The sequence below is a fragment of the Leuresthes tenuis genome, unplaced genomic scaffold (genome assembly GCF_036924035.1).
Source record: "Leuresthes tenuis unplaced genomic scaffold, fLeuTen1.0.hap1 SCAF_11, whole genome shotgun sequence".
In the NCBI taxonomy this organism is placed as follows: Eukaryota; Metazoa; Chordata; class Actinopteri; order Atheriniformes; family Atherinopsidae; genus Leuresthes; species Leuresthes tenuis.
In genome coordinates, this window is record NW_027325365.1 from 11,266,852 (window position 1) to 11,327,799 (window position 60,948).

At 38.5% G+C, this 60,948-nt stretch overlaps 1 protein-coding gene across 1 annotated transcript; it reads left to right on the forward strand.

Annotated features, from left to right (window-relative positions):
* Positions 1-3,338: 3,338 nt before the first annotated feature.
* Positions 3,339-60,664, forward strand: tnmd (tenomodulin). Its single transcript, XM_072395391.1, has 7 exons — positions 3,339-3,460; positions 7,108-7,242; positions 38,347-38,487; positions 46,354-46,461; positions 52,993-53,152; positions 55,459-55,553; positions 59,590-60,664. Exons 1-7 carry the CDS (start codon positions 3,413-3,415, stop codon positions 59,797-59,799), a joined length of 897 nt encoding a protein of 298 aa, XP_072251492.1. The 5' UTR covers positions 3,339-3,412; the 3' UTR covers positions 59,800-60,664.
* The last annotated feature ends 284 nt before the right edge of the window (positions 60,665-60,948 follow it).

A 60,948-nucleotide genomic window follows, 5' to 3' on the forward strand; every position in this document is an offset into this window, starting at 1 on the left:
GAGTGAAACGTGAAGCTTCCAACCAGGAATTGCAGCTTTGAGTTATGTGATTGCAACTCAAATCCTCTATTTGGGCACTATTGTTAAACTGTGTGTCACAAATTTTATATGATTTTTATTGTTTTTTTTGGTTTTGTTTTAGACCAGTAAAATTGTTGGTTAGGTTTAGGAAAACATCACAGATTGGATTAATGCACCTTTGACAATAACCACATCAACCTCAAGTTCGGGCTACCACAGTGACGTCTACTGTAACAGTCTCATAAACAGCAGAAATTGTTTAGCCACAATCACATGCCATCTATTCTAGATTCATTTCAGATTTTTTTCCACACTACCCTGCATCCAGAGATCCTGAAAAAGTGGGAATATGAAAATGTTTAGGAATGAGAACAGATGAGGATTTGGGGTTATGTGAACATCAGTAGCACCAAATAACCAGTTTAACCCTAATACATTGTCCAGGAAGTTAGACTTGCATTAGTATTAAGCACAAAAGTTAAAAGTCTAATAATCTAATAATGTACAGTACAGTGCTGTGTGTGTGTGTGAGTCATCACTTATTTCCTTATACACCATCAGCAAGATAACCAATATTGTGCAAAGATGAATGGAAATACAGCACATAAGGCATAAACAGTCTTTACAATTCTAATAAGCTTGAATGTCAATATTTGGTATGACTACCTTTACTCTTCAACACAGTCTGAACCCTCTTAAACAAGCTTTCGCGTCATTTCTTTAAGTTTTTACTTCAGAAATAGTTCTCCTGGCTCCTTAAAGGACATTTCAAAGCTCTTCTTTTGAATTTCCCCCACTGGGGGATGAATAAAGTATTTTTCTATTCTATTCTTTGGATGTTGGCTTCCTTTTTATTCCGTTCTCTGTCAAGATGATCCCGGACTGTTCAATAATGTTGAGGTCTGGGCTCTGGGGAGGATTCATCCCTCCATAAGACCTGTTTCCACTGATTTTCACTCATGTTCTTGTGTCATTTGGCATACCTCAGTCTTTTCTCCCCGTTTCCCTTCCTTAAGAATGGCTTCTTGATGGCCACCCTTCCATGAAGACCATTTCTGATGAGGCTTCAGTGAACAGTAGATGGATCAACTCCAGGGCCACAGTGTATCTCTCAGGTCCTGTCTCAAGTCTTTGCTGGATTTTCCCCTATTACTTAAGGACATCACTACAATGTGTATATACTATATTGTTCTGCTCCAGATAGTTTTTTTTAGGCTTGTCATTTCTCCTTTTGTCCTTCACTTGTCCTGGTTCCTCAAGCTATTTAAGGGCACACTGCACACTGTGCTGAGATATGTCAAGTTTTGCTTTTGAAAACTATCTTCTTGGTGCAAAAATACTATTTTGTGTCTTCCGAGCTGTGATATCTTTGGCATTTTTAGATGCAGCTGAGGAGATTGTAACAAATTATGTTTTTTTTTTGTTTTTTTTATAAGCTGTTAGTGACAGAGATTTGAGATGAAATTTAAATCTAGTTAGTTTTTAAGTTGTCTATTATGCAAAGAGACAACCATAGATCATTCCTGGTGATAGGTGTCCTTTTGAGCCTGAATGAATCATAAGTCAGTGTCAGGTAGCTAAAAAAGAAACGTACATTTTAGGTGTAAGGCCTGGACTGAGTGAGAGAGTGTAAGGCATAGTCATAGACCTAGATTTCAAAACTTTAAGTCAACTTTTTAATCTCTAATAGTTGTCTAACCCTACATTAAAGAATCCCTCGATCAATCATACTATAACACACTTTGTTTTCAAAAACTGTTAATAGAAAAGAAGATTTATTTCAGCTTATATCTGGCAATGCAAAAGAATATAAACTTGGCCAGCGTGTTATTATTATTATTTTTTATTATTATTTGTTTGTTTTCAAATATGAACTCGTGAGAAGAAGATATTACAGAAAACAGCAGAGCATCATGATGTACTGTGCCACTAATAAAATACCTCAATGGTCTAATCCTGCCAATGCCAGCATCATATTCTTTAATCATTGTTTCATGGCTGTACTTCTTGTACAGATGAAATGTAGCAAGGAATTTGGTGAAGCTAAATATAAAGATAGAAGAGACAAACCTTGATGAGACTGGGTTACCAAAAGACAAAAAAGCCATTTGGGACTCCACTGTTGTATAAAAGTCATAGTTCAGCCAAGTTGAAAATTGTGTCCCAAACAAACAGAAACAAAAGGTTCAGTTATCCATCACAGTTCTGACCAAGGGAAAAAAGAATTGTATGTTTAATCATAACCAGAGTCATAGGGGCTTTTCTTGAAAAACTATCCTGTGTGGCTGAGAGAAATAACTGCAAGCCCCAGATAAGATTATAAAGCCTGCAAAGAGCTCTTTACAGTTCTGAGGTTGTTATAGTTTGAGTAGCTTCAGTTGATGCATGTGTTATTTAACCCTTCCCTTGTGAGCTCTTAAAACCAGTTTACTACTAATTGCACTCGGTGGATGTTAGAGCTTCATGATGTATGTGCAGCGTTTGGCACGAAAGGTTTTTCATGTTGTGCTTGAGATGGAAAGTTACTCTGCCTACCTCAGGACTTGTATAATTTGTTTGATTTGATCATATAACACAAATAATATACAAGTGTGAAGGTGAACTTGAAGTCCTGACTACAAATACACTGAGAAGAAACTTTGCTTTCCAATTGTTGCTTTCTGGAATAAACCACATTTTAATTTTTACAGTCTGGGTTTCGTATTGATAGAGGAATAGATTTAAGAATAAACCATTGTGTCTTGGAACCTGCCTGAGGCTGACCTATAAACTTCTGTCCTTGGATAACAGTCTCAGTCAGCTTCATTCCTCTTTTCTTTTAGCAGCATATGTGCACAAGTGCAAATTATTTTCATTTTATAAGGTAGATTCTTTTGTCATGCTGTTATTCAGTCATCTCAGCTCTTGTTTACTTATCTTGTTTTTTGTTGAGTGCACAGACTCACCTGGGAAACATAAGCAGAGAAAAAGTACTTGAACTCCTGACTTCAGTAACAATAAATAAAAGTTTTTATTGCACTGTTTTGATGCATCAACCCTGACTTATTGTACCATTTTTTTGTCCTTTAAGTTAGCATGTGGCTGAGTAGCTGCAGTTTTATCACCCAAGTGTAGTATGTAATTTATTCAGCTGAGGGTTTGTCTTTTAGCCTGAAATAATTTGCAGTTTTCCACCTTTGAAATGGGAAGAGGCCAGCAGGAGGGACATCTGCTGTGCTTCTAATGGGTATCACAAATGCTTCAGTTATTCCACTCCATCTGAAACTGCCCTCCCCTTCAGCACACTCCCAAATTACAGCAGTGGAATGAAGCTGGAACTCTTTGCCTTGCAGAGTGTTCATATTTTCACCGGCTAAGAGGAACGGAAAGATTCCTCCTGTGGGCTTGCATCATGGAGGCTAACATTAAATCCAGCAGTCAGCAAATTCTGTGGAAAGATGTGAGTCTATTTTTTTTTTTTTTGTGGTTGATTTATTACAGTTAATTATTCAACTGCAAAAGCTGTTTAGGATATATTTTTATATACCTTATATAATTTAAGCTTGAGGAGCACTAGTGCCTCTTTTCAATTTTACAGCACATTTCAAATAGAGGCAGGTGGGTGCAGTGGTGGTTTATAAATGAGAAAATTTGTGTTAGATTAGAGTGCAAGCTTTAAGTGAAATATTTCAGAGGTTTAACCATTGAAAAAAAAACTATGGCTTGATATCTTTTAGAGTGATCAGTTTTCCTCTGAATGATAAATTGTGTACATAAATCTTTTTTGCTCTCCACCTTTGTCTCCAGTCTTACATGTAGCCTCTCCTGGACCATTTCACATACTATACAATATTATTGCTTCTTGAAAGAAGAATAAACTCAAACTTGTGTATCGAGTGGAAAGAGTAGAATTACTTTTGGAACTAAATTCTACCGCTTTCTAAAACCCATTGCAATGGAGCTAATGGTAACCTTCACTTCACAGCACTCCATTATTAGTCTTATATGTACAAAAAGTTCATTCTTTCTCTGTGCATCAAAGAATAGGTCACTGTTCCAGCCAGTACTCATAATAAATACTCAGAGATGGAGAATTACTATGAATGTAAAAATCATCTGTGGACTCTGTCGGCTTTCACAGGAATTGAAATGCTTATACAAGTGCGGCCTGGTGGGATAAACTACCACCTTTGCTTGTTGGTTATCTAGGCTACCTCTATTTTTTCTTTTGTTTTCTCAAGAAAGTGCTCATTCTTGGCTTGATAACAGCAGGGGGCTTCGAGCACACTTCTTCACAGAGCTCAGGAGAAATTGCCTGGCAGATTCTGAACTCCTAAACCTTTAAACACAAGTTGGCGGGTGCTGTGCACTAAGACTGTCTCTATCCTTGCCTTTATTTATGTCTGTCTTTCAATCCCACCTTCCTCCTCTGAGTATTCGATATTCAAAGCACAGCCAGAAAGAGGTTTGTCCTCGAGTCAAGTTTCCACTACTTATGCAACCTGCCACAGGAGAGCCGATTTCATCCACCTTTTTTTCCCCTTCACTAAAATCTCTGACAGTATGACATTCCTGGCTCCTACTGTAGATCTCTGTTTTTCATTATGATCTTAGGATGTACAATACTTTGATGTACCCCACTGTCTCAATTTTTTTTTTGTCCAATGAAGAATTGCACAGGTAGGGTTCATTAAATGACAAAGCTATACTTTAAGTTTTTAAGAGTGTCTTGAAAAATGTATCCTCTGTTCTTCCTCTGTCACACTTCTAATGTACTTACTAACCACAAGTTCAACCCACCTGAATGTCATTAATACACAATTATATTCCTGCCCGTAAGTCATCCCACCTACATGATGCATTTTCAAAGTAAGAAAAAGCCTTCGTGGAATAAATCATCTGAAAATATTGTATCTTATTGTCTAAAAAGCATGTAAGCCTAAAGTTTAAAAATGTTAAATCATTTTTACCCCTGCTTAACAACTATAACGACCTCAGCCATAATAGAAAGTCAAAGTTGCTTTATCATCATTTTTAAAGACACAAAGATAAGCAACATCCATTTTGTTAATTGAAGTTGGTTCCATTTTTTCTTTTTGCATATCTGCTTTTCTGTACTCCTCCGAGACCTTCAATTGTGGTCCAGTGTGAATGAGTAGCTTTCATTTTCTCCCTGCTGGAGCACTGGTTGAACAAAAGCCTGTCTTTATTAATTTGTGGCCTTAAGCTTGGGGAATTGGCTACAGCGGGCAGCATTTTAATTTGAAGAGAAGTTTAATAAATGTAACCTCCCTGTGACACGTGTTGTCACGTATTCTTCCCTGGACCTGACACGAGGATGTCTATATGAAAGTCCAAAATGGCCTTATTGGTGGAAAAATTGTGGTCAAATTAAATAGCATCTCGTTTATTAAACACAACACAGAAAAACAGAAAACTGAAGCAACGAATGTTTAACTTGAGCTGCTGGGCACAGGATGAATATCTGAAGTAGAAGAAGATGGTCAGTGGTGACTCAGTTCTTGAGTTGAAAAGCTCTTTCACTTTTCAACTTCACTTGTTACTTTATGATTGGTTCAAGTTAGTAGAAAACTTCACTTTTAGGTTTAAAAATGAAAAAATACATGGTTCAGTTAGGCCTAAAAATCAATCTGTGGGGATATGTCATCACACCACAGTAACACTGACCATACAAAACAACAGGAAATATGAAACTCAAACTCTTGCAAATTCAAAGCCTTATTGGGACACCATTATTTTTTTTATTAGAAAAAAAAACTCAATTTGAGTCCATCTGCGTGAATTAAATGTGGTTTTATTCTTTATCCATAGTTTGACATGGGTCAGAGTTGTATTAGGAGATTGGTCTTGTGGCTCCCCATGCAAGAGACACTGCAACTTTGTTGGGATCCAGTGATGTCACATTCACATGCTTGTGTTACACTTTGATGTTGTTTTACGAAGCTGTGAAATGGTGCATTCAAAGCCAAAGCATACATTTTTTGATACTTTAACCAAACAAGACTATTTGCTCAAACCTACACAGCAAATGTGAGCAAAAAAGACAATGACACCGGATTTAAGATGGAAATGAGGCTGTACTAGTAAACAACACAGATTACATATGGTTGTTCAAAATGAGATACCTTCATCCTCCAATGTGACTCCTCCTATTGCAATGTTTTTCCTTCATTGATATGGCAGCATTTGCTCCTATTGTCCCATATCACTACAGCCTGTGTGTCATGGCACCAAAGGACACACCAGCTGTACCAAAGAGACTCTACCATCTTTGACCAGATGGCAGCATTTAAGCCCTTAGAAGGGACTATAAAATCTTGGAACATCATCTAGGCCAAAGGTTTTGGATGTATAGACGGGTTTCTGTGCAACATCATCACAGAGGTGGCTATACAACTCGAGGGCAGGAAGCAGCACTCAAGCTGGTTAATTTTGAAATTTGCATATATCCACTTGTTATCCAGGGCGTTAACTGCAAACATAATTCAATTCAACAGTGCTGCATTATCAACAAGTAACATCTGTAAGAAGGTTGGATGAGCTTTGTATTCGAGTCCAATCTTGGCACTGCTGTTTTTTCCACTTCCTTTTATTTCATCATTAATTTGAATTCTGGTCTTTACTTTGTTTTGGTTTTCCTTCTTTGCTCTACTGCTGTACTGAATTCAGAAATGCCGGAAGAAATTTCATTACACATTAAAAGTACCTTGTTATTATGATGCCAGAGTAATTGGTGTGGGTTACAAAAACATCCTCCTTAGGCATTAAAATAAAACAAAATTAATCTACCACAACCTATGAGAATAACTAAATACTCCTGAATATCTCATTTTCACAAAAATATCCAAAATAGGATTACAAAACTAAAGAAGAAGGGAGAAGTTAATACTGAATTCAGCTCTGAGTCGTTCCAGTTAAAGAACCAAAGAAAAAAGCCTTTGTGTGCGTGTATGTGAGTGTCTGTTACTGTGTTCATAAGAATTTCTTTAATTTAAGGTATCCTTTGTGCTTTGTTACATTTTAGGGACTATTTCATTTGGTCATTCACACACATATACTAATATTTGGAACTTCTGTTGTTTGCAGGTTGAGGCTGGCAAAGAGAAGAAAGCAAAGTATTACACCTTCCAGCGAGTGGCTCTGGTCCTGTCTCTGGTTTTCCTGGTATTGGCTCTCTGTGTCTTCAGTCTGAGATATTTGTGGGGCCCCAGTCTGGGGAAGGTAAGACTAAGTATCCCCTCAGTGCTTACCAGTCATCAGCCTTATTGCTACCGTATGTGGTAAATGTGGTCCTTATGACACATTAAAGACACCCTGTGTTTCCACATCTGCAAATTATACAGGTTAAATCAAAGAAAAAAATGTAAAGGGTGGAATATGGGTGACCACACAAAAGCAGATGCAGTCTCAGCAGTCTGTATTGTACAGCAGTTGATTAAAAGATGTGTGGGCTATGGAAGAGACAGCTGTGCTTTTCATTGGCTCATGTTTTGGCTGTCACGTCTGTAATTTCATGAATTCTTGGCCCAGACCACAAACCACTTTTTACTGCTTCAAAGGTTGGACTGTTGCATTTATCTACTTTCTGTTCAGATTGTGAACATCTTTTCAAAATAACGGATCCCGATAACTAAAAGCTGACCCTAATTGCTGTTGAGCAGGGTGGCTACAGAAAGACTGAAACCTCTTGGCAACGTAATTGGGATAAACTCTTGTCCTGGCAATTCATCTTGTAAAATCCAATTCAATCACACTTGATGGAGAACATTTTCACTCACCTCCTCTCCCTTGATTTTCCCATATGGCCAAAAAAGCTAATTTACCCAAGCTAGAAGGAGAAATACATCAATAATTTCACATCCAGAAATTGAAGGCTCTATATGTTTTGAGCTGGGTTGGGAAAGAGAGAAAGTGATTAAATTGAAATGATGGTTAAAAATGAACACATATCTCAAACCTGAATTTATATGGCTTGTTTGTGTGCACTGTAAATGCCATGAGGTGAAAAGAGGGGTGTTATGCCAACATCTTTGTTATAGCTAATAAACATTCATTCAGAACACTTTCTTCCGGCATTTCTCAGTTTCTGCTTACACTGAGGGACACATTTCAATGCAGACGGTCCCCTCTAAGCACAGGTCAACAAAGGGTCATCTGCACTTCCCATATAGGTGGTTTCGTCCAAGCTCAGTCCTTTCAACATAGATATGAATCACCTTTGAGCCGTCTCCTTTGTCCTTGTTAAATATTTCATGCCGGAGGCAGAGCAGTCATTATTTCCACTTTAATAAGCTATGATCATTCTCACGTGGCTCAAAAATGCGTTGATGGCAGAGGTTGCCCAGGCGATGAATATCAAACCTGCGGACACTGGGTTTAGCTTTAATGGGGCCTTGAGGGGGAGGTTTGTTGCCTAGCCTCTGCATCAGGAAGTAAGATGGAGGCACTTCAAAAAGCGAATCGCCTGTCTATCAGATGGGAAAGAAAGTCCCTCAAACATTATAAAACTCAGGTGTATGTCAACAGAAAAAATACCAGTAAAACTCACTGATACCCTAAATTGATGGGTTGATTAGTTCCATCCTAATCATGAATGTGGCAACCAGCATCTTCTTTGAAGGTGTGAGATGCTACACAGCAGGATATTTTTGACTCACCAGCTAATCCTGTGCAGCATCAAGCGGTTTCATGTATAGACTCAGGGCAGCACAGCATCTGCAGTAAATGGGGTGTAGTGTGTGTGTGTGTTGGGTGGACACTGGGTGTTAATAACCTAAATTCAACTTTACGACAGATCTTTGATCAGGAACTTAACTCCTAAACTTATTGAATCTCTTTTGATGCAACAGAGTAATACAGACATACTGTTTGTTGCCATGGTTCCCAGAGCTAATTTTTTCCCTTCATCATCTCCTGGCTGCTAGGAAACATGTTCAAATTAAGATAAACCACAGAGACCAGGTATTCATATCTTATATAATGTTCACATTCAGCTACTCATACCCAACCCCCTCATCTAAATTCTCTTTGTTGTTGCAGTGATCAATATCTCTGTTAAGAATGTTGAAACTTTTTAAAGATGTTGATCTTTAAAAGTATCTGAAGATAGATCATGTTATGAAAGTAAATAAAGTGTTGTTTTATCCATATATATATATGGATAAAACAACACTTTATTAATATATATATATATATATATATATATATATATTTCTCCGTAGTTGACTATGCACACATCTATTATTTCATAGCAGGAGATTCCCTGTGTGAGATGCATCATCACAACTAGAAGCTCTGCAAAGGGATTCCTAAAAAGAGCACACACGAGCTGGGACATGATTCCCAAAGTGGAGGATAAGACTCCCTATTGATCCATAGTGATGCCAGGTTGTTGTTATTTATAGTAGATGTATATTTATCCTTATTACCAACAAATTGGTGGAAGGCAAAATATAGGCCAGCAGAAAGGAGTATGAAGCAACAACTCACCTACTGTTAATTCCCTGGTGTTACAGTACCTGTTCTATTTACACATAAACTGGGTTTCCAGTCACTAGAGAAGCAAATATGATGTCCCCAAAACAAAAGAGCATCAGACACGTTGCTAAACACTGATTTGAAGTGAATAAACTAGTGTCACTAGAAGGCGGCTGTATAGGCTATGCTACTACTGATTGTAATTCAGTAAAATAAGTAGTCCAAACCTAAATCAAGGACACCAATAACTGTGGTGGACATTCACAAGAGACTTTCCTCAATGGGAATATTATATCATACCTGGGAAGACATTGGTGAGTCACATGCCATCAATGTAAACCTGACTGCATATACTCCTTCCTTTAGTGCTAGTCCCCAAGTGACATTTGGGTGTTAACATGCACCTCCTTCAGATTATGTGTAGAAAATTTCTATAATTTATTGATGAAAATGGGTTTTGTTTCTCAGAGATGCAAGATCAAAATATTGAATATGGTTAAGATTTTTAAAGATCCAAAAGTCATACATTCTTCATACTCCCTTTGTCTTGGGTAGGTTCACCAGGGGCTGGAGTCTATCTGAACTGAGAGGTAGGGTGCACCCTGGACAGGGTGCCAGTCTATTACAAAGACACAGACAATAATGCCCACTTAAACTTAACCAATTGTAAATCAGCAATCATACATAACCTTTTTGCTGTGAGGCAAGAGAGCTAACCACTGTACATCATGCTGCCCTCATAAATCACTAAGGACAAAGCTAAAGGAATGACCTGGTGAAGTAAGTGAAGCATTCAGCAGCAAAATAGACATACATTTCCCTCAGTAACAGAGCTATACATAGAGAGAGAATATAGGAGATTTGCATATGGGCAAAAACACATACCCTAATGAACTCCCTGTCTGTAAATTGTGTCCTCCTAAATAATGGAATTAATGCAACCTCTGCTGAATGGAAAGATAACTGCAGCAAACAACTAATTCCAAGTGTCGACAAAAAATATAAGCTTAGAAATTAAAAGTAAAACTGTACAGAAACTGTCTGAGACAGGAGAGAAAAAAAAATTCCTGATGTGGTCCCCTTTGACTTTGAAATCTGTTTTTACTGTTTCCTCCAGCTGTTTTCACAGATTCTGAATGTGAGAAGTGTAAACTCGATGTTAGGATCACTTCATTGTCTTATATAAAATCTAAATCAAGCAAAAAAGACAGGTGTACAATGGAAGATATTCTATATTTACCTCAAAGGTGATTTTAAACAATATGGTACTTTCAAATCCTTTATAATACTCTGTTCTGAGATGGACATTTTAAAGTGAATAATCCAAATCAAAACTGACAAATCTGGGAATCAACGGCTTTGAAGATAATTATATGAAGCTCGCTTAAATGCTGACTGAGGTCATTTTACTAAAAAAAAACAGTTCTAGTCTTTAGAAATTAGTTTCAAACATGACAAACTGTCGGCTTAAATGCATTTTTTAAATCAATAGTTTGACTTGTACTGCATAATGTCTTTAAAATCATTTACCAAAAGCTACCTAAACACACTAACACATACTATACGTAGCAAATGATACACAGGGATTTGACCTCAGCGATGCGATGAGAAAACAGAACCACAGCTACAGCCACAAACACTGTTATCGCAGTTCACCAAAGCATTGAGACCTTGTGCAAATATAAATAACCACAAAAAGGTAATTTGCTCTGCACATTGTATTTCAATATGACATGATAACCGCTTGGGAACTTCTTTTAATTACCTGCAAACATATGTTGTTAGAGAGGCCTGGGGATGATACTTAGCCATCATTTTCTTGCTCGTGCGAGCTTTTGTGTGTGTGAAACAGAGGGCCTTGTGTGTTTCAGTGTGTAGATTAAATTTCTCTGCATTCTCTTTTGGCTTACGGTAAATTTCTGTTTACTATGAGCTCATTATTGTTCTGGGCCAGAAGTCTCACTGGGAGAGTCTTCCTCCTTGTAAATTAATCCTCTGTTATTACCAGTTCACATCAGCAACTCTGTGAAAATGAAATCTGGCTGGTGAATCCAAGAGAAAAGTGAAAATAATTCCCCTTAATGAAATTATTTCTGTAAATTATTCCCCAGAAACAACAAGTATTAGATCTAGATGTTGTTGTATGCCATGTGAAATGTTTGCAGCCTTCTGCTTCGAAAATGTACATTTTCATATTACATTATCACATTAGATTTCATATATTTGGTGCCATTTTTAATTCATGAACCACTTTAAGTAAGATTATCTACAGACCAGCAGTCATGCACGGAGTAATTGTGAGCCCCTGGATGTTGTAAACCAGTTTTTGCAGGGGAACCTTGAATAGCTCGCAGGTGCTGTTGCTCTGTATGGGAAAACTGCCGGAGAAATTCATGAATGTCAGACCCGAGGAAAGTGCTCCATTATTCAAGCTGAAATTGCATTGCTCACCTTGATGCCTTCCCCTCTTTGGTCCCAAGGTAGCTGCAGAGTTGTCGCTCCTGATGGCCTCTTAAAGGCCTCACTGTCAGGACCAGCTTCTTTAATGAACACTGCTGCGCCTGCTGCTTTTCCACTGGTCACAGGTGTAAAGCTTTTCAAGGCCGAGCCCGCCTTTGTTTATTTATTGCTCGTAGGCTGTGTATACCCAACAGTCCCCTCAGTGTCCAGATGTCAACATGCAACGGGGGAGGAGGACACAAGATGTGGTATTGATATGATTCCATCTTCCTGCAGATGTATTTTGTCTTTGCTTTTCTACTATAGTAAAGCAAAAAAAAGATCCAAGCTTTTTACGGTTAGGAGTGTCAGGAGTTGGTTTTCTCCGTCTGGTGTGAGGGAATTGTTATTCTGAGGAAGCAACAGGCCTTATCTAAACAGCTGGACCTTGTGGGAGGCTTGCCCCTCAGTCTGTAATCTTTCCTGAGTTTACTTGTCAGGCTCATTCATTCATTAGCGAGCCAATGTCCACCGGTGTTTCTCCCTGGCTGTTAAATTAGGCCACTACAGACTCCCTCCTAAGATGATGCATTATGCTTTCTACTCGGGGAACAGTCAGGAGGTTGGAAAAAAATTGCAGTCTGGGAAAAACAAAAGAGAGTTGTTTTAAATTGTTGCCAGTGAAGTGCCTGAGGTAGGAGGGCTTTATGGCGGCTGTGGCATATTGCCTTCTTTCCGGATGCCTAGAGAAAGTATTGACATACAGCATTTCAGTGCGTAGTTGTGATTTTTATTTATAGAAGCATGAATAATATGAGTGTTAATTGCCAGTGCTTTATTTTGCCAATCCACCAGCAGTTCACATGCAGCATGTTGTATGCACGGCGCAGTGGGTAAACAGACATACATGCACGCCTTTTCTTTCCAAATTCTGTCTCCCTCCTCCCTGTCTCACCAGTGTGACTGCCAAGTAGACTCTCTGCTTTGTTGTACAATTTAGAATGTGATTGAGCTTTCACATCCACTTTCGCTCTCCCAGTAAGTCTGCACCGCTCACAGCCTTGACATCCATTCACAGCCACAATGCTGAGGGTGAGGAGCAAGCAGAAGACTGGAAATATTGTGTTTATCCGTCCTTCTTCAACATATTCCAGACTGCAGATCAGAAATTTTGCCGTTATGCTGTTACATACACTAATAAATCATAATTTAAGATTTGAGGTATTCAAAAAAATGCCTGGGTGTGCTCTGTTTTATATTTGTCAGCAATTAAAAGGTTGCGCTGACTTTTTGTAAGTTTGCCCCATTAGTCACTGTGCTCAATATGTGAGGAGAGCAGCAGCATCTTAATTATCCCTGCAGCTCTCTGTCTGGTGCTCAGTCTTTATGTTAAATAACCTCAGCTGATTAGCTTTTTTCAAATGAATATAAGAGCTTCTGGCAGCTCTAAAAGTTGGTTTGCTCACTCATTTTAATGACATGCATCCAGATACATCAGGCTTGTTAAGGCTTTTTTTTTTTAGACTGGTGAAATAAATGTGTATAATCAGTAAAAATAACACTTTTAAAAGATCACTCATCCAGTAAAACTTCAAGTGTTGACAAAGGAAATGAGCAAAGTAAACCCGGTAGTCTAGTTTTTAGAGCTGTAATGAACCTCATTAATATGCATTCCACATGTTTTTGAGCCATAAGTTACAGAGCCTAAAATAATATGTTAATATATAAGAAGGCTGTTGAGAAGGCCTAGTGTGACAGTTTTAAAATGTGACATCTCAATCCCTTTGAGTTTTTTTATATTGTCATAAAATTATGGGTGGCTTTAAAAATGCAGGACACCACAAGTGACTGATATTATCTACCATCTAAGCAGCCCGGCAAACTAAATGAAAAAAAAATAATTACATCCGTCAGCGGCATCCAGATAACCTCTTGAAAATATATCCTAAACTGATTCCTATGATGAATTTGTTTTCAAAACCAAGTAACTGTTGAAAAAAAATCATCAACATTTTATGATTTGCTTAGTTTTTAGGCACAAGAACTACTACGACTACTACGAAATATGTATAAAGATGTTGTGATTAGAGTTAAAAATCACCTGTTACAACTGTAAGATGTGTTTTACTGCTCATACTGCAACAATATACAGGTTTGGAAGTACATTGTGGGATGAAAATCGGATGCCACCATATAGTGCACATTAACTTTTTTACAATACTAAAAAATACATAAAAACTGATAGAAAAACTAGTTTTCTCCTCAACTGTCTGTCAGACTGTTGAAAAATAGTTTGAAGTTTTAGTTTTAATAAAAATAAAAAAGTTTTAGTTTTTATAGGTTTAATAATAAACTACTCAAAATGTTGCTCACTGACACCACTAGTGGGCACCTCAAAAGCTGGTGTAAACGGTTATGGCACTGTATCAGCGTTACAGTTTGCTTGAGCAATGACCAGTGTGAGAAGCAAACCGTTTTGGGGACTGCATGATCAAAGGAGACATAAACAATAAAAAGGGTTGGAGGAACCAGTTGCAATAACACTTACAACAGCAGCAAAGTTTTTGTTGTGTACTTTAAAATTTGTGAAGAAAAAATAAATAAACAAAAGTGTGCATTACACTTGTCTGCTTTTCACACTGCCAGAATTAAAGAATAAAAGAAGAAGGTCCGCTGACATCAACCATGATGCTTGGGGGTCCAAACGCCCTTAAAACATGTCACTTACCAGATATATAGTGTGCTGAAGCATCTTTTCACAGCATAGGTTAACATTGTGAGTTTGTGAAGGCCAAACAGTTTCTTGTTTTTTGTTTTTTTATGTAATTTTAGCCAAGCAGTTTGTTTCTCAACATAAAGAAGGAATGTTGAGTTGTAAATTTGGCACAGACTCCAAAGGACACTGTTTGAGACGCTATTCACTTTGACTAAGTATATAGACTGACTGCAGGTTGGCTTTTGTTCAGATTTCTAGTTAATTTTCCATCACTCTGGAAAACAGTTTGTGTTTATACTTCATGATCCATTATTGGCACAAGTGCTTATCTACAGAGAATGTATTTGCTGTTGGTTTGAGCATCACGGCTCACTGTGCCTCAACCTGAGCTCTATGATGTTGTTCTGCCAAAATCTGTGTTGATATTTTAACACATTTCATTTGTAATAATCACATCATTATCCTACTCCCGCTTGTTTCTTTTTTTCAGTAATCATGCCTTCTTTTTCCTTTAGTCCAAATAAATTTATGCAAAAGTAACTTTAACCTTATTCAAGTGCAATGTTCCAGCACTGTCTTGATAATATCACTGGTGAGCATAAAACTTTCCAGGGCAATCTTTAAATGTTAGTTTGACCTAATTGCTATATGGTATTACAACAGGTTATTAATGCAACCCTCTGTAATAGTAGCGCATGCACTTACTCACACATGACAAGTAAAAATATCTGGTTTGAGCAAGATCCATGAATTTATTTTATTTGGGAACAGCACAGAACAAGTAGTCTTTTGTGAGCAATAGTGTGAAAATTCCGATTGTGAAAATTTATGCAGAAACCAAAATGACATGTAAAGATGAGTAGATCTTTGACAGTGAGGAGAAATAAAAAATGCTGAAGCTCATTAAGGAAACACGTCAGTCAAATCCAGAGGATGAAGAAACCAACCCTCCTCTTAAGTTCGCTGTCAGTACATTGTCAGTGTGTACAGTTTTGGCAAAGTTTAACATGCATTTTTCATTTTGTACAGCTGTAAGTGCTGAGAAAAATGCAAGAAAAGAAACAGTTCTTGATCTAAAAAATATAATTTCAATAAATTCAGTTTTGCCCTTTTTGTCACACTTTCTATTTTTTTGTGACTGCTTTTTCTTCTTAAAAAAATGGTATATCTACAATTCAAGTTGCATGAACTCCTTTCTGCTTTAAATAAGGAGTTCAACATGCAGGGTCTCTGTGAGCCATTGCACTTCCCGGTCAGCACTAAGGGTAAATGCTCATTTGCATTGTTGCACAACCTCATTACATATGCACTGTATTTCCATGCTGTTAGTTCCTCTTTGACTCGGTTTGACATGAAGTATGTAGGCATTTCTGATGGTGCAGTTGCCCAAACAGCCACTTAAGATACAACATCAATTATATTTTGAAACGTTAAATGCTCTGATGTAGTTTTGATTTTTGCTCCCTACTGAATGGGTAGTTATCCAGCAATCATCACCACAAGTATGATGGATGACAGCTGCTGCTCGGCTGCTGGGTCTCATCTGCCCAGAAAATTTACCTTACCCTGTCAGCTGATGGTGATATTGCTTGTCAGACTCCTTTTCCTGGCGGCAGCATGCAAGGATAACCCACTGACCTGCATGAGCAGCCACAACACGAACTGTTGAAATGGAAGCTGACTAATTTATGTTAAGTACTGGAAGAGGAGGATGGTTGTTTTGATTTTGTCTTCCTCTCCTGAGCTAGAGTCCAGACGTGTTGTTGTCTTCTTTGCAGTTACACCAAGGGTCTGAGACTCCTTAAAGAACGATGTGTCCTCTGGGCTTTTGTCTCTCGCTGAGATAATGTGGGACTCATTAGCTGTCTGGCAGGAACAAGTACTAGCCTGGGTGAAATGTGGCAGGGTTTAATTAACAACAGTGCAGTTATAAGCTAAATATTAATATCAGAATTAATTCCCGCTGTGAAACAGATTTTTATGCCGTCTATCAACTCTGAGGTTTGAGCATCCAAAATTATGAGCTCACAAGGGATTTTATGACTTTAACAGCTCTTAACTGCACTGCTGTACATCATTTCAATGAGATCAAACAAACAATATATTCTGTTTGTTAATACAAATAAAATGTTTCATGTGTAGCACAATGTGCAGAGACACGATTCCAGGTGAACCTGCAACAAGCTCAATAATGGAAAAACTGTCCTGTGTCATTTAGACCTGTGCATGGAAGACAATTCCAAAGGTCACTGATGATGTGGTGAGAAATTCAATGACCTTTCACCCAAACTGTGTTCCTGCACAATCTCTTCAAGAATATTACAGTCCAATGACTAAAAATGCGGTAAACATCTAGATATTCTTCTATTTTAATGAGATTTACAGTTATTCAGCACATTACCTCCTTTAGTCATGATTGCTAAGTGTAACTTTCACAAACATAAGGCAGGTTTCACACATGAACACTAGATTGTCTGGAGAATGTGCAGACAATTTGATCCTGACTTTCCTGGAAATTGCTGAGAAAGCAACTGCAAATAGTTGCTACCAAAAGATTTAGATCTTATGGAGAGTAAAGAGTCATAAATGGTGCTAATCTTTGCTGCTGTATTCACCCACTGACACACTCGTTGATCTAAGAAAGTAGCTGGCAGGGCAATCTCCATAAGTCTGGCAAAGAGGTTGCAGAAATTTGCGTTCTCATCTGTAATCTGACACTTGTTTGCTCTTCAGAAAAAAAGAAGTTGTCCAAGTCTCTAGTTGTCCAACAACAAAAAATGACCAAACCAGCAACCAAAAATTAAGGGTGTCTGAGAGTGCAATTACTGGGGGAATAAAACACAACAACCAAACACAAAACCAACACAATTACAGATATGTAGACACATTATGCGAGTGCACACACATCAACAGTGACCAGATACCGGAATTGATCACAAATGAGCAATGAGATTAAGCGATAGCTAATACTAAACTGAAACAGCAGCCTATGAAATGCATCACAACTTGGTAATTTAATCACTGATTGAGAAACAAATAAACTTTAACACAGGCTACAAGACAGTGAACCCAGCCATCAGAGTAAGAGCAGTTGTCATGATGGCTCATTACCTTTTTAAATTATTGTAAAGTTTTAGTTTAACCCATGAAGATGTCTTAGCTGATCAAAATTATTCTGAAAAGCCATGATTTTTTTTGCACCAAATTCAGCTTTAATGTGAGTTTCTCTTGCGATTACTTCCAACTTCTTATTAGAAACTTAATCTTGAGAACACCACTAACAAATTAGCAACAGTGTCCTCTCACTATCACTGGCAGCTGCCATTGTGAGCAACAAGCGAGCAAGCTCTCTTTCAGTCAACCTGGACCAGTCTCCAATGAAAACTTACTGCAAACCATATAAGTAGCCTGTAGTTTGAGGTGGAGCTTGTCATACATCTTGTAATTACACAACCCACCCATTTATAGTGAAGATGTGATTTGTCAATTTCACAAATAGATCTTTCATAGAATAACAACAGCGATGCCCTCTGTAATTCTAGAGGTCCCACTGATCACAGAGTGTCATAGCAACGTCTTCCTAGCAACACAGAGTAGGAAAAATTCTGATAGAGCATGATAAACTGGCTTGTTTCAATAAACCCTTCACATTCCAACACAAACTAAATAGACCAGTTCAAGGTGTTTATTTCTTCAGAAACATTTAGTAGAGTAAAAATTGGTAATTTGCATCATAATATTAATGAGAATGTTTAACAAATAAGTTTTAGAATACATTAAGCCCTCTTTGCCTAGAGTGCACTGATGGTTACCCTCTGATGAAAACTAACTACAATGATTCTAGGATCTAGGGTAATGCGGTGTAGTTCTATAATCAAGACTTCCAATAAGGACAAGAAGTATTTTTAGCCCCAAGTGGCCTTGGTGATTATGATGGGATCGAGAGAGGAAATGAGGAGATGTAATTACAGAGCATCAAAGTCTCCATGGGGAGGAGGTTGGGGTGGATGAATGAGTCAAAAAATCTTTAGGATGCAAACTGCTAGATGCTTTCCCTTTTTAACCACCTGTGTTACCTCTATTTCAACACCTGACCATGATCTTTAACATACAACTCAAACCATGATTTCTCTCTGAATCAGATTTTTTTTAAAAAGACATGTATCCATCAAAGCAGCAAAAACAAACAACGGAATAACTCCTCTAAATTACCATCAAGCCGTCACATCATATTCAGAATGCCGCATCCTTCCCAAATCATAGTTCTGTTCTCAAGCTTTCCAAAACTGAGTCCTAATCAGCTTTAGCTGTGAAAGTGACGTGCATCAGTGTAGATCTAGTCAAAAGCTCACCCTACATCCACTCCATTATACAAATACAAGTAATCTGTTTGTGATTAATTAACTGTCAACTCTGATCATTACAAAATTAATTTAATCAGGCTCAAAGTAAATGATTTTCAGTTTCCAACACTTGACCTCAACTGCACACATATAGGTGGTTAATGGAAGGGAGACTGGCTATTTGTCAGTGAGAGGTGTTTAATGTAGTTTAATGTAGTTTCAAATGAACCCTTCTTATCCTACATAACAGAAACACTGGTAATTTACCTTAGCCAGAGAAATAAAACTCAGTACAACAAGTACTCAACAAGTAGTTTGCTCTTACAAATTCATTTATCCGCATGTGTTGTCTAACTATGATAATATGTATTACAAGAAAAAGAGTCAAATGACCATTCTCCTTAGTATTTCTGTTTCTTTAAGCTAATTTTTTTTAATGTTTTTCATGATGGGAGACTATGTTTAGCTGCAAAATCACAGACCCTCACCACTGGAAGTGTAATATTGCTGCGTTTCCCTGTGGGTCTACAAAGATTTCAGTGTTATTAAAAAGAAGGGCAAACCAACACTAACATGCAAACCTGCACAAGGGCCATGGCATCAGTACCCACAGTCCCTTTGTGACAGCCCTGTGTCTCTGTATAGGACTATCACTTCCCCTTTTATTGTGTCTTCAAGGCAGAAGCATGGTCTAAACAATGTTTGAACAATTATGAGCCTGTATACATTTTTGTTTGGAATTGTTTTAAAGTGTCGACCTTATAACATACAGAGCACCTGGGTAAATCAGCTGTGTTGTGATCATAAAAGCAGAGAGGAGGTTGTGCTCTTGTTGCAGACATTATGTATCCAATCATCCTGAGTAAACTACAAATGTTTGTTTTTTTAATAGAACAATATCTTGGCTTTTTTTTTTGCTTTACAAAGGCTCATCACTTTCCATGTTATGTATATGGTGGCACACAGATAGAGACGTTACACTGATTAACAGCAAGGCTACTTTCTATTGTCATCAGCTGGTAAATTGCCAGTAAAGTCAAAAGAGTCACACCCTCAATAGTAAAATAACCTGAGCAAACTGAAAGCATTTATGCCTTTATGAACAACAGGACATTCAACCTTTGCTGCCTTTTAATGAAATGCTACTTTGACTTTTTCTTCTGTCTTTAAGAGCTTAAGTGGCTTAAAAACTCCAGTTGCTGTTAATGCTGTTCATCTGGCCAAATTATTGCCTTGCATCTAAATAATCCAAATTGCAGCCTTACCAGTCTCACAAGCTGTTTCTTAAATGCCACTTAGCTGCTGGAATCCAGACTGTGTTGTTGATTTATTAGGACGCAGAATGGCTGAAAACCAGCAGAGCAACAAGGAGACTTATCCAGTATAGAGGTCACTCCCCTCGTGACTGTCAGCCTTATAGTTTAGAGGCTTCCAATCACTACTTTCAATCTTTTGTCTGCTGAAGTCTGTTTGAGATTCTGAGATACGCGTCCGCAGGACCCCTTTGATGAATATTTCATAAACCACAACAGCCCTTTTATTACAGAAGATTGGTCATATTCAAATAACATGTTCACCTCAACAATAAGCAACAGGATTCATTCAGCACTTCTGACAAGCAGCAGATTGTTCTTCAGCCCGGCGCAGTGGTTACTTGGCAGGAAAATGCATAAAGGGAAGAGGCAACACAGAGTGGTGACGGGGATGAAAAAAAAGTAATGGCACGACACAGTCGTGGCCCAGGCCTTTGTGTTGTTGAGCTTCATCACAGTTTTTACAACTTTTTCCTGGATATTGATATTGTTCAAAGCATATCCATTTCCCGTCGACTTGATGAATTTGGGCAATGTAATATAATTTGTTGTGTCCCAGAAAAAGGTGGTTTGAGGCCATGTTTGAGGGTGTATGAAGTCCCTCTGTTCTCTGACTCAGCTGGCAGGCTCGGATCATTTTTTTTTTAAAGCCACTCTTGAACAGTTTGACTCAATAAAATGATGATAAAACCGCTTACAAAGGAAAAAAGCTTGTGTTTCCTCTTTCTAGTGCATCTAGGTTTTGGCTACAAGTTTAAAAAGTGTGTTCAAAGCGGATCAAATATTGGTTAAATTTAAGTTGGCTACTTTTAATCTCCAGGCTCAGTAGGATCTTCATCTCACTTGTTTGAATACATATAGTAAGTTTGTGTCCTAAGACACATCATATTTATAGCACTAATTAAGCCTTATGAATTTTGTAGAAGCTGTGACCATAAAACAGGGAAAAAAAAGTTTTAAGAAAGGAAGGAAAAAAAAATGCTCTAAGGAAAAGAAAATCCAGGAAATGGATTACTTTCTAGACTTGTGTACAAGGAAAGTACAAGCCTTTGTTGTTTTCACCTTGATTTTTATTGGGATCACAGAAACAAACACCACATCGAACAACAATATGTCCCAGCCCAAGAGTTTGTTTCACAATACTGTGTTGACCAATAGCACTGAGTAGTTCCCAAAGTCCCCCCTGCCCTCCTCCCTCCTGAATGCAGCTCTATTATGGGCACAGTAGGCCGCATCATGGTGATTTATAGCCAGAGAGAGCTCAAGTTGTTTAAAATGACTGGTGTGATTAGTCATATCTGCTTCAGAGCTGAAAAGGCGGTGCACAGTGCTCCTGTAAATTAACAGCAGCTGTGGACTGTAGTCGACCATGGTGAGGTGGTCAAACGTGCTAAGCGTCAGAGTCGCAGAGGGAGAAGGGGAGAAAGTGGGTCATTACACTCCTCTCAGGTATGAGTAGGCTGACAGAAGTAAGAGGAAGGCTCCGTTCAAGATTCAGAAGCTCTGCAATGAACTGACTGCAGCAGGGAAAATAAAGCAAGTGAAGGATGATAGCCTTAGACTTCGGCCAAAATTCCACTCGAGTTACTGCCAAAATATGCTCCATATATTCCACAAGCCCTCTAATATCTGCATGCTCCATTATTCCTGAAAAAAAGTGTACCTGGAAGTACATTTTATTCTGTCCATTGTTTGAAAAAGTGCAATTTCCTCTTTCCGTTGGATTTTGAAGCCTAAAAAGGGTCTAAAGAAAATATTTCTGCTGGTTGCTGAATATTTTCTGGATCTACAGAGAATGATCAAGCAAGGATTTCAGATGCGTTTGAGTCCTTTTGAAGGAGTTGTTGAACATTTTGAAAAATATGTTTGTTTACTGCATTTTGTCTAAATGAGAACACTGGTACAAAAAGTAAAAGTTGAATCGACACTTTATCTGATTTATTAGAGCAATTATATAATTTCCTCCAATAAGACCCCAATGTTTAGAGTTTAGAACACAATCTTTTAGTGAACAAGAGATGTTTTATTATCTTTTTTTTATTATTATTCACAGATTTTACATTTTCACTCTGTGAAGCAGTTTGCGCTACAATTCAATCCGTATAAAAAGTACAAATAAATAAAGTTTGATTGAATGATTTTACAATAAGTTTTTGCAGAGAGCTTATCAAGCTCAGAGCTCTGGTAAATTTATGGTTTGCTCTGGGCTGTTGGTTGAGAAATGGTCTTAATATTTAGTTTATGATTTTATGCTTTCAATCCCCCTGCTGAACTAACTCGATATTAAGCTTACTATTCAGTGTGCAGTCCGCCTTACTTTTGTCTCTGTGATCTGCAACACAACATTTACACACGACTACTAAAGCATATCAGCCAACAGAGGCCCAATGACACACACTTCAGTATCATCATAACACTAATGGGATAACTTCAGCAGCGAGTGAAAAAAATGTGCAACTTCAAAAACAACCAGCAGCAACTAAATGTCACGCGCCTAAAGGAAACTAAGCGTAAATTATGGCATACGTTTTCTTAAATTTTGGGATTGGGCTAGGTCTAGTGTTTTTTCTGCACAGAAGAGGCAGCTGCTCTACACAGCATTCAATGTAAGGTAATCTAATCTTACATCACCTTTATGCTTATACAAACGGTTTAAATGTGATTTATCATAACATGATGGGGCAGGGTATCAAGTACTTTTAAGTCGTGAGTGAAATCACAAGTCAGTTTTAAAGTTTAAGTCGAGTTGCTTTCATTTAGTCAAGTCAAGTCTGAAGTCAAAACAATTGTGACAATTGAGTCCAAGTCATGTGACTCAAGTCCACAGCTCTGATATTAACTGACCTGTGACAATGAATAGAGGAGACACACATGTTGAGGTAGCAGTAGCTTTACGACAGGAAGTTTGCCTGCGCACTGCCCTATAATATCATGTGCCATAGCGCCCTCTAGTATCTGGATATTTAATACTATTGTACTAACAAAGATAATAAATCAAATAAAGAAAAAAATAAAATATGAAATATTGGTGTGCTTGTTTTTCTATGTTTTCAACCTTTACACTAATTCTTCTCTAAACTGATGGCCATCACTATTCTCGTGGGAAAGATTCCTTAACATGAGCATTAAAAAAAAACTAATAAAACATGAAAAGAAAAAAAGTTTTTCTAAATGGACTGTTCCACCTTTTAGCTTAAACTTACTAGAATATGCTCTTATCAACACTCTGCTCTGCTGGTATTTCTGGTAGTAAGGGATTTTACACCTTTCCCTCCGAGTGATTATTGAATATCAATGTAAAGTGATGAGACTAAAAAGAAGCTTTTTGATCTTAGCTCCTGTAAGGCTGAGTCAAAAGTCAAGCTTTTATGACTTACCGTATGTTTTAGATCTTTGTACATGTCTCTGATTAAACTCCAGTGGCATCACACTGTTTGTGTTGGCAAGTTTCTGCTAAAATGAGAATAAAAAAAAAACCTTATCAAACAACAACACTGGCTCTGAAGGGAGGCACATATAAAGGCACATTGCCAGTAGCTGTTTGTTTTTTAAACAGAGTTAATGTGCTTTTGGAGGATAGATCCATTAAATTTTCACATCTTGACATGCTGTAGCTTATTCTTTGAAAGGCTTAAATGACCTTAGCATTTTACTTAAATGGCCTTTGGCTCCAGCAGCTGTAAAACATTTTAACAGCAAATTGATGCTTAAAGTAATTGCTTGGGTGAATTCCCACAGCACTTTAACCCCACGCCAACCTAGTTTTAGCTTACTATTGAACTCTACATTCACCACATAAGCATATTGACATTTCTGTATGCATCCAAAATAGGAGTGAAAGCTGAAGCATACAACAACATCAGATTAATGTAGTAAGATCAAAATAAGTTGTCATCAAAATGTCAGATTTTAAACTGACAGGCATTCAGTTAAAACATCCATGTGGTATGCGTCGGTGCTATTGGTAGAACTTCCCGAGGATAAAAAGGGAAACTTGGAAACTGTTACTTAATTACTCACATCCAGCTATTTACCTCCATATACAACAAAACCACACAAAAGCTTGGGCTAATTACAATGCAGAAATGTTTCAATGCCTTACAATTGTCTATATTTGGAAAACGACTCTAATTTTGTGTCCTTTCATTACACACTAACTGGGCACATGCATACGGCTTCCAGACAAACATCCAGACTACATATTGTGGTTTTATAATTGCAGAAAGACATTCTTTCAGGATTTCCCTCCAAAAAGCTCAGTGTGGTGGGCGTTTTGAATGTCAAGCATACTTTAGAAACTAAATATATCCTATAACTGGGCAAAGAATTATATAAATTAAGCATTTAATCTGATGCACAACTCCCTGTGTAGCTTTTATTTTGCGAGAAAGTTGCACTGAACCTTCAACAGTAACCATTTGGCTACAAAAATTACTGACATTTTTCCATAGTTTAACTAATGGTAGGCCTTTGTGCATACAGTGACCACCAAGCCCAAACTCAATAGATATTTGCCACACATACTTTTTAAAACAAGGATACCAGCATTTATGCTAACACCACTTGACTGAATAAAAAAAAAATGTAGCTCAAGTTCTGCGAAATCTTAACCATACTGCTTTTACCAGCTTTCATTTATATTGCGTATATTGGATTCTATTGTTTTTTTGTGTTAATTGTACAGTCTACTGTATGTATATTTGAAGAAGAGGTAGATTTGTTTTAACCGTTTAATAAAAGTGAGAACCTTTGCTTTGCCACAAACTAAAGTTTCATCCCAAAGATTAAATGAGCATTTTGTTGTTGCTTTATTCTCCCCAAAAGCTGGTGAATAACCACAGGGTTCTCAAATTTGATTGTCGTCCTGTCCTCTTGTCTGGCTCCAATCTTTGAATGTGTCCATTTTGCTGTCCAGATGGATTTGTTAGACATCATGAAACAATACCTTCTCCATTTAGCAGAAGAATCAAGAAGAAGACAATCAGTGCTTTCAGTGAGACTAAGAATGTTGTCCAGTTGCTATCGTGATTTGCAAGCTTTGTGCCTCAACACCAACATTTTAAATTGGAAGTTTTTTTCCCCCCCCACTGCACAACATGGAAGAATAGGCAGCAATTTAATTTCATTGTTAGGGGCCGGAAAAGCAAACATTTCTCGAGCACATCTTAAGGGGGACACTAGCACTGACCGTACATCATTTACTGACCCCACATCATTTACTAACCTCATGACCATGCTCTTTGGCTTACTCTGACTGAATCTCCCACCTGAACAGCATTTCTGTTAGAATAGACTTAAGATGCTGTCTATGCATCAAAGACACTTATCACATTATATCAAGACAACTATCTTTATGTTTTTAAAATTCTAAAAAGGAAAAGGCTTCATGTTGGCCTGATAAGAGAACAAAATGTACCTCAGACTCTCCCTCTCCAATGGTCATCTGTCAGAGCCCAGTTCTGTTCAGTTTTCTCCTGACAACACCAGTATAAAACATTTTCATCAGCACATCACAATTTTCTCAAGAAGACTTTATCAAACTGCCTTCAATACCACTGGGTACATTCTACTTGGTCATAATAAAGTGACTGCATGTCCTTCTTTTTACTGCCGTTTCAACTGACCTAGCATGAGAAACAACACTCCTTAACTGAGCTAAAGCAAATGATAAAATTCTGTTTTCTTGATCAGTTTACTACTTTTTTCAGTCAATGTGTAAAAGTCCAGAACAGTACAGAATGGAGGAAGAGAAAAACATGCTTACAACTTGTCTATTTCTGATAAATTAACCTATAGATTATGTCAGACATTGTTTGGAAAAGAGTTTTTGATATGAAAACACATTTACTTGAACCAAGCTCCTGGAGTCATGGATACAAGGTCTGATCTTTCTAAGAAACCAAACAGTTGAAAATTGGTCAAAATTTCTGTGAGTTTTGATGATTTCAGTTGCAAATTCACACCATGCCCCCATACAAAGATAGTCAGACACAGCATGTTGCTCCTGCTGTGCTGATACAGAAGATTCAACCGCAATTTAATGACGAAAAAAAAAAAAACTTGATCTTGTTAGAACTGTAAAAATGTTTTACTCTGTCAAAGTAAAGTAAAATGTTTGTTACATCCTTTGTTTTCAGTTAGTTTTTAAAAAGTAGTTGCTTACAGCTGGACATGGCAAGCAATGAAAAGACAGTTGTACAGAGAGCTGGTGTGTGCGGGTGGAGGGGGAACCGAATGATTGAGACTGCTGGAGTGGACCTAATGACTGGGAGGAATTACGGTATATTGCCTTAAGATAACATTACATTTACCCAACAGATCACAAAAAATGCTTGTCTCATTTTAATCCCCATGCACATGTAAATTGAAAAGATTTGAGGTACTGTTTGACCAAATCTTGGTTTCATTCCTATGCAATAGTGTGTCTGCATCAGTCAGCAGTCAGACCCCCAAAGCCCTGGTTGCTGGCAGAGATTCTTTTCTACAGCTTTAAACAATAGTGACTGGAAACAAACAATTATTGGATGTACAGTAACTCTGCCGCAGTAAATATGTGGAGGGCTAAAAAATATATATATATATATATAGCCACATTTGATGAAATGAAGAACACAAGGAAGACATCAGAAAAGATGGTGTGGATGACTTTGGAATAGAGACTTTACACAGACAATTAGAGCTGGATGAAAGAAAGAAAATATAGCTGCTGGCAGAATACTGGTCATTACATTAGCGTTATAAACAACATTTGTTACATTTTACATTTGTTTTCCACAGGGCCATTATACGTGAGCAAAGCCTTGTGCTGTGCAAGTACAACACATCAAGCCAACCAAACACAGCTGTTGCAATTTGTGTAGCTACAATATGTAGTAATATTTAGGCTTTGGCTACAACAGTGTAAACTGCTCTGTTGTAAGCTCTGCATTGATCTGACAGAGAAGCAGAAACTTCAGTCAAAGACAGTGTAACAAGACAGCATTCGTCTCAGATATCAGGCAGGTTCTCTCAAAGATAACGGCTGATATTGATATCTCATGAGGCAGCTCTCTGTCAGGTCTCACCAGGGAAGTAGGTCCTTGCATCTCCAAAAATGTCAGTGCTGCACTGAGCACATATTTGAAATCTAAATCATTATTTTCTTGCCTGAAAAAAAAAAAATTAATCGATAAGGGCAGAGCAAGGACAATTCAGGTTTATCACACAGTGCAAGTGCTGCGATTGTTGATGCCTGACAAGTGTACAAGACGACAAGGAGAGATTAAAAACAGAGGGGAAAAGGTGAAATCAGCTTTTTTTTTTGCTTGTTTACTACCTATTGAAGTTTTTAACAGACATTATAGCTCACTGTTTAACCAAAAGAGTTCACACCAGCATTTTTCATTTTCACTGCCTGCTGGCTAAATGTTTAACACTGCACTGTGAGATAGTTTGAAGTCTGAGTAAAGCAGACAAATCTGCATTCTGAGTTTTCCACATCTCTTATCTCTGTTAACAACCACTCAGCTGATCATAAAATATTAAAATGAGTCACCAAATGCATAAAATCTGCTTCTTAAAAATCATAGGAAAAAAAGAGTAAGCAGTTGTCTTTACTTTGAGATGCTGGGAGGTATCTGCTGAACATCTTGACCTGCAGACCTCAGATCATCTCAAATGAAACACAATAACAGGTCAGTCAGAGTTTGTTTGGACAGAAGTAAAATACTTAGATGTGAAATCTAAACCGCATGTTGCAGATATTAAATACAAACATTTAGTCACCTTCCAGCTATGAAATACACTGCCCCTACCAAAGAAAAGTCACCATCTGGATTTAACTAAGCAAATAGGTAAGAGCCTCCCACTGGATAATTACTGCATGGATGATCATGTCTCAGCTGGTAACAAGTTATTAAGCCCTAACTGATGCAGTGAATAGCTTCTCATTTCTTAAACAACCATGTCGGAACTCTGCGGTCGTGGAAAAGATGTTAATCTGTTTCAGAGAGTCAACTTAGTGGCACGCATCGAGCAAAGAAAGCATCTAAGGAGACTGAAGTTCAGTAACGTTATAAGTCCCATGAGGTCAGCCGACTATCTGAATATACTTGATCAGGTTATTCCACCAGTGGATTTTTGTCTTCCCTGATGACACGGGCATATTCCAAGATGATAATGCCGGGATTCATAGGGCTCAAAATGTAAAAGAGTGGTTCTGGGAGCATGAGACATTTTCACACATATTGGCCACCACAGAATCCAGACCTTAACTCCATTGAGAATGTTTGGGGTGTGCTGGAGAAGACATGTGCAGCGGTCCGACTCTCTCATCATCACTACAAGATCTTGACGAAAAATTAATGCAACTCTATGGAAAAAAATTGTGAGTTTGCAGAAGCTTATTGAAAGGGTGCCATAGCAAATGCATTTAAGGCGGTCCAACAGGCCAGTAAACCCTGCTGAGAATTCAGTCAACGTACATTGGTGCCGGGTGAGCACATCCGCAAGGGAGGGAGAGACTCAGTCCAGCAGTGGACCGGGTGATATGTTAACCCCAGGTTGAGGCTCCTGTGCAACCACAGAAAAGGGGCTAAAATAAGATAAAATTAAAGAATATGAAATATCCTAAACTTTATTGAGACTTTTTCAACTGGGTAACAGCACTTACAGGCAGCTTTACAATTTTTAACCTTACATTCACTAGAAACTGTGGTCAAATATCCCCATCACATCAAGTTTGAATGAGGCAGTACTCCAATTCCAAACTGCCATGTTACCTGCTTTAGAAATGTATCCTGCTCACACTTCTTTTTTTTTTTGCAAGCATTTGTTATTATTGAATGACTTGAGATTTTACACTCCCACCAGCTAGAAAGCATCCCATTTTACTGTTGTCCAAGCTCATACCAGTGGTGTTCAGAGCATTTCCCTGAATATCAGACATTAACGGTATGGAGTGGAATTAGAACTCTCTTTATGGTGACAAAGTTGAAAGGATCGTTAGCTGAATTAGAGAAGTCCCTGAATGATATTGCAGCAGATAAAACTATGAAGTAGATGTTCACAAAAAGACAAATTGAAATGCAGAAATAAGTGCAAGGTCAGCCCTGATGAGTTATAATGAGTCACTTTTCAAACAGTTCATAGTTTATTACCAAAGAAAGTGATGGCATTCTTTTGCGAATAAATAAGTTTCATGTTGTACATTCAGGTGTAAGGCACTGAAAAAGATGGATGAAAAGGAAGGACTTTCTTCCACTGTAGTCTGTAAAACGCTGACAGTGGTAAACACAGCAGCGCTAATTAGAGTTATCCTGCACATTGGGATAACATACAGCTACAGCCTACACATTACATTGCAGCTGTCACACTAAGCACATTTACATGACAAGACAAAAAATATTGTGTTGACCAAAACCAGACTTAAAATGCATGTAAACTGACAAAAGCCAGATCCACACACACCGAGGTAATGCAGTTGGGGTTCAAATCACTCCTGCATGTTTAGACTCAAATCAGCCTTGGTAGTCTGTACATGTTCCAAAGTTCCATCTTTTTTTATATTTCTGTAAAAATGGTAAAAAGCAAGCATACATTAATACAGCCAAATTGAACTGTAACTGCACTATAGCTTGACTCAACTGAATGGGATGATTTGCAGTAATCTGCAGCTTCATTTTCTGCAGTCCATCAGTCTTGTTGATACTTTTCATATTAAGTATCTATGGAGTGTATAAAAAGTGTCTAAACTGACATGACTTAGAAACAAAAAAATAAAGTAGATGGGGTGAGATCATAAAATGGCTGCTGTACAGCCACATGTTGTCTTTCTACTGTTAGCAACATGTTGCATTGTGTTGTATTGTTCTCACTGTCAGTCTGTCTTTAGTGAGATTAATGTCATGCTCTGCCAGTGGGCTCATTTTACCCTGTACTGACTTAGTTGATGACGTATTAGTGACTGACCAGTATTTTTGTAAATTGAATTTTCTATGCTGGCATCTGTCCAGTACCTGCTGCCTGTATTCAGCAGGCATCCCTAAACAGCGGCCTGCATGTGTTTGGCAGCTGGAGAGCATTCCTACTTCATTTATCCAAATTCACCAGACCTTGAGACTTGACAGACTCGGTAATCAGTGTCCACAAGCATAATCCCCATGGTCTCAAGACGCCACACAATCAAATCTCCCTTCCCTTCTTTTCTCAATTGTAGATATGAAATTTGTTAAAGTAAAAAAATAAAATAAAATGAAAAAAATAAATAAATCACCTTGCAAGAGAATACACATAAATATGCACACCACACAGTGCCTGGAAAGATGTGTTCACATGCGAGAAGGCCATCTGCACTGTTGTTTCTTGGTGGGGACTCTATGCCAGCTGTAATTACTTCCTTTGTTGATCCTCATTTTCAAGTAATGTTTCCATTACAACCTGCTTCTACTTTTCTCAGAGCTTAATGTGTTGCTACAAATTCTCCTTGGTTTGCTATAATATATATATATATATATATATATATATATATATATATATATATATATATATATATATATATATATATTTGCTTATGTTTGAGGGGACATTTCAGTGCGTATGTGTCTGTGTCTTTCATTATCAGTATTCTAGAAGAGCATTAATTAATCTGGAAGTGACTGTTTGCTGCTTTGTAAAGGTTACACTACTGTAGTGGCAATTTTCAAAATGTTTGACAAAGATGTTCCATTTTTACTCCTGAGAAAATTAGAAACTCTTGAAAAAAAAAATTATGATAATAATTAAAAAAAACAATATTGCCAACCAGAGTGCAACCAGAGTACTTTGGAGACATTAGTAGTTCTCATGTGAGAGCCCGTGTGAGGAGACTTAAAGTTCTGAAAAATAAGGCTGCTGTAAGACAAAGAGCCTGCAGTCAAGGAAACTGTAAGAAAAAGAAATCTTCCTCTGCACCACTAGCAACAAAGCTGAGGTAATCAACCAACTCCCTGTAATTCTTGAATTTAAGCTCAACAGTAAGAAATAAAGAGATTATTCCTTTCATACCTGGGAGACAAACGGAATAGACTCCCTCATATCATTTATAAGACACTTGATGCGTGTGGTACAGTATTTCTAGATTTTACTGAAACATATTGGCCAACAATTGTCTGAACTCACAAGTTTGACATTAGAACTTTTAGACCATTTGAGTCTAGCTGAGAATGTACATATTGGAATGGGTGTATTAGTGTGCCTTTGAGGAGCTACAATTGTTTGCATACATTTTAAAAGCACAGTTTTGCTTTTTAGTGTCATGTGGCCATGCTTACTAGAGAAAACCTAGAACTCCTTTGCACATCTTAAGCACAATGTTTGCTTGACTTCAGTCTGTGGTTCAAACATGAACAAATGCGCCATCCAACAACCAAATTTCAAAAACATATTGTAAACCAGATTCTAGCCCACAGTTTGTTTTTGAAAATACTTTAGCACATACATATTTAGAACACCAAAACAGAGCTATGAATGTTTCCCCATCTCCTCTTCAATTCAGCTGGGGTCTTTGTCTGGGCATTATTTGAGCTCTGGACAGCTTGATAAGCTGCTCTCACATGTAAACAACTTTCCTGTTGGAATGATTATGCATCGAAGAAAAGATACAAAGACAGACAATATTTCCAGAACAACTGCAACAGCCTTCCACAAGTGTGGCACCATTTTAGGACCAAGAACTTTATACACATTAAAAAGGTTAATTCATTTGTCATGTTGAATCATTTTGCACTTCAGAGGCAATTTTGTAGGAAAGACTAATCAAATACTTTATTGAATAAAAAATACCATTACTGTTTTGTAGCATGGCAGATACAAAAATATTATGTTGATTGAAAATATTTCATTATATTGAAAATGTAGTGTCATCATTACTGCATATTATTAATATATTGTTGTCTAACATAGTTTAGTTTCATGCATCTCTTGGTGTTTCCAAACCAGAAGAGACTTTAAAAAGGATTAAAACCACAAGGACACAATGTTCGGTGGTATGACTGTCTTAGCTGCTGCCCACCTCGATCTATCACAGAGCTGGCTATGGCTCCCAGGAGGCCCTGTGTACTATGCAGCCCCCACGCCACCTTTCCTCCCCGCTTGCCTTCTAACCCTCCACCCCCATCCTCCTCCGCCATTACCACCCCGCCATGAATGACAGGCATCCAGTTCCGCCTGACTGGAGCCTCTATCTTCCAACCCTCAAGGACAACTAAGAGGACATATTGTCATCAGCTCATTCCCACAACTACCTCCTCCACGATCGCACATATGCACACACTCTCTACCCACACACACACACAAAGACAACTGCGACCCACTCACCTGTAACAACATCTACGTGACCTTTGCTTAATGTCCTCAGGTGCAACACCAGAACCCATTCGCACAAACAGCCCGCAGGTCTGGCTGTGCCTGCCGCTTCTCATTCACTCTTCTCCCTTTGAGTGTGTGTTTGAAACCATCTGGGTGGGGGTTGTTAAGAACCACTTCAGACAGAAACCTTGAACAGAGGAAATAAACAAGGCATTGTCTGCAAAGGCTTCCGCACAGATCGCCTTATGCTCCTGAGCTTGAATGTTTTTCCAGCAGTGGAAAATCTGAATTTTTTATCTGAGTGTGCAAAAGTCTAAGGCGTTCTGTGATGTGAGGAGAGACCAGCATCTATTGGAGAGCTATCAAACATAGTGGAACGCAGGTGTTTTTGTTTTGTTTAAATAACTAGGTTTATTCTGAGTCATGTTCCTTCTGCAGCCACTGTGCTTTTCATTCGGGTGCCATGGGTTGTTTCTGTACACCTCTAAGTGCTCAAATGCCTTTCTCAGTTTTGAAAAATAATAACATCCAAATACATCACTATGTTGTTGTCTCCACTTTGCTTTCTTAGAAACAAACTCTGCAACTTGTTTTTGCACTTCCATGCGCTCTTAGAAGTTAGACTGCTGGAGAGACAACAGGGAGTCGACACTGAGCTTCAGATTAGAGGCTGTTGCTTATAGCCACAGCAGGAACTTTACATGTTGACAGAAAACCCTTTTGAATTTAAAAAACTGTCAAATCCCAGAAACCATTAGATTCGATTTCAGAGAGTTGTGCAGTGTTTCAAAGAATGGTCCGATGTATTAGCAGAGACAGTTCCTTCTAATATAAGGCTTACAAAAGCAGTCTGAGAGATGTTACACTTGCTGAGGATACCATTTTGGAGGAAAGTTTTTAAAAAAATCATAGTTTGTGTTTTATTTTTGTTTTTTAAAGATATGATTTTGGTAGAACTGCATCTCTTTAGTTTGTGCAGTCGCTGCTTTGGGCTTAATCTCACCCAACTGTAGGAGCCTCTATTTATTGCCTAATGTCCATAAACAGCAGAGAATCATGCTTATGGGCTTAGATGAGGAAGACATTTGTACCATCAAATGTGAATTAAAATACTCAGCTGATTCATCACCATGAACATAAAATATTTTATTGTTCAATTAAACTTTGAACATTGTCCACCAAAAACAATTTATTGTTATAGCCTCAGGAAAACTAGCTGAGTTCTAAGAGCTTCAAAATGCCTTTACCCTGCCATTAAAGGGCATTTAAATGATTAAATTAGAAGGGTTTTGGGATATATTCAGGCATGAAAAAAATATTCATAGCATTTATACATGTGCTTACATGTTATCATTTTGTTAGTCAACGGTTTTGCAGAATCATTCAGTTCAGTGTTGTGAATTCATATCTCAACTCTTTTGCTTTACTTTCAGAAGTGTGGTTTAGCACGTTGACTGTTTACATGAAAAAGCCACTGAATTCAGCATCAAAGAGTGTTTATTTGACCACAGTAACATCAAATGTCACTTCTTTTCACAGGTTGTGCATTAAAAGTATGATATGCAAAACATGAAGTTGGGAATCTGCTTGTTTATGTTGTTACTTTTCTCAGGAGGCGGCTACGCTTGGACAGCACTTTAGTCTGACACAAAATTCCCCACAGGAACAATTAAGTATTGTAGTGCAACATCGTTTATAGAGTATGTTGTGGCTAAAGAGTCAGAAATTTCCCTCAGGCGCTGATCTGAACAAAGATAGAATACTTTATGTTAATTTTGCCCAATATCTGCTAGATGTGCTAATAAGCAAGTGTTTGCTATATGAACCCAAAAATTATATTAATGCTGCGTTTAAATCAGCAGCCCAAGAAACCAAAAGTTAAATGGTTGATAATGTCTTGAAGTTTGTTTTAATTGAGGATACGTCTTTCTCTATAGCTCAGGGAAGATCAATCATATCGAATACATGTTATCTGATTGATCAAGTGCGTAGCAGATTATCTGTAATGTTAGTTGTTGTAGAAGATGAGGTTCAGGTTGACAAAAACATCTTACCTCAAGATGCACCGATTATCTCAGTGTTTTCCAAAGTCTGTCAGATGGAGTTAGCTCAGCTGCTGCCGAGATGAGGAACCCAGTGAGATGTGGCTGAAATCAGCAAAGTGGAGCACAGTGTTAGTTCGGGCAGAACACAGCAGTTGTGTTTGTATTAGCTGATTTGCTGGTTCATTCATGTATCACAATCACTGTCTCACTCACAGTTGACTTGTAGAAAGTTATGTGCGATCATATTCATGCAGGTGTAGAATGATATGACGATGTGCCATATTTTTAGTGTCAGTTGCTTAATGTTCATGCACATATTACACAATTTTATGCTCAGTTTCAATGAGAACTTTCTTTTTCATTTTTCCAGACCACATGTCTGGTGTGCTCTTAAACTAAAATCTTGCCTTCTGCAGCACTAATGTCACAGTGATATAATTGTCAAAGTATTGTCAAACATGTTAAATGTCGTCATGACCAAAGTGGTCACATTATAGCCTCTCATAGTGCTTGCACAGAGATTGCAACATCAATTGAAGCTTTTCGTATGTGCTGGCATTTTATATGTCTGACTGGTGTCGTACGTGAGGCTAATTAACTGTCAGCCCTTTTTCTTCCTCCACAGAAAGTGAGAAGTTCTCTTTAAATCTAGTTTTGCATATTTTTAGACATAAATACTGAGATTGTGAACACAGAAACTAATCATAATGATCACCATCATTACACCAAGGTAAAATATTGTGCTGCGTTCCAAAATCTTCCCCTTATTGCTGCATAAATCACACTGCTGGTTTCCCCAATGTGCTCGAGCATTTGTAAGTATTTAAAGAGGCTATTCATTTCTATTTTCAGAATGCCAATTATGGTGCACAGCAGCAGCTTTAGCTATTGAACCAGTTTAAGTCAAACTGTTGTAATACATTATTATCCATTTCAACCTAGTGCGATGGGGAGATGCTCACTGCAGGATTTTCATCAGAAGAGATAGCCTGCTGAAAATGTAATTCACTGTTTTAGTATAAATCAATAAGCCTCGAGAATCTATTCCCTCATTCCCACCTTTATGTTAATGTAAAAGATATTCTCAAATAGAACTTTAATTCACCACACGCACATTGAGACTGTTTAATAGCCTCAGTTTTATCCATAACTGCTCAATTGACACTTAAATTTCAAGCCCATCCCAATTTGCCTTCTCCTGACAATTTTAAGTTCTACTTCTCTTCGAAGCCATGGCTACTGTGACCCATGTTAATGGAGATTTATAGGCTAGTGCCATTCTAACAGTGATCCTATATTAAGAATTATACCCCATTTGATGATTATTACTTTGTTCTCCCCTCAAAAAGAGAGATGTGATCGCTGTATTTACTTTTAAATGTCCTAGAAGCTGTATGTAAGAAAGCAGATGCAAAACTAGTAATATAGTGAACATGTAAAAGAGTTTTAAGTGAAAGCTAATTTTGTGTTTGAGCGTTAGAGGACATTGAGCTGGTTCTGATGGGGGATATAAATCCTGATGGACTCCCATCTGAGTGTATTCATTAATCATGCGTCTCATTGGCGAGGCTCTGATTTGCCACTGAGACAGATGAAGATGAACTCAGCAATATATTTCTCATCATAACACAGCCCTCACATAAATATTAATAGCATATTTTCAGCTGGTGGGCATGAATCATTTTTCAGACAGGGAATTTTAAGAGCTATCCATGCGTGTCCAAGAACAGTACATAAGCGAGCAGTTGTGATAAACAACATCCCTTTGAGGCAACACACTGAAGAGAAAAGCCCCAACTGTACGAGAGATTTAAAATGTCTTTATTTTGCTTTCCTTAGGCAAATTTCTGTCGATAAAATTTCATGTTTGACCTTTTAGTTTGTCAGCGCAAATATTCTAATTCAGCAAGCGACTGTTTAAATAGCTGTCACTTTGACTACATCAGTAAAATGTTGCATATGAGAAGGACTTATTTTTCTAGCTGTCCTAAAAATGTTCTGGCTCCTGCAGTTTTGTTACTGATAACTCCTCACTTAGTGACATCTGTTGATAGAAATATAGAATCCTAATGTCCCTAATGCATTAACAATAAAGGGAGTCACAAGAATACAGATCAATCAACTCTTCATATGTGCGCTTAGCTTTTTTAGACCATTTTTTGCTCCATAGTTTTCAGCATTTCTTTTTGATATGGCTGACTTAAGTTTTTTCCAGTGGATAAACATATAGACAAAAGGGTTTGGTTTAAATGAGATAATTCAACAAACAACTACTTATTACATAAGGATGTACAGTAGGGACGTATTTTCTTTCCCAGAGTTCAAAACTCATGCGTTTTGTATTGTGACAGCCAGTTCAGTTAGTGCCCCAGAGTCCTTACCATGAAGTATGGATGAAACAAATTTTGAAGTTCAGTTTGATTTGGACAGGTTCTGTTGCCTTCATGAAACTTTCAGTTTCTAAGGCTGTGCTTTGGACCTTTAAATAAAACCAATTACTTTTGTTCCCCAAACCTGACATGAGAGTCGAACAAAAGCCCACCATCTACCTGCCTATGTGGACCTAATCCCTCATTGATATGTTTAATAATGTAGGTTTGTCACAACAACAGCAAAAGGACACAACTGGCTTTGACAATTTTGTACCATCTTAAAATATTGGGAATGAGAACCAGTGTGTATAATAAGACTAAAGAGAAATTTACACCAGGACATGTTTGGAATCGATAACAGACCTAAAAGGCAATTTTTTGCCTATTGTGAATTTTTTTTTTTTTTTTAAATATACCCCTTCCAGTTTTAAAAACAAACAAACAAAAAAAAAAAAACATTTAATGACCCTACTTCAGTTTTCACACAACCCAACAAAAAAAATAAAAAATTTAGAGCACATATCGAAAAAAAAACAAGCAAAATATAAAGATGTTGAAATATCTCATTTGCATGTGTAAAGATCCTTTGTTCTGACACTCGCAACATAGTTCACACTTGTCTTTATAAGGGTGACAGTTAACAGGGTGAAAACAAAAGGCACAGAATCATCGATAGAGCCACCAGAACAAATTTTGTCAAGGCACAAATCTGGGAGAAAGATACAAAAGCAGAATCCTGCAGAATTTCAGAAAGACAGTAGCCTCCATCATTCTAAAATTCAAGACGTTTGGATCCACCTACCGACCTCCCAGTTGTTGTCCAACAAAGTTGAGTAATTAAAGAGCTTTTTCAGACGGGTAACCAACAGGGCAGCAGTCAGAGGGAAGTAGTTTTGGCTCGTTACTGAGGAGCTTTGTACACAGACATGAAAAAAGTAAACTGAATGCATGTTGCTCAGTCTAAAACATCACAAAATATATAAAGCTATAAAAGGTTTCTCCACACGCACACAAAATTAATTTCAGAAAGGCATCTTTCTGTAATAAAAGAAAAAGAAGACTAATACAGCTTTAATGTTTAAGACTCTCACTGAGAGTAGCACCAGAACTGTTTAAAGTGAGGTCAAGTTCTAAGATGTTGGCATGGGCAGAGTTGCTAATGGAGAAGTTTTGTGACAGACACTGCAGCTGGACTGAGAAATTTGGGAATTTGCTTCATTTTTACATTACTAATTTAAACTTTGTACACAATTGTAAAGCAGTACATGAGGTGTGTAATTGTTTTTATCATTACAGGTTTATGACCATCGGTACAAAGCTGTCTTGGATGGCCTGGAGACAGACAGTTTGATGGAGATTGACCCAGATGAGCGCATTGAGATCTTTCGAATGGGAAACGGGAGTCAGGAGGTTCTTGAAGTGCATGACTTCAAAAATGTAAGTGAGGGTTAAACAAGGCCATGTAAGCTAGCCTTCTTTTGATGAAAAATTGACAGTTCAATCATGTCTTCGCTTCAAGAGAAAGGAATTATGACGTTCACATCCTGATCTTTTCAAAGAGCCAATTGACAGCATTTATCCTCTCTTGAAATCACATCTTCCTCGAGTCCTTTCTCTATTGTCACTCTAAACCAAAGAAAGAAAATGGTTTGCCTCCATTAAATCATCCCAGTAAGAGCAATGGAAATGACATTCTCCAAGGGGTTTATACACAGATCTAACATGCAATTTTTTAAAACACTGTGCATATGCATCAGTAATTTAAAAACAGCAGCACAAGTGGAGATTTATGTGCACACAACAGTCCAGAGAAAACGATCAGTCTTACTAAAAAAAAAAAATAATAAAATAAAAGTGCTTTCCTGCACTAATTCTATATAGCAACTTCTTCTCAGTACAGAGACAAATACCATTAAGAACCCTTTACTATTTGTTTCTTGCACCTTTTTCAACTGCAATTTTGTTTCCATCAGAACTCATTAACTTACCTTTCATTCCTAAATCCTGTTGGAGTGTGCAGGAGGTTACACTTGCTGCACCTCAGAGGGGGGAGCGTGCTGCTTGACTGGGTAATGAATGTGCTTACTCTCACACCATTATTTACTGTGAAATGTTGGGTTGCAAGGCTGAATGTTACAGGATACCCTTCATCCCAAACAAAAACCTGCAATGAGTGGTTATTGTTTTTTGTTACAATTGGCTTTTGTTATAAAATGATGGAAACCAGCACAAGAAGAAAAAACCTTAACCTCTGAAATTAGCCTCTGTTTCCCCTTTCTTTTCCAGCCCAACATATTTGTGTGTGCATGCAAGTATGCACCACGTACATGCAATACGCATGTGGTTGTTGCTTGTTCCACTTCCTGTATGTGAACACAGCCCCGGTGTAGAATTGTTTGATTCAGTGCTCTACCACGGAAGACTGAAGTAACAACCGACTGAGCAGAGTAATTCAAACCTCATTGTGACAGAGGGAGGAAAAAAAAAAAAAAAAACATGTATTAAGTAACAATATGTGAGAGATTGGGCTCTGATGTTAGGATTTTTTTTTGCTGTTAAAAAAAAAAAAAAAAAAAAAAAAAAAAAAAAAAAAAAAAAAAAAAGGGAACGTCTCATGGTATTACAAAGACCAAAGCACCCTTAAAACAATCTCCATCAAGCCTGGGGGCTGTGTGGAGAGTAGAAAATGAGATAATTATGCCACCAGGACTGTGTACCAAAAGACTCCTTTCAATGTGGAAAAGAAGGCATCCTTAGATGGAATAACTGGAGTTATTTTAATCATTTTCACGTGAAATCATACATCCTGAAAGAAAACAATATTAAAACAGAAACAAATGTCTTAAAAGGTTAAGTTTTTGAAGATGAAGAACAAATGTGTGCACTAAAGTGATGCCACAAAAACAAAGAAAGAATCCAGGCAATATTAAAGTAACAAAAGCTTTTATACTTTGGTTATGATTTTTAAACTTTAGCTAATGTTGAAGAAATATTTTTGGCCAATAGTTACCTCTGCTGTGGTTAACATTAGACTAATGTATAAATTCTATATACACCTTGTGATGCTACACATGTATATCTGCACTCTTTATATGCATTTTGTGATTAGCCTCAGACTTGCAATAGTTTGCAATCCCTTTTCATTCCCAGCTCGTCACATACTAATGTTTGATCAGGAGGCTGCAGCGTCACTTTGAAAGCAGACACTACCCCCAAACCTCACTTCTGTGTGGGCACGCCTGGTGCAGATTCTTTAACAGAACCTTCACAGGACTCAACACCATGGCAATATGTAAGATGTCAGCAAAACATTTAAGTTGTAAGGAAAAGTCATTTGTGTAATTTAACACCAAGCAAAATAGCAGCGTCAAGGTTGGACTCAAACACAGGTTAGATGCTTAAGAATTAAGCGTCTATGACTGTAGACAGATGCTTCAGTCCGTCCTTTTGCCGTTCATGTTAAATATTGAGACATTTTCCTGTGCATCACCAACCTCTGGTGAAAGGAATTTATCATAGCTGGAATTTCATAGTAATGTGAGAACTCCCACAATGTAAATGCTGGCATCTCTGTCGTCTTGTTAGCTGCCTCCGGAGAAACAGGAGATATGGACAACGAGTCAGGAATTTTTTTTTTTATTAATTTAGCTGTTCTTTTTTTGCTGTGTTATTAGAGTGTGCCTGCAGAATTGTAAAACGTCATCATTAATTGATAGCCAATGACAGTGCAATCATTAACTGATTACTTCAATTGCAAAACTGAGTTTTGATGCTAGTTATAAGAAAAAAAAAATGCTATTAATCAGATTTGTGTTATTACTTTGTAACATGTTACCAAGCCCTGCTTCAGAGTGATATTTGTGTAAGTACAACATTTTGTGTTTCTTCAGATGGACCCGGTAAGCAGAAGAAATTCCTTTGCACTACACATCTAAATGTCCTTTTCGAAGAGGCCATGATATTATCCTAACCCTGACCAATTATTTCTATGAATGTTGTAAATCTCACCAGTTAGTTTTATTGCCCACATCTAACCCCACAGCAACCAAAAACAAAAGAAAAGTTTCTTACTTAAGTAAATTTAAAAGTATGGGGTCAAATGGAAGATGAACTTTACACTCCTGGTGGAGTCTGACTGTGTATCTCAACCACCATAAAAGGCTTTTTGGCACTGCTCATCAATAGATACGCTCTTTGCACATGACATGTAGCTACCTTTATTTGATTTATGAGATCGTGCTTGTTGTGGAGTTTGTTCCTGAGTTCCATGGCATTCAGCAACATCTGTTAAAGAAAACCTCTTGTAACGCAAATTGCTTGGCCGAGGAGAAATGTAGAAACAGCAGACCTGGACTGCACAGCACATTTCTGAACAGCTCTGTAGACCTGACACTTAAGGACAGCTGTGCAATTCCACAGGGCCATAAACTAAACTCTAAGGCTTCTGACAAGACTAGTAAACGTTGCGTTTTTGATTAGATGTCCTCCCACTCGTTGAGGAGACCTTATGCCCTGGACCAACAGACTTAAGTGTTACATGCATCTCACCACAGATCTGCGACAGCTTTATTGTTGATGGCCTTCACAAGTACTTGCAACCTGATCCCAGTTTGACCCCTTAAATACATGAAAAGCTCTTTTACAAAGTGGAAGTTTTGACTACAAATACCGACATTAAACAAAAGCAGTGACATTTGAGCTACACTCAACATTTCTGGTACTGTGAATAAAAGATTAAATTATCTGCTGAAGTTGCAGATGTAAATTTTTTTCCTGAATTTAAAGCAACATTTTTACAATTCCAGACAATAAACAAAACAAGAAAAAAAAAAAAAAAAAAAAAAAAAAAAAAAAAAAAAACAGGAGAACCATGCAAAGCCTTCAGCTAGACTTCCAGATCATTATCTGCATCAAGAGGCATATTTGGATCAAACACTTCCAAGACCTCTTTGAGTGCTTTGTGGACTGATGAGTTTATCTTAAAGACATTTGGTTGCATTTGCACAGCAGATAGGAATGCTGCAGTGATGCAGACAAGAGAAATAAATTAATCACATCAGAATTTCTTCATTGCATGTAGACTGAGGATTTTTTGGGCTAACATTAAGAACAGTTTAGATGAGTTGAACGTACTTTTGTACATTTAACCAATCATCATACAATTATGATATGTGAACAGATCCTTGCACAGTAGCATCACAGAAAGTCCTTATTCTCAAGTAGATGGTAGTAGTAGTCATTCAGCTAATGCTTTTAGCCAAAGCAACATTAAAGTAAGAAATCCTGGTCTGTACAGAGTACTAAGTCAGTATGAAGCTATCTAAATGACTGAGTTTAAGTAGAACAAGTACATAAGTGAAATTAGGAGGAGGTTAGGGGTGTCAGGAGAGGAGGTGTTTACTGAAGAGATGAGTCTTCAAGAGGTTCTTGAAGGTAGAGTGGGACTGGACAGCCTGGATTTCAGACTCCCTTGAGTGTAGCTATGGCAGTACCACACAACAATCCTGAGAGGATTCAGTGGTCAAGAGGGGAACACTGTGCAGGCAGTGAGACCCACAGGAAGAGCATTGCAGTGTTCTGGGCGCAAGACATTTACCGGTACCAAGAGCACAGTGGTATACCGAGTCAGTACAGCCTGATTTTTATTATGTCGTAAAGAACATGGTCGAGAGACCGATGTAACGTGGTAAGAGAAGGATAGCTGGTCATAAATTATGACACCCAGCTTTCTTGTAACTAAAGATAATTAAAGAGGAACCTTATGTTGGTATTGTGTTGGATGGAATGATTGACTGGGATGGCAAACAGCTCATACTTAAAGAGATTCAGTTAAAGGTAGTCTTCCTTCATCCATGTGGATAAGTCAGAGAGAACAGCAGAGATTTGTGCTGAAGTCATAGGGTCGTCTGGTGGGAACGATAACAATGATATGAAAAGCCATGCGAGCGGATGACCAGGCCCAAAGAAGTGATGTGTATTGTTCCCAGTAGGGCTGAAACAATTCCGAATAACTTGATAATCAAAAATCTTGGATGCAAGTAATTTGCTTCAATGCGTTGTTTAATTCATACAAATATGTTCTGCTCAGTGGTCCCAATGTTTCACACAGACAATTATTTTAATCATTACAGTCACAACATGGCACAATGGTGAAAGACAAGGAGCAAAAATCTGAGAAAAAGACTAAACCATTTCAAACATTTCCACTGTAAAACTGAGTTAGGTAACCACAATAGCACAACATTAATGTTACAATATCTCAGCAGAAAGCGCAGTTCAAATATTGTCCACTGAGGAAAAAAATTTTAAAAAATAAAAATGAATACACAAGGTAACATTTCATGTTAGCATTTTAATGTAAATTGGGATTAGTTTTAAGAGTGAATGGGGAAAAAGGCATATATACAGGTATCTTGGATAAAATAAATATATTTTTCTAAGATACCTGTATACATCTTCAGGCAGAGATACCAACTATGTAGGAGGATTTTTACTTCAGACTTTTTGAAACCATAAATGATGGAAATGACCTTGCTTAAAATATGACAAATTATGTCTAGAACTATGTAGAGGTACTGCTACTATAAAAGCACTCTTTCCTTGAAGTTAACCATTGCAAAGGTGAATGTCAAACAAAGGTGGGCAAAGTTTTTCTTTTAATTTACCACCTGGCCTTATTGGTCACATAGAACCCTTAGAGCCTAAATTGATGCCAGCCTCTCAGTACAGGTATTGGAACTTACGGCTGAGTTTGTGCCACAGAAGTTGTCAGTAATCAGTTTTGGCTTCTTACCTTCAAAATGGCTTTTAGCCTGAAGGATGAAGTAGCCAGCATCCATAAATCAACCAGATGCTGGGAGAAACTACTGGTGAGTGCAGTGATTTTTATTTTTTTAAAAAAGAGGAATGTTGATAATAATTGGATTTAGTTCATATCCTTCTTTTAATTTCTCAACTGCTAACCATCAGCTGGAAAGTAATACCAAGAAATCAGTACACCTGAGGTGATCATCTACCAATAAGGTAAATTAAACTGCTGTTTTGTGGCTTTATACTTCTCTCTTCCTTTCAGATTGCCTTTAGCTGTGAATATGTTGGTCTAAGGGGAATTCAAAAAAATCTAACCTTTCTTTTCTGCTGCTCTGCGCTCTACTGCCTCCTCATCTCACAGCAAATCAAACTGAAGCATCAAAACTAGCCCCCAGCGTTCATCCATCTAAGATTTCTTTGGAGCATGTTTTTTAATTCATGACTGCAGGAAAACTACTGATGATGTTGAGGATAGCCCACGGTAACATAACATCTTGCTTGGATGCCTGATTGACTGATATCCAAAGAATGTGAGAAAGACAACAACAACCCAAAAAAAAAAAAAAAAATTCATCAAATATGCATTGTTTTACTGCAGCCACGAATCATACATTGCATTAGCTATATTTACTGTATGAATACTACAGCTGGATTAAGCTTGGATGTAGATTTATATTTAATTTTAACATTGAAAAACAAAAACTATTTTAGGTGACGTGTAAGAAATTTCTGAAAGTTTTGACCAAACTAGTACACATTGGCATGACTTTAGCTCTGAATAAACTAAATGATGCATGTCACATGTCCTTTAAGGGTTCAAACAAACCAAGCTGACCAACTGGCACATTTGGAGCATCGGTGAACTGCTGTGGCCATTGATGAACGTTCACCCTGATTGACTGTTTTCCCAATCACACGAGTACACAAGGATGGAGACCAAGAAACAATAAGCTGACACTAAACTTCAAGATGTCGCACACAATTTTCTCATTCGTCATCTTCATTTCTCCAAAACAAGCAAGACTTTTGTAAAAACCATGTCCATGTGGAATGAAGAAACTTGAGACAGTGATAATCGTGACTCAGTACCACCTCTGTACAAAACGCTATCCCCTTCTGCACTGGCAGTATGTGCAGATTGTACACATCCTAGCAGACGGGTAGAAATCAGCTTTGCAGCGTGTTCATGTGCGATTCTGTTTGTTCAGACATTGGTGATACAAAGAAACCCAGCAGGGGCCTCTTCGGTTTGGTGTGTAAGAGTGCAACAATTCTTTTACACCAAACCGGCGAGAAGAAGGTTTACAGCTTCATATGTAGATACTTCAGCATTGCCCATTAAAATAGCATTGCTTTCCCATTTCTCTTCTATATTACTGTGTCTTTCTTCATTTTCTGGTTGACCAAGTCCAGTAATCATCGTGTCTCATCACAGCATTGCCCTCTTCTCTTTTGCTGCAGCTCACCAACACACAGACCCTGATTAAACAAAGACTCATCACAATAAAGTCCGGCATAAACATACTTTTGTGCTCAAGACCATTATTGCCCCATCCTTTTTCCACACAGATGAAATTACAGGCGGTAGATTATGACAACCTTCACTTTATGTTATCTCACGCAGCTGGTATCTGGCTCTTAGAGTGACAAGCAACACAGAAAAATGTAGAAATCACACCCACACAGTCACGTTAACCGATTCACAGGAGATGTCATAACAATCACTGTGTCACTGTAATTAAATTTAGATTGAATCAAGTCCATTTTCATGGTACAGCTCATACAAATTTCACTTGATACAATTTTAAAGCCACAGTGTCAGATGTAGATCCAGCTGTCTCTTCTAATACAGTATGCTGAATGAGCAGTGCTGCGGAAAATAAATTGGATACAATCTGATCTACTGAAAGTCTTCCAGACTTATTCTGCCTGAATATCTTAGATTAACACAGAAAAGCAGCGAAAGAGAATTAACAGATCTTTCTTGCCTATTGAGGCTCTGTGTCAGACTGAATGGAACTACAGTCCACATGGTGGAGGATCATCAGTGGAGCTGAAGAGTGTGACTCCACACTTGACTGCACAGATTAAGAGAGTGACAGGGACCTATGACTGGCTAATTCAATGGGGGCACTCTCTGTAGAAAACACTTCATTCTCGACAATGTCACTTGGCTCTCCTGTGCAATATATCCTGCCATGAAGTATTATACAGCCACAGTGGAACACCCCCACTTTTTCCTCTGAATTCAGCTTTAAAGTAAGAGCAGCATTGCAGGGGCCAAGCAGTCATCAATTTTATAGCATGACAAAAAAAAAGATCAAAACACACCTCTTTTTTTATTATTATTTGGTTTAAATGTTTTGCTTTGATTATCAGCTTTTTTTTTTTTAAATGAATGCCCAATATCTTATGAGATAACTACACCATAGACAACTAATAAGTGATGAATGTGTCTGAATTTCAGAGTTTCCCACAATTTCTTTTTCTTAGGGGATCACTGGGATACGGTTCGCTGAACATCAGCGGTGCTACATCAGGACCCAAACGAAGAGACTACCCACAGTAGCAGAGGTGCAGACCGAGGACAGAGATTTACTGGTACAGTATGCTTCCACACTTTGCTATATGCACGTTGGACTCTCTGTAGTCCTGCAGAGGCTGTCATGCATATTGTCAGGAGATAACCGGAGTAGAGCTCTGTGAGCAACACAAATATCCTCAGCCTGTCCATCTCATCCTATCTCACCACCCCTCTCACTGAGGAATAAACTAGGGTTTGTGGTGCCTGTGAAACTGCCAGAAAGCTAACCACAAACCCGTAGCCTCTTTGTGGCTCACATCAAATGGTGCCTGCTGTCAATCTTGAGCCAATATTAATTTTTAATCATCTCCTCCAAAGGCTCTACCAAAATAGCCTAAAGGGGGAAGGGTGCCAGAGAGTACTGAGTGAGAGGTAAACCATTAAAATGGTATTTTTTAAGAGATGTTTTCTTTGTGAAATTCAGGAGGCTCCCTCAGCAAGATTCATTTGACCTCTCTGGGTTTTTATAGTTGCATGTGAACTTCAGAACAAGAAATGGAGGACATTCACTCAATCAGAATTCCCATTTTTTCAGTGTCACAGTGCAATTCACAGAGCGGGCCGCATGTTCAAAGAGAAAATCCTCCTCTCAAATGTCTCAACTGCTCACATTTACATTTCACATTGGAGCTGGGAGGAAGTGGCTGGCAAATCTCTGACTCTCACCACTCACTGCTTCATTTTAGGAGAAGTTAGCCAATTGCCCGTGCAGCTTCGGTTTCAACTTTAAGAACACAAGCTGTTACGCTAAAAAGAAAAAAAAAAAAAAAAGAAAAAAAGCAAACACCAGTTTTTTTATCCTTCTCATCTTCATAATGTCTGATCCACATTTACAGATACTAATTGCCCAGGCAGCACCATATGTCCATGCCATCTATCTTCTTTTGTGCAATGTGAAGCCTAATTGGCTCAATTCACAGCTCTGAAGTGAGTCATGTAAGGCCAGCAAACAACTGGGGCACATACCAGTAGTGATGGAGGCCCTCATATTCAATCAAATATGATTCAAAAGGTGTTTTGAATTATTTTTTTTTTGCATCAAGTTGTTCACACTGGTATAACTATCCCTTGAGCGATGGCATCTAAACGACTCCCAAGAACATAACACATTTAGTAATTTGATGTGTTAAGTATGTTTTGGTGAAAGCATCATTATTGCCTTTATTATAATTAAACATACAATATTCTCTGTAGTGCAGGTAGTTTAGGTCAACCTGGTCTGATGGTTGAATGTGAAACAGACAAGAAAAAGATAATTACTGTAAAGTAATAAGACATATTTTCTAACACTGTGCTTTACGGAGGGATTTAATCAGCAACTACTCAGTCCTTCACTCAGCTGGCAGCAGATTAGCATAGCACAAAGACTTAAAACAGAGGGAAACAGTTCTTCTGACTCCTGAAACTTTGAGCCTTGACTCATACAAACCCAAGTAATTCCATATCCAAACCAAGCCAAGAGACTATCAAGTCAGATAAGATTGATTGCTGAAGAATGAAGTTAACATTCATTTGCATTTTCATTTAAGTTTTCAAAACAAAGCTCTGCGTCTCACCTAAAGTAACGTTGAAAGTCTTTTCTGTGCGAAGCCATGATGCAATCGATCCATCCTCCTTGTCATGATAGCTGGTAAAATACATCCAATTTTTTCTGTTTTTGATTAAAAACAAACTCTACTTTTATTTTCCATCAGCAGAATAAAGATGACCTGCTGTTTGGCTCTTTAAAATGTTATAATGATTTCGTCTTTGTTGCTACAACAGCTCACATTAGCATCACCATCTGCCCTCACCTGGGCTGTCATTCCACATTGGCTGTGGTGTTTTAATAGTCTTAAATGGCTCCACCTGTGAAGGTGTGTTTGGGGTATATCTGGTGAAGCTTCGCATTTCTTTCTGCTGCAACACACAGGCATGTTTTTTTTTTTTGGAGGGGGGTTGCACTGCTTCTCTTAGACTTTAAACATGTGTTACCTTTTCTTTTAGTACATTTTCAAAAGTTATGTTGGGACCCACAATCTGGGTTGTATCACCAATAAATAGTTGAAATGAAACAGGAACCTTTTAAACCTCACTGACTGTAGATGCAAACTGTTTAAATTGGTTACCTCCAGGCTGGGTTGGGGCAATAACATCACTTTGTTGGGGTTAGAAAACCATCATGGTTAGAATTGAAATACAACATCAACAACTTCTTAAAACACAGCAGCTACCTTCATGGACACCATGTTTTACAGTTTACATGCAGTTGCTCTCACAACCACAAGAGGTCATATATTCTTTAAATGCACCTCTAGATGTTTTGGCCTGTGTGGGCAAATGATTCATAAGGTCATATCTGGGTGGAGGACAGTCACTTATAAATCAATAAATACCCTACTGGGGCATATTTAGGTTATAAACAGTGACCTGAGTCTGTCCTGACTTCCACACCGGCCCCTGATCCATCCTCTGCGAGCATCCACCCACATGTGACCCTGCAGGAGATCAGCACAAGTTCCTTCTCAAGTGGTGTAACACATGAAGCTCACAGGGGTTAAAGCCAAGCACTTGTGGTTCCTTGCTTAACCCCACCACAGGCTTTTAGGAGAAATGGCTCAAAGCAACAGCAGCAGACTTGAGAGCCGAGGTGAAAAACAAAGAAAAAAAAAACTGCAGGCAGCTGATAAGAAAATGCCGCCCCTGCGAGGGAGAACCAGGTGACAAACATGAATTGTTTGCTAAGATTTTTCTTCCCTTTTCAATTTGCCTTCTCAATGAAATGTCTGAGGGAGTAATCCCCGAGCTTCATTCCAGTTCTCCCAGTCTGACACAGAAATCACCGTCCGCCTCCCTCATACCCTTTAACATTGTCAGTGGATGCTGCATGCACCATTAAACAGTCACTTAATATGGATGACCAACACTCACCCAGCAACCCTAAACCTCCCACTTAGACAACAACTGCAAACAGCAAAATTGTGTTCTAAGACACAACACCAATGCAGAGGCTCTTAATTCACCAAAGTCCAGCAGCACACAATGTGGATTGTCACATATTCATCTACATGAGCTCAGTGAATGGCAGGGTGGCCAGTGAAACCTCAACAATAAGGTTCACTAACTGTGCTGATTTATTCAGTAACAAAGTCAGGTCACACAGAAAATGTGGCAGAAAATTCATCCATAGTTCATAATCACCTACAGTTGATAGCTAACCCCTAACAAATGCTGCCCAGCCGGGAACATACTCATAAAGTCATACTCAGCACTGTCTGAGACTTTTTGTCTATCGTTGTATCATTATTCGGTTTCTAAGACTTATTGAAGTTTGAAAAGTATCACTACATGTTTACTGAAGAGCCTAAATCCTCAGTCTATTCTACCACCAAGGCTTTATTTCTCTGCTTGTTACCTTGTTAGTCTTGTTAAGACTACAAAGCAAAATTTCATTCAGTTTGGAGAAGAGCACATTGATAATAGAGGAATTCAGTAAATTTGGAACATATCCCTATCACTTTCTTTAAAGTGGAAAAATAAGACATTAACTCTGAAGACATTTTGCGGTCATAGACTGTACAGAAATGGATATAATCACCTGCTGTCTGTTGTGAAGTCGATGCAAAAGTGCCTCCAAAATGAAATACCACCAAAGGCTGCTAGGCACTGGCTCAAAAATGTCTCCCTACAAGTTATTATTGTCACAGCTGTGTGTAAGAGAGGACCCAAACACACGCTCAGGCTCAAGAGACCGGCAGGTGAGGAAAAGCAAAATAAACTTTAATTTCAGAACAAACCAAAAAGCTCTGCAATGGCAGGAAGTTAGAAAAAACACCAATCCAAATTAAAAGAATGTGGCAGGAACAACAACCTAACTTGGCAGTGAACTTGGTCATGAGGAGAGACACACAAGAGAAAAAAATGAGGGTCTGGCACTGACAAAAGAAACCTGGAATTAAATATACTGAGAGCTGTTATGTCAAATATGATGCAGTTATTAATTTAGAAAACTAGGACCTGGTGTGAAACAAGAATGGGAAGTAAACTCATTGGTATAAACAAGCGGGCTAACAATCCCAAATAAATTAGGAAGAAAAATTAAATAAGAAGGAGACGGTAAACCGATGGCAGAGTAATGCAAGGAATTACAGTACATGGAAATCCAAAAGACCAAAACAACATTAAAACAAAGAACAAAACTAAATCCATAGACCATGACAATAATGCTTTCTTAAGCTACATTCACTTTAAAAAAAAAATCAATATTAGTCCTGAAATAAACATTACTGTCCAAACCGTTTTTAATTTCCACTCACCAACCCCACAAGCTCCATGTTTTTTATCTTTATATTTTATTTTGTATTTTGTTTACTGCTGTCTCATAACTTATATAATCATCTTTTAGGGAACATTTTGTTCTTTGGCACAGGATAGTCAGGAAAGTTTCATTGAGCAACACAGCAGATAAGTCGACACATGGTGCTCCTTTTTAAACTCTACATGTTTTCTGCTCCCAAAAAACACTTTTTCTATTTATTAGTGGCACAAATATAACGGAGCTGAGAAAAGCTTAAGGTGTTGCAACGATTGACTCAGTCATAATGAGCTAATCCACTCAATCAGTGGAGATGAAATGATTTTTTTTCCGTTTCAACTGCTGATGTGATCATCCGTTTAGTTCCCAGGTACCAGCACACGTACAGTGAGCTGCTTAAAGAGGGTTGTTGACTAAAATTCACCAGCTGGTCAACTACATAAAAAATCTGGCTCGTGTTGGATGCGGCATGTGAAAGCTCCCGGGTATGGTGAGAAAATCTTCGTTGATTTCTGGCAAACATGAAACCACATTAAACAATGCGTCTTGTCGACAGGGTTTCCCTCCCCTTGGGACACAGTGGCAGGATAGGGTAAATTTGTTAACTACAGCACAACTGGTGTATAATTAAGTTGTGCACTGTTGGCGAAAAAGCATATATACACCAGGAGCAGGCAGCAGCAAACAAATTATCATTATTCCCAAGGTCTAATACTTGATAGAAGAGTTGCTTTTGTGTTCAAATACTACATCATTTGTCAATAGAAAAATGGAAAGGCTTTCACAAGTGTGTATAAACGGGCAGACTGTAATCATGTTGTCTTTGTGCTTGTCAACTGGCATTTAGAAATCCATGCCCCATGCTAAAATGTTGACCTTTACCACTCCCCCCGAAGCGCTCTCTCCTACAAGTTATTGGAGCCGTTTCTCAACTGTGAAGTCAAAGTCATGCTGTGAGCTCCATGTCATGACCTCCATTTACTTTCCAAAGAAGACTTACTTGGCTTCAACAGTTAAGAGGTCCAATTAGAGAGTGTTGTTTGTGTTCCTTGAGTTTGATTTTAATTTCTGCAACCACGGGAACGGTGAGTGAACCAGCTCAATGCCACAGCCACCTTCCCTGCTGTACCACCAGCGCCCCGCTACACCAGTCCTCCGAGTCATCATTAGTTTGCTGGCCGAGGCTTAAAAGTGAGGGAAAGTGTGTCAAAAGCTTGACTGAACACCTCCTGCACCCAAACACAAGCTCTGAGGTGACAGAATGTGCTTAAGTTGTCGTTTTGGTCCCCCCCACCCCCATTTTTACAGGTCAAACCATGTCACAGGACGACAAACAAGAGGCAGCGTGGAAAGCAAAATTTTAATTCAAGCGAGAGTGACAGGGTGAGCATGAGGGAGGGGGCACGACCTAGTATAAATGATTCTTGCTCCTACTATAGCCCCAGGATTCTACATCAAGCTTAACTAATGTGCAATTAAGCTGCAGACTGGAAGAAAATCACCTTGTAAAAACATTTGTCAAGTGAACTGTTTTTCTGTTCTGGGCTGCTAATTAACAAGGGAATGGGAAGAGGGGTTTGTTTGTGTGTGTGTATTTACATATACATGAAGAAAATAAATATCCGCACTGTTAGGGGAGAGCATTACCAAATCCCCTTCATATGTCTCTATTAGACAACGCTGACATGTAGTCGCTATCATTAAGCAATAATAGTTTACTTTACAGCTCATGAACTACAGTATCAACAAATTAAGCCCACTGATAGTGCTGGGTGCCAAGTGAAGCACTGTGTTAGGGGTGGAGGGATGGGGGGGTGGAGAGAGGGCGGGGGGTGGCGCGTGGAAGGAGAATGCAAGTCTTTATTGTGTCTGTCACATTAAACGATATTGCAGCCACACTCGGAGTAATGAAGACCACTTCTAAAGTCATTTAAAAGTCAAATCATCACTGTCTGTGAATTTCAATGATGTATGATAGAAAGAGCATGCCGGAGGCTTGAGAGGAGGGTGAAACTCAGAGTGAGAAGGGGGACGGGGCAGTGGGAGTCAGGAGTCAGGAAGTTGCCATCCTCTCAGCAGACAGCAAGGTGATAGATGAAACTACAAGACTGAAACTGCTGCATGACTCAGGGGAGGAGAGTGCAAATGCAGGACTGTTCTTTGTGGGGGTACAGGCAGTTTTGCAGGCACTAGCTTGTTGTAGAATATGTACAAGTTGACTGAGTGTATATGTGTGTGTGGTGTTTTCGGGCAGGCGGATGAGACCGAGGCTGTGAATATGAAGGTGGAGGACTCCCAAGTGTGGGTTCCTGCTGAGGAGCCCATCGTTAACCCAGACTTCCTCCTTGACTCCAAGATCTGGGAGATTTGCCAGCAGCTGCCCATCCACTGGATCCATCCCTCCCCCCTGACCGGTGAGAGCAGGGGGCAGCTCTGCCTCTAAATGCACACTATTAACACTCTCGCTGGAGGCCATCCCCACAGGCTATGTGCAGGTCCACAGAGACAGCATGATTTACCAACCACATGAGCAGCTGGCCCAGGCTGTTCTCTCAGTGTAAGGAAAGTTTAGAGACTGAGGGGTGGAAGGAGAATTCAGATCTTCTACTCATGCAAACTACCAAAACTACAGTGGAGAAAATATTGTAAACAAAACCTTTACTGCAAAGTCTTACTTAAGTTACAGATAATCAGCAAATGTCATGACTTGTACACATAATGTATAACCTCTTTGAGTGTTTTAGCATATTTACGTGCTTTAATGTGTAAGCTGGTTCTTAGGGAGCTGATTTTAACAACTTATATTGATGTGCAAATTATTTTTCATGCTCTAAACTTATTTAATTTTCAGCAAACATGCAGCTCTACTTTAACCTGTGTATGAGCGTGAGGAACTGCAAGTTGTGAGACTTTAATATATAGATAAATGTTACATTTGAAGCCCCCACTAAACAAATTAACACAATGCTGATTAAGCCTGTCAGTACCTGTTAAGTCTCAATATATTTCATGGTATACTGAGGTTTTTAAATTTGGTAGCCATGGCAACACTACAATGGTACAAAGGTATAAAAAATAATCCCCTCTGAGGCAACCATCAATGGCTGGTTTGGCAGAAGTGAAGAGGGGAGCAAACGTGGAGACCGAGATGGAGAAAGGTAAAGCAGCTGGGACTGAAGAAAAATACGGAAGCATTCGAGAAAAGTTTCTGAAAATGCAGATAAAAAAAAACTTTTTTAGAGGAAGTCTAGTCTTAACAGATAAGTAATAAACCCTATAACAGGCACACCTGTAATGATATCATGAAGTGCAATTTCTTTCCATTTTGCTAATTTATCTCTTGCAAATTGCTCTTTGTTTTCCAGAAATTAAATACATCAACACATTATCAAGAAAATATACCTCCTTCTCTTGTAATAATGGGTTACATGATCGTTGTCCTGACTGTAAATGTGTAATTTTATTTGCTGCAGTTTTATTTATCCACTGCACAGTATTGTCCTGTAGAAGTCAAAGATCAAATCTAACCAACTCCCATCTCTAAGCTTGTTATCACGACCTAAGAAAATCATTAGCTTGAGTTCTTGGGATAACGGGAATATAGAATTATTTGAAGCATGGCTGTTTTCAGTTTCCCGTGATGTACAGAGGCTTCCTAGTTTCCACATGTAGTCCATTTGTTTTGCTTGCATGCACGTAAACAGTGTGAAGAGCATATGATGTGAAAGTCTTGGCCCATAATGTCTCTTTTCAAGATGTCCGCCTGCCACACTCAAAGCCATTAATCTAGAGCCTAAAGCAAAGGAAGAGGAAAAAAGTTCAAAAGCTCAATTAGGTCAATAGAGCTTGTTAAGAATAACTTAACAATGAACCACCAAAAAGTAACTATAAAACAATGTGGCATAGTAAAAGAGGACGCCTGTAACGATGAACATGAATCTGCAGATTCCCTCAGTTTTATAGACCTTTACTATGATTTCCAGCTCATTGTGCATCTGTCTGGCCCGTAACTTTTTCAGTTCAGTTCGCTCTCATCTCTATCGTAGCTTCTGAAATAGTCACACTACCGTCTCAGTATAAAACAGCAGATGGACACAGTTAATAACCAGCAGCAGCAAAAACCTTTCAGCTTTGTGACTTCTGTTTTGGAAAAATTTCAAAAGCAAAGTTAAAAGAAAGTGAATATTCACAAGGAGATCAGAAACTGCATGGCGTGCAAACAAGCTTGTTGCAAGTTTGTCCTGTTAACTTAAAAAGTGATGTCAGGGTGTGAAAGACACTGCTTGTTGAATGAACCAGATACTTATGAAATTAATCTACTCCCTATCCTTTAAAATGCATAGAACCAGTGAACTTTTATCAAGTTAGGTGAAATTATCTCACATCTCAATGATGAGAGTGCAATATGTGAAGTGTCCACAAAGCAATCAGATATATGTAGAATTTTTCCCTGAAACACTCACTCTCAAATAAAGTACAATATACTTTAAAACTTATTTGCATAAATGTACCATGACTATAAACTATAATCAGCATGAACATGTAACAAGAACAACTTTGTTTGTCCAGCATAATTCACTTACCTGTTGGAGACATAAAGCTGCAGGAAAAACACTGTGACACTGAGACCCAAACTGAATCTAAGAGACAAAACAGTTATATAAAACTCTTATATTGCATATAACATCTCCTTGTCCTCCTGCTATCTCTGTGCATTCAGAATCCGAGGCTCAGGATGTGGATACACCTGACGCGGAGGTCACAGGTCAGCGTTTCACCCGTGACGTATTGGACCACGTTCCCGTAAATGACTATGTAAGTGAGGCCCTCTCTCTCAGCCACGTCACCCAGGGACCACACCACGAGATACAGTAGAGCTGCTTCAATCAGCTCCAGCTCTGCCTCGACTCTTTCTGCATATAAATCGCTCACTAATTGATGTTAAAACTGACTTTGTGCACCAGAGGGCATAGCAATTGCTCTATATATATCTGTTTAAGTAAGGCCAGTCCATTGAAGACTCCCTTAATGTCTCTTCATTAATTGAGAGGAATATCCAGCCTTTCAAAGGCAGCAACTTGTGCCTTACAGCGGCCGTTCGTGCCTTTTTTTTTTTACTTCCTTTTTTCCCAGGCAGTGGAAAGCACTGCACAAAGAAATACTCTCAAGGTCACTCACTGCTCCACAGATCAGTTGCATTTATTAATAAAGCCCTAATTATCAAAGAACATGAAATGAATGGAGAGGCAGTGTGGTATATTTTGGCGTGCTGCATGTAAATCATTCAATACTGTATGAATAATTATCTCAGATTCAGTGAAATTCACATTGATACTCTTCAATGTGAATTTCACTGAATTTCCATCAGACCAGAATTATGCACTTACAGTGACACAAGAAGACAACAGTTGAACACTAAAGATACTGGTAGCATCCACAGGAGCAAGAATATTCACACAGGCACACATATTGAGTGCTTACAGGTGAATTGTCACTAAAGCTTACTTCAACAATAATGAGTCAGGCTCAGTCTCCTCCTCAGAGCTGGGAGAAATGGCAAGAGACACGCAGAGAAATGAGATGTCCTATAATGTTGACATTTATCAGGCTTGTCCCAGAAACACCTTCTGCTCAACTCTTCATTTTTTTCCCCAGCTTCTCTGTCGTTTCCCTCATTGTCTGTGGCAGGAGATGCAACGCTATGCAATTAAAACATACCAAGGGATGAAAAACTCAGCTCTCCTTTTGAAACGTTCTGCGGCTATCAGCTGAGTAATGCATACCATTGCAATCCTTTCCAGCAGCAAGTCCAAGTGCTGTTTGTGGGTTTGGTGATAACAAAGGCCTTTGTGGCCAAGCAGAGGGCAGGCAGCAGTCTGTAATTGGGAGTCTGAACTCTCGCTCATGCCAGTGGGATGCCACATGAGTGAGCCAAGCCTTTTTTTCATTTTTATTTATCATTTTTCATCCAGAGCTCATGTAAATGTGCTCACAGTCAGAAAACAAGCGGGCAAATGCGTGCAGTCTGCACCTCACACTGTTTCTCTTTCCCCCACATCCTTTTTTCTGTCACAGAAGTAGACATAAAAACATGTATTTAGTTAATCTGCATTTCATAAGTCTGAAATTCAGTGCCCTGTCTGCCCACAGTGCACACTCATAAGGCAGAATAATCGTCTGAGTCCTTGTGACAGTGGCTGACAGATATATGTTGCTGAACTTTGCCATGGCTGCCATGTCAGAGTGCAGCCAGTCTCAGAGGTGGCCCTGGAAATTTCAAACTGAATAACTACCCTCTGACAAGCCCGAAGGGATTGTACCGTTGTCCTTGACCCATATAGCAAGAATGAGCTTTCAATAAGAATTGACTACACGTGTGCACATGTAAACATGTCTGCTCTGCCTTTCTGTCTATGTCCAAGGGTTCATGTTGCCTTTTAAACCTGCTAAATCCTTCCAAACCTCCGGGTGCCACATTCAGCATCATGCATAACAGAGAAAATTCAAATCTATGAATGTAAGAGCTTGTGCCTCCAGAGGAATCTTTACGCTGAAGCTAAAGCTTCTTATCACTTCAGTATACTGAAATACATGACGCGCTATATGCGCTATTGAATTACTGTGTCTTTGAATTATATTGTCAATCCACAGTGAGATGAAAATCTGAGGTCAAGACTCACTGCAAAGCTATTCATATGTTGCTACGTCCTGTGTATCTACAAAAAAAAAAAAACATTTTTGAATAGAAAGCAGGCTGTGAAACAGCAATGTTATCTCTGCTGTTTTGATCCCAGAATGAATGTGATGAGCTCTGCTATGAGATTTAATAACACATTCAGGCATGTGCTTCAAGCTCATGAAGAGAGATGATCAGCGTGTGTGAAATAACACCAACAAGTGTGGAGATTAGAGGAGTCATGCTTTGATTCATTACATCTTATTGAATGACAGACACAGTTTTCTACTCTGCCGACTCATTCACATGCAGCGTCTCTTATTATGCACAGAGGTGTCTGCGTGTGTGTGTGTGTGTGATTGCATGTGCATATGTAAGCATGAGTGTGTGATGAAATCAGATGTAGGAAGGGGGTAATGGCTTTTACTCTTCATTAATGCTGCTTGTTTGTGAGTGACTGTTTCAGATTTCCCAAGGTGAACCATTCTTATCACCGCAGCTTCCCACAAGAGACGTCAACTCAAGCCAGAGTGATTAATATGTACCCATCGTTTTAAAAGGATAGCTCTGATTAATTGTCTTTAAGGTACAATGCTGCCTGTTGGCTGTTTGTTTTGACAAACGTCATTTGAATAAAATATTTTCCTCATTTTACTAGCCGGAGCTCCACGTTTCCTAACATCCCAGTTTGGGCTGTGAGGAGCAGATAAGATTATCATTGGTCCTTTGACAGCTTTCGTCTTGTTTCCATAACAGATTGTTGCCTGGAAGCTGATGACCTGAAGTCTAACTGAAACAATAAATCATTAAAAGCCTACCTGTGCCAGTCACAGTAATAACTCAAACCCCTCTATGTTTGATATCATCCTTCGTACTCTCTCTATATGTTTTAAATATGTCACACCAGTGTGTAATGTTACTTACTTTATCACTCCTCACATCAAATGTACCTTCGTATTGGTCATGCTGGTGGTGAACTCCTTTTTGTTAGCTGCCACAGAACAAAATAAATACTAAAATTGTAAAGCCACTGTGATTGATTGCTCAGTGACTTTTGAGTGGATGCAAGAAATTCCCTTATTCCCATACTTGAGATGTTAGGAAACTGGAAGGACTCAACCATGTTTCCCTGAGGGTCATTACAGACCACACATTTTCTTTTCCCAACAGTGGATGGGTTTTGTTCTGCATGATTGCATGTAGCTGAGTCATTGTAAGCATCTGCGCACCAGTTCATCTCCTCAGGCCGTCCTGGATCCAAGCAGTTTAACAAGACAGCGCCTTATTGTCTCCAAGGATTAATTTGCTAAAAGAGATTGAAATGTGGTCAAATGCATACTGAGGGCAGTTGATTCCTCAACCTGCACAGTTAGTTAAGTGGTACTTCTTGAAGTTGTTTTTGATCAAAGGGATGGCTCCCAGGTCCCATGAGTCCATGAGGGCATGAACCAACCGGTACAATGGAAATGTCCAAGGGCCATTAATTCTGCCCAATTTACCTTTCATTTGGGTTTCATTCGGCCCCTCTATCAATTCAGAGGCAGCCAGCAAGAGCAAATGAAAGAATCCTTCTTAGGCGATCATTACTCTGCTAATTGCTTTAGGAATGTGCCATGCACTTAAAGTCAAGGTCAGGAAGAGGGTGCTGAGACGTGAGGAGTTCTAATTTGAATGCTCTATTGGAGGAGGGGCAACCATTTTAGTGCGGTGTGTGCTTCATTTGACGGAGTTAAGAGGTCAGAGATGAAAGAAATAATGTAATTATGTTGGTAACGAGCAACTTAAGGTTCCTTTGACTGAAGAAAGAGCTTGTAGAGAGGTTGTGGAGGCTGGATTCACTGTGCAACAGCCAGTTGTGTTACCTTGGGTATAACAGAAAGGTCAAGGGTATTATCATATTTTATGCCCTTGAAGCTTTAGTCAAGCCTCTCATAGCTATCTTGATCTCTTTGTCACAGTCATCAAGCCTTACACAAGTTAGCATTTTCGCAGTCTTCGCTTCTGATCTTTTCCATCTTGTTTGCTTTTTACATATATTCTGTTGGCCAACAACCAACGCAGCCTCATCAATTCACGTCACCCCCTCCTCTTCCTCCTCTCCTGCCCTTGCCTCTAGAGGACTGGCATTTGTCATGTGTGTGATTGTAACCCTGCCCACTCCTGTGTCCTCTGCAGAGGGATGTTGGACTCGAGCTGGATAACCGTCTGGATGACCGTGGCTACTGCTGCCAGCATTGTCGCCGTGGTTACCACTACTGCCGTCGCTACCACGAGCCCCTGGGTGGCTTCAACCCCTGGCCGTATTACTACCAAGGAGGCCGGGTCATCTGTCAGATTGTCATGCCATGTAACTGGTGGATTGCTCGCATGCTGGGGAGAATCTGAGGCGTGAGATGCTGTCTGGGATTTAAAATGTTTATGTTGTTTTGGGTGAATTTTTTTCTCTCTGATTTAAATTCCATACCATTTTTGGGACCAACTCAGTCTATTTACACATTTTTTTCTTTGCTTATCCATAGAATATGAGACAGTCAACAGAGGGCATTTGAAGTATGTTGATTTCGTCTTAGAAGGCAGAGGTTGCTAATTTCCTCCAATTTTGCCTCCTGTATGATCCTGATCAATGAGAGCAGTTTAGTTTAAAAATGTCACATGAAACTAATCTCCTCAGAGACAATAATTCAGGAGAGTCTGTCCTTTCTTTGCCTTCTTTGCCATGCATTCATTTTTACTTTAAGAGTCTAACATAAGTATTCTGCTAATGCTGTAATGTATGGAAATGTACAATGCATGAACAAACATGTAATATTCTAAATGGTGCTGGTGCATTACATATTTAATCAAATAAGGGTTTGTGTTTGCTGCCACAAGCATGTAGCATTAGTCTGCATAAACTGTGAAGTTATAAATCAGTCTTTACTATCTGAACTGCGATTTAAGCCCCTCCCAAGAGCAGTCAAAGCAGTGGATGAAAATGCTGAAGAACAGAATATTCTAAAAATAAAAACCACTGCTCATCTCAATGACTTTTAAGTAAATTCTGAACTTCTCTGAGTTCCCGGCCATACATCTGCCACATTCAAAGATTATTGGATGAATGACTGTCAAAAAATAGACATAAAGACGAAGATTCCAGCTTTTATTAGTGGGACAGACACTAGCCAAGTACGATAGGAGCACCAGTGCAATCCAATAAAAAAGCCCTGCCATAAATTCTAAAGCCTATCCAGTTGTAGCTGGTAAATTGAACTGAATTATTCTGAGAGGTGTTCCTCTTATTTTGCCCAAATCATTAACATGCATGACATTTTATATGTAAGGAACATTTTCAACATGTAGTCAGTCCAGCACACCTCCACCTCACTGTTGTAACCTCAGCAGTAAACATAAAACGATCACCTTTCTCACAATTTCTACTAAAACATATTGAAGCTTGTAAATAAAATTTACAGCAGAGCTCTTCTACTGGGATGCATGAGATTGCGCAGGTGTTCCAAGTGAGGGGCTATGTGAGTGTATACCTCTTATTTTTTT

Bases quoted from the DNA above. Each gene is read 5' to 3' on its own strand.
- tnmd (XM_072395391.1), top strand. From the start codon at position 3,413: ATGGAGGCTAACATTAAATCCAGCAGTCAGCAAATTCTGTGGAAAGAT. The intron at 7,243-38,346 runs GTAAGACTAAGT...TTATCATTACAG, and splicing joins GGGGCCCCAGTCTGGGGAAG to GTTTATGACCATCGGTACAA. The intron at 55,554-59,589 runs GTAAGTGAGGCC...TGTCCTCTGCAG, and splicing joins ACGTTCCCGTAAATGACTAT to AGGGATGTTGGACTCGAGCT.